Consider the following 72,089-nt stretch of genomic DNA (forward strand, 5'->3'; position numbering starts at 1 on the left):
AGACCTAATTGGTTTAAAATTGATTCCTATTGATTCCGATTAATTCCTAGGTTTAATGATAATTCTGATTTTATTTAAGTCTGATCAACTTAGGTTTAATTGGATTATAGTCAATTAGCACCTCCAATCCGTAATTGTTGGAATAGGGCTGATTTGTGACAAAACTACTATGTTTGTAGTAGGAATAAATTGGTGGATTAATTATTACTAGCGTATCTAAGATAATTGGTCTAAATGGGGTTCTTTCCTCTTAATGCTATTAGAATATTAAATCTAAGACTGGCGTATCCAGCTAGGTTATATTTTAATAAGGGAAATAGACAAGACTAGCGTATCTAGCTGTTTATCGACATAGTAAGTAGGAATTGGGGTATGTCAGTGCGTATCACGGTATCCTATAACTGGTTGGTTGATAGGGATTGATTAATTATTGCGTCGAGGATCAGAGTTGAATTTGAGTGGATTTATTTGAGCCGAATTACCTTTTTTTTATTTACTTCAAACGTATTTTATTTGATTTAATTTTGCATTTTTAGTTAATTAATTCTCCTCTCAAAGTTAAGGCGTGGTGGCATCACCGAAATTTATAGATTTTAGGGAATTGATGATTAATCTGCTCTCTGTGGGATCGACCCTGCTTATCAGTGTACTCATTTACTCTTGATAATTCTGCAGGAATTATTTTGGTGGGATACGACGTCCACCAATGACAAAGTCTCTCGGGCTATGTCCTGCCGCGTGAGCAGACTGCAGCTTATTGTTGATCAAATCCATAGATTTTTTGTCAGGAATAACGTTTTTTTCAGCCTTTCGTAGCCTTCCTTTTATGCTGTCATCCACAGCTACCACCGTTTTCTTCCCAGCACCCGGAGGTCGCCCTCTGCGGTTGGCCTCCAAGCCCAGCTTTACAATTCTTTGGCTTCTCATCTCTCCCTCGACCTGAGCAATAGCCGCCTCCTTTGAACTGCTAGGAACTTCTTGCAAATCACCCGCAAATTGCTTCTCTTGTTCCGGCTGAACAGAGCTAGCTTTAACTCCGTGCCTATCAGTTGATTTCTCCCGTTCCTCTATCGAATCAGTATCAATGGTTTCATCAACGAGTTCCTCATCACTTTCTTCTCTGGCAGACTCCTCAGAACCTTGATTGTCCTCCATTTCCTTCTCTGCAGGTTCAGCCACGATGGCCTCTAAGATATCCGGGCCATAGAAATCCTCTTGCTCCTGTTCAGAAATCAAACCATCCCTTAACGCTTCAAAATGATTATTAGTTCCCAAATTATTCTCCTATTTCTTCTCCATCGGCTTCCAGTTGCTGACTTTTTTCGGTATGACGAAAGATTCTTTAGCTTTCGTGCCCTCCACTTCTTTAGGTTTAGCTGCAGGATTCACTTTAGCTTTGAGTCGCTTACAAGTATCAATAGAATGTCCTTTGATCCTGCATTTAGAACAGTAGCGTGGTAATTGTTCGTAAACAAATTCAACATAGAAAGAAGTAACATCGCAATCAAGAGTCATAGATTCCACAAAAGGAAGCGAAAGATCAATCTCAACAAGTAAACGGGCAAAACTTCCCACTTCACGATTTGCCGAAGCTCCATCAAGTTTGATAGGAATCCCTAGAGTACGTCCAATCGCCGCAAAAACCTCCGGATGCCAGTATTCGACTGGCATATTATAAATGCGAACCCAAATTTGCGCAAGAGAGGAGATTTCTTTGTGAGGATCAAAATTGCGCACCCATTCACGAAGACGTAAAGATCCCGAAGATAAATCCCAAACAGATTTGTTTTTAGCAATAGACTTGTCCTCCTGGTTTTGGAATTTGAGGGTGAAATACCCTTTACCCATCAGAATAAGCTGCCATGTTTCCTTGGCGTTCCATATCCGTTGTAGTTCAGTTTTGATGTCATTGGTAGCCCTTGGCTTATCTCCCTTTTGAAGCATCAGACGTCCGATAACAGCAAACTTAAAGTCCTCCACGTTCTTGTCTACAAGAGACTTGGGAATTGAAAGCGCATATCCGTTTCCCGTTTTCTCAGCATTAAGGGACGTAAATTTGTGGATCAGCAGATCAGGCTTTTTGGGAGCAACATTATTTACCATAGCCGAGTAAGATTTTCGATGGCCCTCATCAGTGTTAGTTGCGTCAGCAATCGCAGCAATCTTCAATCGATCTATGGAGGCTGTAGGAGCATCCTCGGTGGTGGCTTTTGAAACCCTAGAGGAAGAGTTACCATGCACATTCTTTCCAAGCAAAGAAATCGCAGAGCTGTGTGCAAAATTGTTGGAGACTTGGGGGTAAGGGACGGAGGACCCGTCGATCAGCGACGTGTTGGCCGGAGCAGCAGTCTCCGGCGTCGACGCCATCAGAAAAGAAGACGGCAGATTTAGGGCAACACTAGGGTTAGGGTTGCTTTCATCGTAGCTCCTGAATGTTGCAAATCCCTTTTCTAGTTTTGATGATACCAAAACTATTAGAAAACTTCTCTTTCTTATATTTCTCTTATGGACTCATGTGTTTTAGTCCTTACTAGTTTTGACTGAAGATCAACCGACTGAAGACTGAAGACTGAAGGCAGCATATCTGAAGCGTATTGAACAGACTACAAAAGGACGCATCCTGACTGAAAGTCATCAGTCACCAGTAAGAGATATTCATGCAATACATGTCAGCGTCGAACTGAAGCCTAAATCAAGTACCAGTCGACATTCTGCATCGGACTGAAGTGAAGAATATCAGACACGCCGCATTAAATGCTTCTGTAACATCATTAAATGTCGAGGATTTGAAGATCGTCCTTGCAAGTACCAAGCTTCCCTTTACGTGAAAAGATGCAGAAGCACCATACTCCGAGGACAAGACAATTCAAATATTTGCTACATGGAGTATCTGAAGAAGTGACACCCTCTCACAACGGCAGAAATCCTGAAGAACATCTATCCAACATATTTATTTAAGACTTCGCCTATAAATAGAGCTTGAGGAACGCCTGCAATTTTCACCGATTCGAAGACATATGCTGAAGCTCTGTCAAATTTGCGAGCCAGCAACTTCATAGATAGAACTTTGAATCGAAGAAGAAAGTACTCAAACGTTGTAAAATCAGTCTAACTGATTACCTAAACTCTCTTAGAAAACTAGCAATTCTAGTTTTATCTTAAGCCTAAAATAGATTACTTGAGAGCCTGTTCTCAGTAGTCTTAGTTGGAAGAGTCCAAACCCTTCTTCAACCGAGCGAAAAAAGTGTTTGAGTCGGTTCCTTGGCACCATCAAGCCAATGGGGAGTTCAGACGAGGGTTCTGACTCCAGAGATCTTAGCGAAGCGCTAATAGGGAACGAGTGTGACTAAACGTGCTAAGAGTGAGCGAGAAATCCAACCCAGGATGTTGGTAGGTTTGCTGTACACATATATGCATTAGCCAGAGTGTTTTTCAGACTAATCATCTGGCCTTGGAGTAGGAATGTTGTTTTTGAACCACATAAAAATCCTTATGTTCTTTATCTGCTTTCAGTTATTTCTTTATCTGTTCTAATTTGTTTTCAACTGAACTGGATTAACTGAAAAGTGTAACTAAGGATTTTATAAGTGACAAACCTTTCTAATGGCTATTCGCATTAAGTTTAAAATTTTGTTGCTGAGTTATTAGTCTGACTGATCATTCATCTGATAGTTAGTGAGATCAATAACTCTACTATGTTTACAAACTCTAGACTAAAGCTTTTCTTGGATATCAGTCAAGCTCAATGCTCGACTGATGTCAAATTACTGAAGTTAATTCAGTATCAGTCTTGGACCAATTTTTTAACTGAAATTTGGTTAGTTTGTTTTGATTTGCGAAAAATAGCCTACATGTGTATTCCCCCCATGTCCAGTCAACCCTCCAGGACCCCAACAGCGGAAGACACTGTGGCTTCCTCCCCTTCTGATGTTTCAGTCAAATTGTCAAGTGCCAAGTTAATGCCAATGTCTGAAGTTATTTGACTGACCTCAGTTCAGATTGTTTAGAGGCCTTATTGGTTGCTGCTTGATAATTTTTCAGGATCAGGTTGGAAAATCCTTCAGCACAAGTGGGGTCAAGTCCATCGGCCAAGGCTTCAGTCCCAGATGGAGAGGTATGACTAGTTTATTAAGGCATTTATTTGCAAACCGTTTCTCATACTCTAGTGCTATATAGTTGTTGACATTACTAATTTAATCAGTTAAATACTTCTCTTACTTTTTTACACCCCAACTCCTCCCTGCCTCACCAGTAGCCTCTTGCTCCTTTCCACTTCGCTCAACTTCCCCATTTTCCTCATCTCGACTCCCCACTTATAAGAGACACAATTTGTTGGTAGACTTAATATTTAGCAATAAATACTCATTGATAATGTTTTTTTCGCCTACTTTTTAGGATGAGAAGAAAGAAACTGTTGTTGCAGGAAAAATGAATGTGGCACTAGTTGAAGAGAAAACAATGGATGATGAACCTGTCATATATGTTACAAAGCAGGTACTTACTTTATATTCCTTCGTCAACTATTACTACCATTACACAGGGATTTATGGTAATTGCTTATTCAGGAGGCCAAAAATGAGTTTAAAGCACTATTAGAGTCTGCAAATGTGGAGGCGGATTGGACTTGGGACCAGATAAATTGAATGTTCCGCTCTGTTCTTCTGTTATTGTCTTGAATTTGTTACATGTTGATATGCAATGATGTATCAGGCTACGAGGGTGATTATTAATGACAAAAGATATGGTGCTGTTTTTGGTTTGCAGTATCTATTATAAAAGGCTTATCTAGTATTTTTTATTTGCTTAAGGAATCCGAAGAACTCACATCATCTACACGATGGAGGTTTGTTCACACTTCTATTTTTTCTTGCTCAAATTTATTTAAGAATTTTTTGGTCTAACTTCTTATACAACCACCAGCAAAGCATTGACAATGTTTGAAGATCTTAGTTTTTTCTTTTCTAGCTATTTATACTTAGCTTCATCTCTGTGCTGATCCGAAGCATATGTTATGTTATAAATTGGTCTATCTTACTACAACTTATGTAATAGCAGGAAATGTTAGACATCATCTTCTTTGATTTTCAGATTTCATTCTGCGTTTTGGCAGATGGAAGTTTGGATGAATGGATTGCTTTTGACTTAAAGCTGCTTCAGAGTATCATTTTTCGTTGAAAATTGTAAATGACTACTCTAGCTACTTAGATACATTACTTTAGTTAGTAAAGTATTGGATTGTTAAGTTATTTGGATATATTTGGTATTTTTTTTATTATGGATGGATGGAGTTATTTGGATGGTATGATGTTTAACTGATGTTTGAAGTTATTGTATATTTTGTATAATTTGTATTTAAGAAATTATAAAAATAGGTAATAATAATAATAATAAAATATGTTAAAATTCTGCATTCGAGAATACATAACGAAAATAACTATTATATAATATACAAAAAGCATTGTGTATAATGACAATATAGTATGTAAGAAATATATTTTATAACGAAAAAAATAAGGTTCATAACGGTGAAAAACTGTTATGTTTTTTATCATAAGATAACGGCAGTTAACCGTTATGTAAAATATAAAATACCGTTATGTATAGATCGAATACATATCGAAAAAAATACATTTTATAACAGACAATTACCCTTATGTATTATATTCATAAAAAACGGTAATTAATGTGTTATGTATACCCTCATTTACCGTTATGTATGCATAGAATAGGTAACGGTATATTACCGTAATGTATGAGCGCCCTCATACATAACACTACTATATAAGACGTTTTTTTTGATACATAGATAACAGAAAATTACCGTTATGTATGAGCGATTTTTTTAGTAGTGTTCGACCACCAGTATAGTTGAATAGATTTCATTTTCAAAACTTAAATTAATAATTGAGCCCAAATATATAAAGCCCAAAACGTCAAAGTCAAAAACATGATTTAAAAATCCTAACTATAAAGGGGAGACCTAAAATACACAGCCGTATTCTTCACGCCATTTAATTTTTTTCTTCTTCAAGAATAGCTGCTGAATTTCTTCTTGATGTGGCACTGCTCAAAATATGGCCCCAAACTCATTTTGGGTTTGAGTTTGGAGTACCATTAGAGATGGTCTTAGAAATCAAAATTCATGGGAGAAAGGTGTTTGGCTCACAGTTATTTTGGAGTGAAGTCTGATTCGTAGTGGGGGCAGGAGGCTTTTGACTTTCAATTAAACGTAGGATTTAAAGATTTTGGAGATGAATTTATTTGGATGAGCCATATATTTTTCATATTTCGAAATTGAAGAGAAGAGGTTTGTGCTTTTATATGACTAGAAACTTATGCAGAAAATATATTCCTCTGTATTGTTCGATTTCTTCTCCATCTTGTCTATTCTCTCCCAATTCTTCTAGAGCTTTTTAAATTTGTGCATCGATTCTGTATTGATAGCCACTGATTGTATTTTGGTAAAATCGTTTATCAAGCTTGCAGTTTCAGATATTAGGGTGTGGTGAAATTTGGAATTCCGTCTCTACTTTTAACATCATAACTTATTTAGATGCAAAAATAATAGGAATTATTTTGATTTTTGAAATCCGTTGATCTAAAAATGAAATTCAACAATGTTAAATGAAGAGCTAATCGTGGATTTATGTTAAATGAAGAGAGAATAATGAATGAATTGAAGAGAGAGAAACGTCTGAGAGAGAAAATATGGCGGTAGTCATTTAATCATCAAGATCTACGGTGGATGCATCATTTTATTGGATGAATGCAGATCTTGGGAATCCTGAAGGGCACAATTTTTTTAATTTTTGTGAATGCATTAATTTTAACAGCAAATGCATTAATTTTTACAGTGGATACATTAGATTTGATGGTTCTCTCACGTTCTCACAAATAATGTAGTTCTCTCTAGAACCACAATATATATATATATAGGGGCTATATATATATATATATATATATATATATATATATATATATATATATATATATAGGGAGAGGTTCAAGAAAGAACCATAAATAAAAGAAGACCGGAGAACCATTTTCAGCCATTCGATCATCAAGATCTACGGTGGATGCATCATCTTGTTGGATAAATGCAGATCCTGGGTTCGAATCCTGAAGGGAGCATTTTTTTAAAAAAATTTTAGTGCATTAATTTTAACAGCGGATGCATTAATTTTTACAGTGGATGCATTAGATTTGATGGTTCTCCCGTTATCACAAATAATGTAGTTCTCTTTAGAACCACACCATATATATATATATATATATATGGTGATATATATATATATATATGGTGAGGCTACCATGAAAACACTCTTAAGTGTATAAAATATGGATGAAATCCATCCATCCATTACACTTAAATCAACGGCCCAGATGTTAGATTTAGAAGATTGATTATTCTTTGTGTTTACACTAATAATTCGTAATGTTATTAGAAATAAGGGTATAATTGTAAAACTTAAAACTTGACCTTCCGTCTCCTACTATCTTTTCCGATTCTCTTGGCAGTAGATATGGAAAGATTTAAGTTCCATATTATAAATGCTTTTTAGTGGGATTTGAATAAACAAATTAATAGTTACGAAAATATTAACCATCCACAAGCTTTCAGTCCCAGCGCATATAGAAGGCGGCGAATCTAGGGTTTTTGAAGAGACGAAATGTCGAAAACGAAGGGTGGATCTTGAGGTTCGTTACAGTGGGTTGTTTCTTTGTTTTTTTCTTTTTTTTTTAAGTGGGTGAAGATTCGTGGTTTGTTTTACAGTGGAACCCATCTGCAATCTCTCTCTCTCTCTGTGTTAAATTTCTTGGATTGTTGTGAATAATCGGTTCCTTATGTGAAGAATCAGTCAAATTTTAGAATGTCCCCCTTGTCTTGAAACGATTGTGGGTCTTTATGTCTTCATAAGATTTTATTATGCTTTGATTTTTTTATGTGTGCGGTCCAAATTTGGGTTTTTGAGTTTTGGGGGTATAGTTTTCGATTGATTCCAGTAATCGATTTTTTTTCATTTTGGATTTATGTGCGCAGGTTTATCTTAATCATAGGTACTGTGCGAATTTGGATTTACTTGAATAAATGAGTTCATGGGATGTGTAGATGAGTGTAGATGAACAGATTTGTATAAGTTTAAATCACTATTATTTGGTTACAAATTGTAAGTTTACAGTTGTAGAATATATTATTAGGGAGATGAAATGATAATATATTTTCATATAAAATGTGGGGAAGACGAAGAATGGGACTAGAGGTTCGTAACAGTGGATTTTTGTTACGAATTTAGTTCTATTTGTTACGATTCGTATTGTCTACTTTTTTGTTTATTTGTTGTGTATTTTTTGATTTGGAAAATTTTATTCGCAGCCAACAACAAATCAAAGGGAAAAGAGAAACACGAAGATTCGTAGCCTGTCTGATTCGTAATCTGATTTACTTGCATTCGTAATGTGTTTTTTGGTGTCATTTGGTTTCTATTTGACATAAAGTAGTCCTTCTATGCTTACTGTCTGATACATATTTTGATATATTAAGATTTGTAACTTGTCTAATTTGTGTTCTGATTTATTGACATTCGTAATGAGATTTTAGGTGTTATTTGGTTGCTAATTGACATAAGGTAAACCTTTTATGCTTACTGTTTGATGCATAAAAGTAGTCACTTTATGCTTAATGTCAAATTTAATTTTAGGTGTTATTTGGTTGCTATTTGACATAAAGTAGTCCTTTATGCTTACTATCTAATTTGTAATATGATTTACTGAAATTCGTAACCTGTCTGATTCGTAGTTTGATATATTGAGATTTGTAATTTGGTTCTACATGTCATTGACATATATTCTATATGGATAAGGTTCATTGGGCAAATTGCAATGTGCGTAGGAATTTTCCACTTTTTAGGAACTGGAGCAACAAGAAGCTTAGAGATAGAGAGACAGTGGGAATTAATTCTGGTGGGTTTGGCGATGGCGTGTTGATGGAACCAATTCCTTTACCCGAGGTCAGGAGACTGTCGCCATTGGAAAATTTGGCAAAGATGGTGGAGGTTTTATGTGAAGCATAGAGATGATATGTCGTGTTTTATAAACTTTGTTGATGCTGCACTACTTGAGGATGAATGTTTTAGGAAGAGTTTAGATGATTAGTTGGTGGATATTTTTATGCCTTACGTTCATACCTATTTTGAGGATGCATCTAGATGTTTTATATTATATTCCTACTGAATAAATGAAGGTTATTTTATTATTGATTGGGTAGTTGTGTGCAATAGATATTCAAATGGTGAAAATTATTCCATAATATAGAGGATTTGAGATTCATTAGATAATGAGATTATTCATTATTACTAATTATGGAACACGTGTTATTACGAATTATTCTTTATTGTGCAACAAATTATACACGAATGATTTTTTAGAAAAAAATATTTTTTACACATGGTAGGATAAAATAAATTAAATAGTTGTTACGAATTTTAATTTATTTTTCTATGAATTGAAAGGAAAAATATTCAGAATTTTAAATTATTTTTTGTGTGTCATCAATGACTATATTATTTCATGCCATAAAAATGCCAAAAACACTCAATGCCTCTAGAACTATAAATCAGAACAATAGATGAAATGAAAATTTTATTAAAAGAACGAAAGAAACCTAAGGAACCCAAAGAGCAAAGACAAAAAAAAAAAAAAAAAACAAGAAAAACTATCCGCGTGTGGTTCATAACTTACACAATCTAATTCATGTAACATGGAAATTTTTCATTCTATGCACGAATTGAAGACACTTTTGTTACAAATTATATTTAATACTTTCCGAATTTAATTTATGCTCGAAGTGGAAGTAATGATGTACTCTGGGAAATTATTATTGTAGTCACGAATTATAAGTAATGTTGTTACGAATTTCAGAGGTGTGAAGTTATTACTTTTATTATAATTCATGGAAAATTTTCATTCTATTCACGAATTGAAAGTTCTTTTGTTACGAATTATATTTAATACTTTGCGAATTTAATTTATGTTCAAACTGAAAGTAATGTTGTAACTTGGGAAGTTTTTAATGTAGTCACGAATTATAAGTAATGCTATTACGAATTTCAAATATGCGTAATTGATAAGAGAATTGTTTTACGGAAATAATGAGTTTGTGATATATTTATGCATAGTTCATGAGATTATGTGTATACAATACGTCACTATACAAATCTGTAAAAGAAAAATACTGCTCGTTGAAGTTTAGGTTAGGAGATAGAGTTTAAAGATTTTATTAGATATGGAAAGAACGACAAAATGTTGTAATACGAATTGCTACACAATGACGTACGAATTTGAATAAACAAAATTTTGTTCAGCATGCAACATTAGTGCATATACTATGTGAATTCAAAAAATATTAAGTAAATCTGTTGCAATCATAAAATGATTTTGAAGAGTGTTGACTAAAAAATGCGTAGGTTTAAGATTATGAAATCTTTAATATTTAATCGTATATGGAAATAATAAACATAATAATTGATACCACTGTAATTAAGGAAAATCAGTTTGGTTAAAAGTTGAATTTACTGATTTGTCCTATGTTAATAAACCATGAACTTTACAGCTTATATTTAGGATTACTCTCAGCCATCAGATTAAATAGATCTAAGGGTTGTTGTTGGATCCTATTTTATATGCTAAAAAGTGTTTTTATTTTAGCCCTCTCCTATATATATATATATATATATATATATATATATATATATATATATATATATATATGAAAGGCTAAAATAAAAGCATTTCTTAAGATATAAAATAAGAATCATTTTTAGCCCTTAGATCATCAAAATCTACGGTTGATTCGTAATCCTGTTGGATGAATTTATGGTCCTGATTTCGAATCTCAAAGGTAGCAAAAATTTATTTTTCACAAAGCGAATTCATACGTGTTCTACATAAAATTAAGAGTAATTTTTGCTATGAATTGTGAGAGCACATCTTAAAATAAGAAATAAGAGCAATTTTTAATGTATGAATTTTATGTAGAACACGTATGAATTCGCTGTATAAAGGTATGAATTGTGAAAAATAATTTTTTGCTACCTTTGGGATTCGAACTCATGACCATAAATCCATCCAACAGGATTACGAATCAACCGTAGATTTTGATGATCTAAAGGCTGAAAATTATTCTTATTTTATATCTTAAGAAATGCTCTTATTTTAGCCCTTCATATATATATATATATATATATATATATATATATATATATATATATGAGTTGGGCTAAAATAAAAACATATATTTTTGTATAAAATAGGAATAGATCTCATCCTTTGATTCTTACAGATCTTGTGGCCAGATTTCATCCTATATTGCAGAGAAAATATACACGCTGGATATATAGGAGGATATTCACGTAATTTAACCTTCTACTAACGGTTTCAAGGATTTGATTAGTTATTAACATATTAATTCCATATCAAAACATATCTTATTTCTTCATAACCAAAAAGAGCAGATTCTTGCGCATTATCTTAAAAACGCAGAGAGCCCGAAAGCTCATAACTTCTGAAAATGCAGAAAACCCTAAATTCCTTAAACTTTGTCGTCGCTTGAAGATCGATATGGATTCGTCTAATATGTCACTATTACCAGTTTGCTGTTGTAGCCATAAATGTATATTTATTTAGTATCCATGACTTTGTCGATTAGGATTTCTTGGATTGCTCCAAAATTCAAAGTGATTGAGGTTTTGTTTAAATTGTTATTCAATTCATGTTAATACAAGCCACGTTCCCTATGATTTTATACTTAGTAATACACGTGTTTTATGAAATATGTCCCCAGTTCAATACATGAGTTTTATGAACTGTGTTTACATTTAGTACGAATTGTATTGATTTTGTTTATGTCATTCTCCAATTCATGCAAGATGTTGTATTCGTTCACGATATGCGTGCATGAACTAATTTAGAATTCAGTATGAATTGTCGAAATTGGATAATTTATTAAGGAGTGGCTTAAATGATTCATGCATTCATTTTAGAATACCTAATATGATTCCCAAAAAATTATCACGTGATTCATACATAATAAATATGTAATTCATGACAGATTGTGAAACTGGCAATGCATATAAATAACCTATTTTTCTAATCTGCAATCTCTTTCTTTTGCAGAGGATGAAATTCATCACGGTGTAACTGATCCTTTTCATTCGTGCATTATAACTATCCATCAAGGCAGAATAATCTCAGACCTTCGGGCATTATAACTATCCATCAACCAATAGTTCATCTTCCCTAGTAGATCCTGAATTGGGAGATCAAGTAGATTATAAGTTTAAAAATCCATTTAAGTTTCGAACATGTTTTAAAAGTTTATAAGATTCCTTATAAGTTTAAAAATCAGTTCAGTTTCAAAATTTAGTAAAGGCACATCCTCAGAAAACACAATTCATACAAAACTTAAAAATTATTATCAGCATCCTTGAATAAATTAAATTCAGTTCAATTTCATAATTGCTTTATTTCACATATTCAGAAACAAAATTCATACACAAACATTAAGAAATACAGTTCATACAATTTCAACTACGATTCAGTTCAATAATTATAATAATTCACATATGATCAGTAAATTCAGTTTATACACAACCAATAGCCAACATAGAGAAGAAACTTCAATTCCACAGCAGAGAGATGAGAAGATGGCGAGTACGGAAAAAAAGAAGAAGAAGAAGAAAAAGAAGAGACTTAACCAAACCGTCTCTTGTTCATACCCTTTTGACTAAATCCTTGATGGTGTTTAATATGATGGGATTTGATTCGATTTTTTTAATTTCTTTGAATAAGGATTTGATCACTATGAATTCAGAATCATTTCGATGTCGCCAATTCTCCTTTGCAATCATTTCGGGATTTATTATTTCCATTTAAACTGAACGCTATTATCGAGGCTGTGTTTGTTGAAGATATGCAGTCATAATCTTTATGACAATTATGCCCATCGTCGATTTATATGGATGAATCAGTAGTATTTTTAATTTGAATGAGATACAAATATATAATCAGATCTTGACCGTCAGATTCTAGAATTTAATGGTTAGGATATATTCCTATTTTATACACTACCTAGCCCAAACATATATATATATATATATATAGAGAGAGAGAGAGAGAAGGGTTCAACAGAGAAGCTAAATATCGTGGAGAATAGAGAATTCGTAAAATAAAAACGAACAGATCTATAATTTTAATGAACAGATCAATGTACTATATGAACAATAATTTGCCAAGGGTTCGAATCCTGCTGGTAGCAAGTTTTTCTTTATTTTTACTAAATACGACTGTTCATTATTTATGTTGATCTGTTCGTAAAATGAATAAAAAGATAATTCTCTATTGAACTCAACCCTATATATATATATATATATATATATATATATATATATATATATATATAGGGTTGGGTTCCGGTGGATCCCTATGCTTATAATAGATCCGTAGATCCAAATCTAGACCACACATTTATGACATGTGGCGCATCAAGATGGTGACACGTGGCAAGGCATTTCAAGGCAAAATCTGGAGAGGGGTAAAATTGGAATGTAATTTTCGAAATTAAAAAAAAAATAGATTTTCTCAAAATATGTATATTTTAGATGCATAAAGTTTCATACGAGAATGCATGAACTTTCATATAATGAAATGCATTTTTTGTAGGGTGGGGGTGGGGTGGGGGTGGGGTGGCGAAACTACCAGATTTATTAAAATGAAATGCATTTTTTGTATAATTTAATGCAATTTTATGTGAAAACTTTATGCATTTTTGTTTGATTTTATATGCATGTGAAACATGCCTATTTTTGGGGGGTGGTAATGGGGAGGGTTGGGGGGTGGTGTGGGCTGGATTGGGGGGTGGTATGGGGTGGGGTGGTGAAAATACCAAAACTGGAAAAATTAAATGCATTTTTCTGTTCAAAGTTATGCATTTCATGTGAAAACTTTATGCATTTTTGTGTGAAACTATATGCATCTAAAATATATCTATTTTGAGAAAATCTAAAAAAAAATATATTTTTTTTAATTATTAAATCCGAAAATTACATTCCAATTTTACCCCTCCAGATTTTGCCTTGGAATGCTTGGAAGCTCCTTGCCACGTGTCACCATCTTGATGCGCCACATGTCATAAATGTGTGGTCAAGATTTGGATCTAGGGATCTATTATAAGCATTGGGATCTATATGATCCCATTCCTATATATATATATATATATATATATATATATATATATATATATAGGGCCGCTCCAATGAGACCCCCTAATTTTAGTGAGATCTAGGGCACGATCTGGTGCGTTTATTTTATCAATCCTATGGCTGATATTGTATCTGGAGGGTGATTTTTTTTCGCAGGGTTCGAATCCTGAATGAAGCAGAATATTTTAAATTTTGTTATTCATCAGTATATACTGCATTGTTCATCAGTATATACGGCCATGTTCATCAGTATATATGTCTTATTCATTACGGATTTTTAAAATTTTATTTTTCATCAGTATATACATCTTGTTCATTAGATATACGTTTTGTTCATTAGTATTATATGTCTTATTCATTGTACTCATGTTACACGAAAAATAAGGGGTCTCACTGGAGCGCGCCCCTATATATATATATATTTCTAACTACACAATTCACAATTAGACCACCACCACCGGCGTGTTTGGTTTTGGGTTTTACATCATATTAGTTAAATTAATACAGAGTAGTAAAGAGTTTGGTATTCTATAACACTTATGCGGACGGCCCTGCGATATGTGAATGCCCTGAGCTAAAAATCCGGATTATGCAGGATAATTAATACCGTCTCCCCATTCGGATTACGCAGGATAATTAATACGGCCCTACAATTGTGTTCATTTTTAAGCTTATCTAACCTAGAAATATAGATACCAAATAAAAATCATGATTAATTAACTATAATTACAAACAACCAACCGATATTAATAACACATATTTATCCATACTAACAATCTAGTTTATTAACTATACTGACTAATCCCTTACACAAAACCAAACAAGCCCTAACTGTACATAGGGAAAATATTGAGTCTCTAAAGCGTGATTCGTGTGACAAAAAAAAAGGTTGGTGTGTGGGTGTGTGTGGGGATGTAAAGTCTAAAGTCGTTATATTAGCTTTAGTAAACAAAAGAGCATAGCTTCCCCGAGAAAGATGAATGTTTCACTAGTCCTAATAACTGTGACTTGTGTCGGTCTCTAGTGATAACGATATTGTATTTGTATTTGTATTTGTATTTTCACCTTTCAAGGTGGCCCATTACATCCAACTCACTCCTCATTGCTCACTTTGTTGTTTGTTCATCCTCATCAAATATGCACAACCTTTTTTCTCTTTCCAATTTTCAAGAACGCTCCTGCTCCACTCCCAATTCATGTGCATTATTGTTATATTATATGGCCCTATTAGATTTTTTAAAAAATTTAAGAAACAATAAGGGAATATTCTTCTCCATATCCTGCTCTTTGGTTTTTTATTTCTCTGGGAAGGATAACACCTTTAATTGTTGTTTATTCTCTCTAATAAAGTTCAATAATTATCTGTTGAATGTGATTTCTCATTTATACAAAATCAAGTTAATTGTTTGGCCTCATTTAAAAAATATATTAATTGCATTTAAGCCCACATTAGGTTTGTTAATAAAACTAGCTCTATTCTAATAAAATTGAACAGTGTTGTAAGATTCTTCTTTAGTTAACAAATTTTAATATTGTTAGAATTTACGTTGTTTGAGAATTAATAAATGACTTAATTATATGTCGTCCAACTTGATTGAAATGATTCCACCTTGATTGGTTTCTCCGATTGAATTTAACTTTAACGAATTTAACTTTAGCGAAAAACGAATTTTAATGGAATTTAAACAAAAAATATTAGTCAACTGGTTTTAATTTATTTGTGTTATTTTTTATTCATCTGTGTTTGTGTATATCATGTTGTGAGTTTTAGTTGAAACGTTTCCACTCGGATAGAGAAGAATCTGTGGAGTAGATTTGATAAAAATATAGCAAGTATGCTTATATTGCAGTAAAATTACAAGAAGAAATCATCTTTTGTGCAAGTGGCAATCCCACTCGAGCTTTTCCTCTGCACTTTTATTTATCTATTTTCTCGTGGTAGCCCCTCAAAAAGACAAACTCTCGTGGTGACCCACGTACCACTTTTGGAATTGGTGGGATTTGCTCACACAAAGAAATGGGTTTTTATGGAAAAGAATGATAAAAGAAAATGTAATAAAATAAAAACTCTGTAACTGATATGATTCCATATATAAAAAAATAAATTTTGCACGTTACACCTCCGAATAAATATTAGAGCAATTTCCTCAAAAAAAGAAGAAGTAAATATTAGAGCAATAATTAAGGAACCGCTTTATATGAAGTCTAGGGTTATTCCCTTACTTACATATTCTCCCATCATTAATATATTGTCAACAAATGTGATGGCCAGGGATAGACCAATTTCTTTTTTGACTTGAGGGAGTTGGTGTGGAGGAGCAGTGTGGTTTGAATCCAGGACCTCGCTGTTCACAGACAGAAGGTGCACCGCTTGATGCCCCTTGGAGATCAATTAATTAATTAATTAATTAAAGTTTGAATGGTGTAAATGATTATATTTAGGGAACATGATTTAATGATTATACGAGATGGTTCGCTCCAAAATAACACAGCCATATTATTGGATGTTGGAAATAAGAGTGAAAAAGTAACCAATACTTGGAGCTTATTTTACATCCTCTTGAGCACATGTGGGACGCAGACGTCTTTCCCTCACGTAACACATTTCCCTTTCTCTCACCTTTCGCTTCAAATCCAACATTTTCCGCCGACTGCCCGGAAACACACACACACAACAATGGCGGGCAATCAGGCGCGGCGCCCTCACGCCATCATGATCCCCTACCCCTACCAAGGCCACATTAACCCCTTCGTCTCCCTCGCCGTCAAGCTCGCCTCCCACGGCTTCACAATCACCTTCATCAATACCCAATCCGTCCACCGCCGCATTTCCCGCGCGCAGACCGGCGCTAGTCGCGCAGATATATTCTCCTGCGCGCGCGATTCCGGCCTCGACATTCGCTACGCCACCGTCTCCGACGGCTTCCCGCTCGGCTTCGACCGCTCGCTCAACCACGACCAGTTCGTGGAGGGGCTGATTCACGTCTTCTCGGCGCACGTCGACGATCTCTTGGGGAGTCTGGCCGACTCCGACCCGCCGGTCACGTGCTTGATCGCCGACACGTTCTACGTTTGGGCGTCCGATATTGCGCGCAAGTATAATTTAGTCTGCGTTTCGTTCTGGACGGAACCTGCGCTCGTTCTGTCCCTCTATTATCACCTAGATCTCCTTAAAAAAAATGGCCACTTCGGCTCCCAAGGTAATTTTCGATTTCTATTCAATTTATTAGGTTTTCAGGTTAAGGCCAAACAGTATTGTCCCATCACTTTGCCACTAAATCATGCTATTTGACATCTAATTGGCCATGCTATTGTTGGAATTACAGTGCTGAATGATTACTAGAAAGAATACGATAGTTCAATTTGGAAGGTGAAATGTCAACAAACTTGAAACTAACATAAATCATGATCATGGCAAATGCATCAGATTTAGGGGAAGGAACATGTTGAAATCATTATGTTTTATGAGAGTTAAATAATTTCGATTAGTTTGTATATGAAGGATATCTGGAACTAACGAATGCATTTCCAATTTCTCTCAGACAGACGCAAAGACATGATTGATTACATACCAGGCGTCGGAGCAATGAAGCCAACCGACCTGATGTCTTATCTCCAAGCCGATGATATATGTACCGTGGTGCATCGCGTGATCTACAGAGCTTTTGAGGATGTTAAAAAGGCTGATGTAATAATCTGCAACACGGTTGAAGAACTCGAACTCAACACGCTCTCGGCCCTTCACCGGAAGCAGCCCACTTACGCCATTGGCCCCATTGTCTCTGGCTTCACCAACCAGGGAGTGGCCACGAGCCTGTGGTCCGAATCAGACTGCACCCCGTGGCTCAACACCAAGCCCAATGGGTCCGTTCTATACGTGTCCTTTGGCAGCCATGCTCACACTACTAGCAAGCAAGACATTTGGGAGATAGCCCGCGGGCTCTTGATTAGTGGTGTCAACTTCGTGTGGGTGATCCGGCCCGACATTGTGAACTCGGACGAGGCTAATTTTTTGCCGACTGGATTTGAGAACGCTATGAAAGGCAGAGGGCTGATTGTGCAATGGTGCAGCCAGATTAAGGTCATTTCGCATCCCGCCATTGGAGGGTTTTTGTCGCATTGTGGATGGAACTCGGTGTTGGAAAGCATATGGAGTAGGGTCCCTCTAATATGTTTCCCTTTGTTCACTGATCAGTTTACTAATCGGAAATTGGTCGTTAACGACTGGAAGATCGGGATTAATCTTTGTGATCGGAATTCCATCACCCGGGATGAAGTCGAGGAGAAGATCAAGTATTTGATGAGCGGGAAATCTTCGGAGGAGTTGAGGAATGCAATCAAGGAGGTGAGTAGAAAATTGGAGAATGCATTGACTAGTGATGGATCTTCTGAGAGAAATTTTAGGGTGTTTATGGAAGACATAAAGGCCCAAATCAAGAAAAAAGCAGGGGTGGTTTTTGATGTACAAGAACAAACCAGAGGTCATGTTTGGGCGCCCACAGCAGTAAATCTTTGTGAGCAAACAATTTGTAGCTTGTCTAGTAATATTAACTAATGGCCTAAATTAGGCAGTTGATTCAGTTTTTGATTTGTATGATTAAAATGATGTAGAAAAGAAATTAAACATTTGATCTTTAATTGAAATGAAACTGTGTAAATAGTAGCTTTTGGCGTTTAGGTTGGGTATGAAATTCGGTTATGTTTGCATTTCTCCAATACATATGTAAATTTATGATGTTATTCAAGTTTAAAAAACTATGATTTATGTCGGTTTCAGTCGTCTCTTCTTTCTGTTTCTATCACTACTTTCGAAATGATGCCGATGCCGTCTTCTGAGTTGCTCTTTGTAAACAACAATATTGCACCACCCATCACCAATATACATATATATAGACTAGATCGATAGTATCTATATTCACATTCTCAAAATTTTAAAATAAAAAATGGGGTCGAAAAAGCTACATGCCATTATGATTGGTTTCTGCTACCAAGGGCATATCATCCCTTTCATCAATCTGGCTATGAAGCTTGCTTCAAATGGATGCGCAGTCACGTTCGTCCACACCGACTACGTTCACCACATGCTAACCAACGCTGACGGTGTTGTGGACGCCGATCCCTTCCTGGGAGCTCGCCAATCGGGTCTGGACATACGTTACGCCACCATTAGTGATGGGTTCCCGCTGGATTTCGACAGGATACACAACTTCAAGCAGCATTGGGAGGCCATTTTTCTCGATTTCCCATCACGTGTGGATGAACTACTTGGAAACATAATCCCGTCGGAATCCGATGATGCGCATTTCTTGGTTGCTGATACGTTCTATTCTTGGCCTGCAACTATTGCTCAAAAATATAACATCTTGAACGTCTCCTTTTGGACACAGCCGGCTCTAGTGTTTGCCATAGACTATCACTTGGATCTTCTCAGAGAGAAGGGCTATTTCCCAATAAAAGGTATGTGTCCTTACTTTGTCTACTATATTGCTTGGCTACCTAGCTCATTTAAAAGCCTAAGCAGTTAAAATTATTATTGTTGCTTGATCAGCAGGTGATGAGGAAAATGTGATCGTAGATATCATACCAGGAATTCAGCCCATTAAGACCAAGGACTTGATGTCCAATTTTCACGATTTTGACGAAACAAGCACCACCAATAGGATTGTGGTGGAAGCATTTCAGCAGGTGAAGCGCGCAGATTTCATCTTGATCAACACAGTAAACGAACTCGAACACGAATCCGTTTTAGCTATCAACCAAAAGCAGCCAACTTATGCAATCGGCCCTTTAAACTTCACCATCGATTCCACCAAAACTGCTGTTCCGAAAAGCCTATGGGCCGAAGCAGATTGCGCGGAGTGGCTTGACTCGAAGCCTCGTGGCTCTGTTTTGTACGTTTCATTCGGCAGTCTTGCTCAGAGCAACCAGCAACTGGCTGAGGAGATAGCTAATGGGCTTCTCCTCAGCGGAGTTCACTTTGTTTGGGTGATTCGGAACGGCGCAGACGTTTTGCCGGACGGGTTCGAGAATGAGATGTGCAAGGATCAAGGGCTGATCGTTTCGTGGTGCAACCAGAATGCGGTGCTCTCGAATCCTGCAATTGGAGGATTCCTGACACACTGTGGATGGAACTCGATTCTAGAAACTATATGGTGCGGCGTTCCGGTGATCTGCTATCCGTTTTTTGCAGATCAGCCAACTAACAGGAAACTAGTGGTTGATGATTGGAAGGTGGGTATTAACCTTTGCGACGGGATATCAGTTGATCGGAAAGAAGTTGCAGCGAAGATCAAGCAATTGATGAGTGCAGAAGCTTCGAATGGGTTGAGGGATGAGATGAAGAAAATGAGCGCTGTGATGCACAGTGCATTGGATGAAGATGGCTCCACGCACACAAGTTTTCATCAATTTCTTGATCATTTGTGGGCTAGGGCTCAGCCTGCTACACATGCCTGAACTTTACAAATAATTCGGTTTATAAGATTTTGACTGCAATACTGAATTTATTCGGACTGCAATACTGGATTTATTTGATTTGTTTCGATGAATTAATTTTTCTATACGACTACATTACAATACGAAAGGGACACTTGAATATTTTTGCATGTCGTTCTGCAGTCACTTGTTGAACAATAGGCCACAAAAGCGAATACAAATGGGCAGTCACCATGATTGAAATGTTTCTCGCGGAAAACGTAATGCATGACGGAATATATCTAAAACAATTACTCCTTTTATCCCACTAAAAATGGTTTGTATTTTATTTTGGACCGTTTCATTATAAGTGACTTAGTTCCACAAATGACAAAGTTTAACCATTTAAAAAGGTATGGACCCTATTACTTTTAATATATTTATATCTTCTTCTTAATTTTTGTGTCAAAAAATTTTGAGTGACTTGTAATGGGATCGAGGGAGTACAAATTGATTCAAACTTAACGTTGGTAGTGTTGGTATCCATAAAGTCAAAATATGCCAGAGTAAATGGTATCTGTCTTATTAATTTTGCAATAGTTCCCTAGTTTTGTTGGTGGAGAATAGGGATATTGGCCAATAAATACATTAACTTTCCCAATTTTCTAGAATTTAACATCATCTTTAGTTTCTGCTCCATAATACACCAACTTTATGATTCTTCTGGTTTCTCCCATGACCATTTTTTGAAAATTCTAAACTATCCCCAACATAATAAAAATTGCAGAATAACCCCAACCAATTACAAAACCAAGACAAAATACCCTTAATCATGATTTTTAAAACAGTTTAACAAATAATCAGGCCCAACATGCTTCCGTAACACTTCGAAATAATTCAAATCATAAATCAACAGTATACCTTTTGTCGATTGGTCACCTTCAGGAGCTTTTATTGCGTTTTACGGACTTCTTGCCTCCTCGGCCTTCGTCCAACCACACACTCGCAAGTGATGGTTGCAACCTTCTTCCTTCACTGTGTTCCGGCTTTCGCCGAATGGTCACCTTCAGGAATCAGTTTCCCTCCTTCACTGTGTCTCGACTCCAAATATTTTTGTTGAAAAATGAAAAGAAAATATTTTTACTCAACCCGGAATAGTTGGACAAAAACTAAGCGTTTATAGAGGAATTATATAATAATTAATTTTATTTCATAAAAACTCCCCAAGGGAGGAGACAAACTTGTTTAGCTACTCATAGTAGCTAATACTTGTGTACATAAAATAAAAAGGAACTAAAACTAAAACGAAAAAACTTTAAAAACTAGAATTTAAAAATACAAAGATAATTTTTCAAGAGAGAAGATGTGTGTTGTGTGAAATGGGTGTGAATTTTCTGATGATCTCTTCTCTCCAGCACTTGTGTTTATATAGAGGTTTGATCCCCTCTATAATTGCTCGGTTGGTGGCCTCGGATCCTATCCTTGTGGCCAGCTTGTTTGAATATGACATCCACCTTCTTTTGTCGGCCTTGATTGCCGACACTTGTTAGTGGCATCACATGGTGCTGGACCCTTGCTTTATCGTCTTGTGATAATGCTGGTAGGGGCCGGCTGCTTTTCCTTTCCACTCACGTTTGTCTTGGAGCGTTTGGTGAGTGGTCCTCCTGTCATTCCACCCACTTTTGTCGTTTCTTTTTGTGGGTGCGATCCTTGCTGTGAATCACATGATTCACTTGGCTTTGTCGGCCACCTTACTTTTTTGGTGCCCAAGGTGTTCTTCCCTTTGGAGTCTGATGCTTGTCGTGTTCATCAGACCGGAACCTCTTTTTGTCCGGCTTTGGAAAGAATCCTTTGCCGAATTCTGGCTCCTTCTGCGATGAGCATTGATCGCAGACTCTCTCGTTCCAATGGCTCAGATGAGCCATATTGCAAAACTTGCGACGAGTCTCCTGGCTCCCCGCAATCTTGTTTTCCCACAACATTTGCCGCTTCTTCTCGAAGGATTGTTCGGCAAATGGAGTTGTTGTTCCTGTCATGGTATTGACTAGGAACGTTCCCAGATCCGAGCTTTGGTAGAACTTGAATCTGGACTTCATTTTGTCCATCTCTGTGAGACAGACCCATAGACCCCATGCTCGTCTAGTGGAGATTTGTTCCTCCGTGAATGTTGAGACGATTGCGGCCTGAAAATCGGGAACTTTGATCCTGTTAAGGGCTCCCGTATCAGGTCTCCGAAGCTTAATGAAGTGGAAAGCTTCACGGATTCCTTTTCCTACCGGCTCTGGCGCTGCACTGAAACAGTACAATTCCAGAACATCTCCCCTTTTGAGGGACTCGTTGTTCTCCCATGTGTCGAACACCGTTTTCTGGATCCATTTTGGTAGACCCTTTATTTCGGTGAAGGCTGGGGCAGTGGTATAAACTGAGGCCAGAGCCACAAACTCATACCATTCCTTGACATCGTTTGGATTGGCTCCTGGAGTCGTCCAAACCCTTGGATATTTTCCGGCAACATCAACCCGGCAATTTCCCGGATTAATGCCCTTCCTTGTGAGAAGTTTCTCCCACCTGTCCTGGTACATCTGCCAAGAAGGAGAAATTTCAATAAAGTCAGTATCAATCTTAACTTGGCCTGTCATGGGCCTAAGATTGATCTCTCCCTCTTTTACCCCAGAGGTGGAGGGTTGACATGTTGATTCAGGGTGTGACCCCTTAACAACATCTTTTCCTCGAGAGTCTGGCTGTGAAACCATTGTCTCAGGACTTATGCTAGGGGTACTTGAATCCCCTGCTACAGGTAATCCGCCCTGTACGGAAAGCATTGCTTTAGCCCGATTTTCACGGACAGCGCGCAAGAGCGGCTTGTTGGTTGCTTCCTGAAGATTGAACATCTTCATGAAACATACATCGATTTGGTTAGATACTTGAGCTTCATCAGCCGCTTGTATCTTTCCTCCTTGTTTGGTATGTAGCACACACTTGTGCCACTCTTGTTGTAGCAGCTCTAGGCTTTCAAAGAGCTGCCCCTGTATTGCCTCGATGGCCTCCACTTCAGGGAGCTCCATCCCTTGTAAGGAAATCTGCAAGAACATTCTGATCAGATTTTAAAACGACAATGTCATAATCATAATATTGGCATTCTGCTTGCCATCTAATCAATCTAGCCTTTTCAGGTTTAGATTCAATCTTTTTAGTTAAGAAAGCTTTAACGTTGGTGTTATCTACTTTCAAAACAAATTTTTTAGCAAGTAAGAATAGCGGCCATTTTTTGAACGTCTTCCTGACTGCAAAAAACTCTTTCTCGTTTATGTGCCATCGCACAGCCTCGTCGTTGGAGAAAAGACCGCTACAGTATCTGCAAGGTTCTTCTCCATAAGGGGTGATCTTTGTGAGCACTGCTGCCCACCATGAATCACTCGCGTCGGTGTAGAGGATCAAGTCATCCTCGTCTTGTGGTATTGAAAGTTTCGGGAGATTTTTGCAAATCTCTTTCAACTTCTTCATACCCTCTCGATGTTCCTCCTTCCATATGAATGAAACATCTTTCTTCAGTAGTGGACTGAAGACCTTTCTGTGTTCTGCAAGGTTTTTGATAAACATCCCTGCAAAATTGACAACTCCGAGAAAACTTTGGAGCTGCTTCTTCTCCTTGAGATCCTCCGGAAAATTCTGGACCTTCTCCACAATATGATCTTGTAGAATAATTCCAGATTCATCGATCTCAATCCCCAGAAACTCCATCTTCTGGGTGGCTATGACTGCCTTCTTTTCAGACAGTACAAGTCCTTCTTGTTGACAGACATCCGCAAAGATCTCCAGATGCCTGACATGTTCATGAATGTTCTTTGATGCAATGAGAATGTCATCAATATAAACAAACATAAACGAAGAATAATCTTTGAAAAGATTATCCATCTTCCTTTGGAATATCTGAGGCGCGTTGGCTAGCCCCATTGGCATGACATTCCAAACATAATGTCCTTGAGGAGTTGAGAAGGCTGTGAACTTCTTACTTCCTTCCTCCATGCGAATCTGGTAGAAACCTGATTTGCAATCGAACTTTGAGAATACCCTTGCACTTCTGATGCAGTTGATAAGGTGTTCTCTGCTCGGGATGAAATATCCGTCAAACTCAAGAATATCATTAATTCCTTTGTAATTAATGACCAGTCTTGGTTTTCCTCGCTTGATCTCCCCATGATTTCTCACCAGAAATCCCGGACTGCTGTAGGGTGATCTTCCTTCTTTGATCAGCTTTAAATCAAGGTGTTCCTTGATTATACTCCTCATATCCTGTTGATCTCGAGGGTTCATCAGGATAGGTCTGAACCTTACGAACTCATGCTCCTTTCCAGTTTTAACTTTCAAGGTTGCTCTGAGCTGGTTCTTGTCCCACCATGCCAAAGGATTCTCATGGTAACACCTCTGAATTCTCCTTTTGACGTCAGCAATGGACACCTGTTCTTCTTCCTTGATATCTTTGTGTGATATCAGAGATATTTTGAGGATTTGAGTTTCTTCCTCAGAGAGATTTGGGAATCCCTCAGTTCTGCATTTGAGCAAAACTTCTCTGAATCTCCTTTGATCCTTCATTTGGGGTCTCCGGAGTCTGCCATCATCACCACGCTTGCTGCGGAACTTGATTGGCATTGAACGATGAAAGGCTCCATTGAGCCTTTGCACAATGATCTTGTGATCACAATTGGTTGTGAACACTAGCCTCCTGGCTTCATTGTCTTGTATGTATCGCTTAAAGCTTTGCAGAAAATTATTTCCAAATAATATATCTGCTCCGGTATCATGGAAATAAATTGGTGGAGTCTTGACCTTGTACCAAGGTGTCTGTCCTGCTCCGCCGATCAGTATTTCCGTCTGTTTTACTCCCTTTGATAGAAGTAAAATCTTTTTGGAGAAATCCCTTCCTGCAATTCGAGGTAGATCTTCTTCAATTTCTGCTGGAAAGACTCCTCGTTTTGCTGTACAGATTCCTGCTCCTGAATCCACATAAGCAGCAAAATATTCTGCTTTGTATTTCTCGTATAACATCCCTACAGAGATGTATATCGAGAATGGACTTGTCATTAGATCATCAATCGTTGCCGCCCGATTGTGATCTCCATTCTTCCTGATTTCCATGACCATGGCTTATATTTGTCAAGGAAATCTCGTCCTAAAATCAGGACGTCTGCTTCTTGTCCGGCTTGGCCTTCGGTCTGAATTTCAAAACCTCCAACCTCCAGAGTTCCGATGTATCGGTTGTCACCTGGATTTGCCAAATAATACAACGAACTACAAGGAAACTGGTTTTCACTGCTTGTTGTATCAAATCTTGTGGAAACTTGTCTCCATCCTTCGGGACATTTGAGCTTGATTCTCATGTCCTGAGCTGGTGTTTCCTGGATCGTCCTTCTCTCATATGATTGAGAGAAACTCCTTGTTATAGGCCCTGAAGTTAGCCTATTTCCTTGGAATGATAGCCTTGGTGCTCCTAGTCTGAGACTCTGAGTATGGCTAAGCACCGGCTTGTCTCCAATATCGATGTCGATTTCTCCGATCTGAGGAATCTCCACTCGGTCTTGACTGACTGCCTTGGCAACCGCCTTAAATATTTCTGGAATTTCAATATATTCTTTTCCCAGAAATAATTCCGTGTGATGAGAATTTGATAAGGCATACGAGACTTGATAAGTCAATGAGTATGGCCTATTTCCGTTCGTCATTTACTCCTTCTTCTTGTAGTCCTGATAAAGAGTCAGGGCTCGGCTGAAGGATGAATCTTGCAGATTATAAGCGATTTGTGGATAGAACTCGGTTATAATCTTCTTGGCATAGAGATTGCCTGAAAAAGCTCCAAGAATTGAATTTCTGGCATCTCTGACTCTTTTATCGCAAAGTGCAACATCAATCGGTTGGTCTGTCCCCGGGAAAAGGGAGGATTTGATTACCAACTGAATTGCTCCAATATGAATCCATTTCATCGTACTTGCGACTTCTGGCTTCATTTTCTTGAGATCCTGCTTAATATCTTCAGCTGGAACCAGCTGGATTTCCACCTGATTACTTGTGATCTCAATGGGAAGCGCCATTTCTTGGCTTGTGACGCCAAAATAGACATGATGCTTCCTTTTGGTTGGAATCAAGCTATGAAAAACTCGATTCAGTCTCCCATTAGAAAACCCTTGGTATGTTTGTACCTCTTCGGTTTCCTTCTTGAGTTTTTTCACGAGCTTCTTCACCACTTCTTCCTGTGGAATCAGAAAATGGCTAGTGAATCCATTCTGATCCTCTTTCTGGGTGTGGTGAACCTCGTTCTCTTCTTTAGTCTGACTCATCTCCGGTTGATCCATCAGTCCTTTCCGAATCTTCAGAACTAAAGACTTCTTCCTGCTCATATATACTCTCATCAGAGGATATATCTTCGAACTGATACACGGGTATCAATTCCTGATGATAGATGGCGTCTTCGATATCCGGTGTGGATTCGAATCTCCTTATCATCTTTTTCTCGTTGTCTGGGCAATTAGTAGATATATGCCCTTTTGCACCGCATGTCCAGCAGTTGCAATCTTTAAAACTTTCATTTGTTTTGGCTTGAGTACGCCTGAAAGTTTTCCTCACCGGGGTTCTCTTTTGAGAAGAGAAACGGTTCCTTGATGGTCCGCTCCGTTGGCCTGATTTGTAGGAGCGTGCCTTCTGTCTGGTCCACATCGTTCTTGGCTTCCAAGAACTCCTTCTGGACTTTCTTTCATAGGGTTGGTACTTATGTTTCTTTCGGCTCCTCCTTTGATACAGCAACTCAGCACCAATCTCTGTTGGAAGATCAATGTTGTCGCACATCAATGGGGATTTCTTGTTGAGTCTCCTCAATCTTTTGAGATTCCTTTGGTCCGCTGCCTTCTGGCACCATTCGGACAGCTTATTGTGAACATAAGACATCCTCCTCGAAGCACTGTCAAGTGGATATCCTCCTGGTGAAACATACTCATTTATGAGCATTTCCCTCCATGGACTTGGAAACTTTGGAAAGAAGAGGTCCATGGCCTTCTGATCTTCCACCTCCCCCATATGGACATATAGGGTGTACAGACGCAGAAATTCATCGAGAGCTTTTGGCTCTAGCACCATCAACCTTAGATTGTAAAGTGCCTGTTGATATTTCTTGCGCTTCTCCTCTGCGGATCCTTCGAAAAAACCCATTCCCAAGAAATGGATTTTAATTTGTTTAGTAGTTTCCTTAATGATGTCATATAAGGACGTGCTACTAAACAACTCCTCCCTGGTCATAACTTCAAGTTTTTCCCAGTATTGTTTTGCCATGCCTGCTAAGCTAGCTTCAAAGACTCTGGTAAATTCCTTTTTGTCGTAATCAATTGTGGCGACCACGACTTTTAATGATGAAGCCCATTCGTCAATGAGTCCCTCCCATTCTATGAAACTGGCTTCGTCAAGGTTGAGAATCAATCCGTATGGATGGATTGGTTCTAGTGTGACCTTTCCTACAGGAGTATCCTGTATCTGAGGCCTCCGTCGCCTGGTTCTTTGGAACTGGCTTGCATCGTCTTGGGCTGACCCCTTTTTTGACGATTCTTCTCCGTGAGGCTCGGTTTTGGGAACCTCATCTCCTTGGTTCATCTTTAGATCAACCATATTGAGGTTAGCAAAAGATTCTGCTAACTCCTGTAGATCTTCTAATCCGATTCTGTCAAGGCTATTCATGATATTTGCCTTTCATGATTCAGATTATGTCCTTCGGCTGCAACTCTTTGGGTGTTGCATCAAATATGGATGGATTCGTTGGGTCTTTAGACCATTGGTTCCGAATTTTCCCGGAACATGGTTTTCTCCTTTCGATCTCCTCCAATCTTTTCTGGATATCACCCAAGAGGGTTAGTATTTCCTCTTGTTTGAGTGATATTTTGCTCATCTCCATCGGTAGCTCATACAGCTTGTTGCCGTAATACTCCACCGTCTTTTGAATCTCCCGTAGGTTGACATTTTCGGAAGAATCTGGCTCGATCTTATGGTAGCTTGGATAAGCTACTCCCGCCTTGTTTTTTGGTTCCATCAATCGTGCGACCAATAGGCCTCGTCTCTGTTTCGTTCAATGGCCGTTCTGGCTGCGGCCATTCTCATGAGATTCTCATGATAGAATTGGATACTCGCGATAATTTCGCGAATAAGCTCGATATCTCCTCCTCGTCGTAGGTTGGATATGAGGACTCGATTGTTCCACTTGAGATCGCCTATTAGGCGACTGGTTTCTATCTCCAAATTTTGGAGAGAGTTCCTGTAGTGTACACATCTCGGACACTCGTCCGGATCCATAATTTTCAGTGGAGTCTCCTCCCACATAGGTTAATCATAAAATAAATTAATAATTACATAATTCCTCTATAAAAACCCGCTCTGATACCATTTTATACAAAGATCTTTTTAAACTATTTTTTGCTTAAAAGTACGTGGCGTTGTCTCACAGTCCAGACCCAGATTACAAAGTATTACAAAGTAATCTATCGGGCACGAGGAAAGTTTCCAGCCGATATACCATTTAAGCCCCATCTTTTACGTATTTTAGGTATAAATTGTCTTTTTGTCCAAAATAAAAGTTTTTAGGGGTCAAAGTGCAATAAATTTTATAATGGGGTAATTTTCGAATATCCATACTTTGGGCATGGGAAATTCCAGAAAATTTTGAAAGTTTATGTATTATGGGGAAGAATCTAAAGATGGTGTTATAAACTAGAATTTGGTCATAGTTTGTGTATTTAGGGGCAAAAATCCCTGGAGAATATATATATTGACCAATCTCTTAAATCTTAATGTGATAAAAACTTTTATGCATCTATATCTATAAGAATTAACTTGTTACTACATCTCATTTTCTAAACGCACATAATCATATATTTACTTCATGACATCATGTATATAAAAGATAGCAACTGCCAAGTATAATTGAAAAAAATAATAATGGATTTAATATTTAACAAAATTGTTGAATTTGTGGTTATTGAGGCAGAATTTAATAAGATTTTTATTAAAAGGAAAAGAAAAAACAGCCCAAAAAATCCTTGAAAACACAGAGAAACATAGTAAGGGCTTAGCCTCATTAAACTCTTGTTAAAAAAATCTAAAAGGAAAGACCTTGACAAGAAAAAAGAGTACTCAACTACAAAACAAAAGATAGAAAGGTGAGATGAGGATATTTCAGAAGCTCCAGTCGAACCATTGCCCATAAATACCCCCGGCTCACTAACAAAGAAAGGGTTATTGACGCAGAATAAATGGACGGACAAAAGGATTGCGTGTGCTAAGAAGAAGATGGCGACAAGTTTGTCTCTTAAAAGCAGAAGAGACTAGTGCAGTCCAGTAATTAAGTAAAGAAATGGATGGCCACGCAATAATGGTTTCATTTCACCTGCAAGGGCACATCATCCCCTTCGTAAACCTCGCCCTTAAACTTGCTTCCAAGGGCTTCTCTATCACCTTCGCCCACCTCGACTTCGTCCACCAACAAATCTCCCAATCTCAACGCAACCCCACTCAAACCGACATCTTCGCCGCTGCACGCAGCTCCGGCCTCGACATCCGCTACACAACCTTCAGCGATGGCTTCCCGCTCGATTTCGACCGCGACGGCGCCAATTTCGACCAGTACGTGGAGTATTACCGCGATGGATTTCCGGATATAGTTGATCAACTAGTTGCCAAAATATTGCACTCTCATCCTTCAACTGCAGCTTCTAATTATTTCTTGATTGCTGATACCTTCTCCGTTTGGCCGGAGAAAATCGCCAAGAGATATGGCCTCGTGAATGTGTCTTTCTGGACGGAGCCGGCCTTAGTTTTCAGCTTGTATTATCACTTGGAACTTCTCAGGGGAAAGGGCCACGTCCCCGTCGACGGTCGCCGTGAAATGGTAGACTACGTGCCCGGCGTCGACTCCATCAATACCAAAGATTTCATGTCGTATTTACACGATACAGAGCTGGAGGTGATACACGACGTTATTTTCCGGGCGTTTGATGCAGTAAAAAGCGCTGATTTCATACTCTGCAACACCGTGGAAGAGCTCGAAGCAGACACAATATCAGCTTTGCAGCAGAAGCAGCCGTTCTATGCTATCGGCCCCCTTTTTCCGGCCAACAACTCCATCGCCAAGAGCCTTATGCCCGAAGCCGACTCCGCGGATTGGCTCAATTCGAGGCCGCCGGGATCGGTTTTGTACGTTTCATTCGGTAGCCTGGCCACGACCGATCGGAGCGTGATTCACGAAATCGCCGGCGGCCTTTTACTGAGCGAGGTGAACTTCATGTGGGTTATTCGACCTGGAATGGTGAATTCCGGTGGTGGAGTTCTGCCGGAAGGATTTGAAGATACGACGAGAAAGAGAGGGCTGATGGTGCCGTGGTGCAGCCAGAATGAGGTGCTGCGCAACCCGGCCATCGGCGGATTCTTGACTCATTGTGGATGGAACTCCATTCTTGAGAGCGTGTGGTGTGGGGTTCCGATGATTTGCTATCCGTTGTTTACGGATCAAATCACGAATAGGAAACTGGTGGTGGATGATTGGAAGGTGGGGATTAATCTGTGCGAGGGAGAAGGCATTATTAACAAGGAGGAAGTTGCAGAGAAGATAGAGTTTGTGATGAGTGAAGAAAGGTCAGAAGAGTTGAGACAGCAAATGGAGAAAGTGAGAAGGACACTTGAAAATGCAACGAGCGTGGATGGATCATCCAACCGAAACTTTGATGGTTTTGTTGAGGATGTGTGCCACGAAATTTTTAGAAGGCAGTGAATATGGTTTGTAAATAGGTTTAAACATTTGGACCTCTTGAGAAACTAGTTGTATTCCAAAGCATTCTGTTTCACTTGAAATAAAAACTATCACCCAAACTTGGCGTTTGATTCTGAAAAACTTAACTTGGTAATTTGGAGAAACATGGTTTTGGAATAAAGACTTATTCCACCGCTTGAAAACTTTGCACAAACTTCTTTTTAATAAATCTTTGAATTTGAAGGCTTGTGCAGTTTATGACTTCATGACTAGGGAAAACAAAATCTTAATCCAACATTTCCTCTAATTAAATCTGTAAATCTACAATAATATTTGGATTTTGGCCTTCATTAATCTAGAGTTATACAACTATGAAAATCTGGCCCAAAAACACACACAAGGCCCAAATGCTCAACTATGAAAAGGGGTCTGGCGTTTTAAATGACGCTCAGTACTAAATTTAAAGGGGGTGATTTAAATTATGTCATTTAACACTCCTTAATTTGTAATCTTAACTTATTTTTAAATTTTCTTGAATTTTTTTGGAGGTAGCTTCTTTCGGTAGAACTTCAACCGAATCTTGAGTATTTCCTTTTGCTACAAGTCGGTAGTATTTTTAATTTCACCTTAATCACACACATATATATATATGAAATACCAGTTTTAGAGCAATTCACTACTAGAAAAACGCTCATCTATGAGCAAAAAAACCGTTGTGTATAGTGGTGTTATCTATGATACGTATCATAGACAACGGTTTAAAAACCGTTATGTATGTGAGAATAGATAACGGTACGAGACGCTCATACATAACGGTATGAAACCGTTATCTATAATGATTATACATAACGGTTTATACCGTTATGTATGAGGATTTTTCCGTTATGTTTTGTATTTTTTTTGTTTTTTTTCCTATCATAGTTAACAGTTTTTTTTCTATACATAACGGTATGAAACCGTTATCTATAATGATTATACATAACGGTTTATACCGTTATGTATGAGGATTTTTCCGTTATGTTTTGTATTTTTTTGTTTTTTTTCCTATCATAGTTAACAGTTTTTTTTCTATACATAACGGTATGAAACCGTTATCTTTAATGCTTATACATAACGATTTATTACCGTTATGTATGAGAATTTTTCCGTTATGTTTTGTATTTTTTTTGTTTTTTTTCTATCATAGTTAACAGTTTTTTTTTACTTTTTATAACGGTTTTTACCGTTATCTTTGATAGAAATACATAACGATTTTTTTGTACTTTTTATACTGTTATGTATTTCAACTACAACTAGCATATTTAATATTTTTTCTCGATTTTTATGTTATTTATCTCAAGAAATAAATAAATAACTTTAAAACAACAAAATGATAAAATCACCAATAACAATATTATATATCATCCAAAATATTCATACATTACCATCCAAATGAACCAAGTATCAAGTACATATGATCATTGCATATTTCGATTCAAAATTGAAAATACCAATTATCTTATAGCTAAAACAAAAATCTATCATATTATGTGTTCTAGCACCAAGTCCTCATGAACTAGTTGACCTGCTATGATGAATTTGCAGCAACTAACTTAGGAGAGAACCCGACACACAAGCTCAACCTGCCAATAGAAAAATAATCCAAATAAAATATGTGAAATAAAAGAAAACTGGACAAGAAAAAGATAACAAACAATATGTTGACTTTTGTTTCACACTACATCATGAATCACATTAGACGGCAAAGGCAAGAAAACATTTCTTTCAAAGTGTCATTCATGACTCCCCGTTCCCTGCAACTTCAAGCAGCAGCAGCAATTAGATTTCCTTTACAAGATCCAAAATTGCAACAGCAAAACCAAGGCAAAATCAGTTTCTTGCCCTGAATTTTAAAGTTTATGTTGCTAAAACAAAATGTAAAAGTTCAGGGGCTTCATAAAACTGAAAAAAAACTAAGGGTCTAGTGAATTAGCAATCAAAACCTCAAGAGCCAAAATGAAATGCATATGACAAAATTACCATCTTCGGGTTTCTTCAATGTGCTTAGCTGTGTCTTTACTGCCATCCGTTTGACAGACTCAGCTGTAATTGATTCAACATTTCAGAGGAAAATAAAATTAGAGACGACATATAGTGCAGAGAGTGCTACACTAATATATAACAACGAAAATCCAGACACCAGCATGCAATTGATGTGGAAAGGATGCTCCTCCTTATGGCTAGTTTACACAGCAAGAATCTGACCATCAAGATATAAAAGTACAGAAGAATAACAAAAACAATACTCCTTTATCCACAGCTTGAAATAGCATTAATCACACGAAAGAAAACTCTGCCTTATTGTTTTTTGTACAGATGGAGAACAAACAGTATAATAACACTCAAATCAATATTTCACCTTTAAACTGTCTTTTTTTCTTTGCCCTTCTCCTCTTTCTATCTGCCTTTGTTAGCTCAGTTTCTTCTTTGATGTCACCTTTACCAGAAAATACTTCTTCAGGAGCTAGCATAGCTGCATCAGACACGGCCAGAGGTGCCACCTACAAACAGAAAACGGTTAGAACTAATATGCTGCATAGAATAATTAATGCAGCTTTGCATCAGCATCGCCTCTGACTCGAGCAGCTTTGCACGAGCTTCCCGCTCCCCATCCCTAGCATCAATTGCTTTGGCAATGTCACCTTTAATTTTCAGCTGCGAAGTCTTTATTTGTTGAGAGTATAGTATGAGAAGAGGGAGAAAGCTGATATAAATCTAGTTTCACAACTGGTGTAATTACTAATTAGAATGTTTGATTACCTTGCCTGTAGCATCAAAAACCTTTGATTTAGCTTCCTTTGTCTTCTGCTCAAATTGTTTGTTTTGGTCTTCTATCCAATTTCTTAGCTTTCTGTACATAAGAAGCAGAAGAGAATCTAGCTAGGTGAGGAATAAAAAGGAGTGGCATGTATAACTTAAAATGGAAAAGGTCCTTACTTCGTTCCAAGAACATGAATGCATAGCAGATTTAAGGCCCTAAGCTTTTCTGAAGCATTTTAAAGCATCATAATCAGCAGCCTTCTCTAAATAATCCATCCCCAATGCTTTAAGAACACGTTGAGATTCAGCCAAACATTTCTTCAGCGTATCAAACCATGAGCTTGGTTTTAATTTTGCAAATCCCAGTCCTACAAGATGCAAGCAAAATTTCCATAATTCTTCAAAGACAAATGGACAAAAACACAAACAGCAAAGTCAATCAAGAAATTATGGAATGCAACCTGATAAGTAAAAGCTAGTGCGGCAACCGATTCCTTAAGTGGTCTAAAAACCACTTTGTCATTCCCTAGTACAAGCAGACCACCAACAATAGAGTCATCTTGATTAGTGAGAATTATCAAAGTCAAACAAGGATATTCCCAAAGCAGTTAAACTCATCACCAATTACCTTCATCTTCACCATTATGAATTGAAGATGTCATCCATACTTCTCTACGGCAAAATTAAGACACCCTTATGAAAGCCATTGCTGCGGATATCTGATATTCTATTAGTACATGAAGAAGCCAACTCCATATAAGTGGAAGATCATGAGAATTCAAACTCAATTTATATCCAAATAGTTTAAAAACAGAAATAGTTTCTCCTAGAGGCAATCATATGACTCATATGCTTAAAGTGAGTGACGTATAATCCCCAAAAGAATATAATGTTACCAGACCATTACTTACAGTCCCTTCCAACATTTTCAGTAATGCCTGCTGAACACCTTCACCGGAAACATCTCTGCTGATGTTCATGCTCTCCGCCTTAAATATCACCAAAAGGATAGGATAATGTTGTAATTAGAATTGTATTCAGAAATAAGAAGCTCAAGGAAAAACACAGGAATGATTAGAACCTTCTTAGTTATCTTATCAACTTCATCTATGTAGACTATTCCCTGTTGTGCAGCTTGGACATTAAACTCGGCAGCCTTGAAGCAAATGTGAAAAATGAAATAATAAACCTCAATTTCACTCGTGCAAAGAAAATGTGAAAAATTGAAGAAGTAGGCACCAATAATAGGCAAAAGTGTAAAGGCAAATGGACTTTCTTTTTCCTTCAAAATGCAGATATATCTCTTCTTTTCCCCTCCCCACCAAGAAGACCAGTAAGTTGTATAACTGAAATCTAACATAGATACAACAAAAAATATTTTCTAATCTCAGCCAATCCTCTGCTAATGTTCATCCAACTTCTGTATAAAAGTGAGCGCTTGTACTACACACCACTATGTATAATCCACACTTTACTATGGAATTATGTATTATAGGCAGATATGAATTACTTTCCCTTGTTTTTTTCTTACAAATAAAAAGTAAGTTAGGACATTTTTTAAGTATAACCAACTGAAACAATTTCTTTCCAACTTAGTAGCATATGCAAAAATTTAGAAGGGAATAAATTGGTCAATTTCTCATGATCTTCCACTTATATGGAGTTGGCTTCTTATATGGAATCGGGTTTTCACCATTTTCGTGATTACTTTATAAGCTTCCAAAGAGCACATAGATGCTATTAATAGTTGCCTGCAATCACCAAAATTTCAATGAATTGGCATGAAGCCCCAATCACCTAAGGAACAACTAACATGGAGGCTGAAGTGGCTAAATCAACCAAGTCCGACATCACTACAACACTCGAATCCTGCCTACAAATTCATGGTTTTTCAGCAACAATAATCTCAGATTCTCAGAATAGAAATTTTCTATGTAGAGCTACATGATCAATTCATTGCAGTTCAAAATAGAAAACTATAATTAGAAAACTATGCTCAAAATAGAAAAATCAATAAGTTCATATGTACCTGCATATATCAAAGCTTAGCTCTCGGTAGAAAAGCTCCGGAAACTCCTCTCGGATAGTCTGAATCGCGTAACCCATATTCATATAATAATCCTGCTTTACAAAAAATAAAGAGAGTGTCGGCAGTGACCCTTAGCCGCCGTCTGACCCGGGATCGAGGAAATCCATGCACGGCGGCGAGGAGCTGTTATTGATGCCGGAGGTCGGAGAGGGTGGAGTCTAGATCTGGGGCCCTAAGGTTTCAGACGGATGAATTAGGGATCTAGGGTTTGGAGGAGAGAGTGGCGCCGCCGCTTGAGATACAGGCGGTGGTGGCGGCTGGAACCTTTTCAAATTGAGGTGGTGGTTAGGTGAGATTTTGAGGGAGAGTGGCGGTGGCTTCTCACTACAGTTCGCCGGAGATTGAGAAGTCGAGCGATGGTGTGAGTTTGTGATAGCCCGAATTGAGTCAAAAGAAAGAGAGATAAGGCGGGCGAGGCCGGCTCTCCTCGCCGGAACTTCGGCGGCCGCGACGGCGGAGCCTTAGCTGGTCCACTCAGCTTGAAAGAGAAGGGGGAAAGATTTCTGTGTAAATTTTTAGGAGAGCTCGATTGGGAGGGATTTGAGAGAAACATGAGTTTCAAATGATATAATATAATATAAGTTTAAAAAAAAATAAAAAAGAATTAAAAAAAATTATACATAACAGTTTTCAAAGTGCTGATACATAACGGTTTAATAAACCGTTGTAAAATATACTCATAGATAACGGTCGGCTTAACGGTTTTGCAGTACCGTTATGTATGCAACTAATAGATAACGCACAAACATAACGGATTAACTTAAACCGTTATCTATGAGTATGGAGAACACTACATAGATAACGGTTTTTTGTCAAACCGTTATCTATACCTAAAAGTGCGCTCATACATAACGGTTTTTTAAAAAAATCGTTATCTATGCACTGTTATGTATGTAAACTTTTGTAGTAGTGATTTTTTTTCGGAAAAGTCTAAATGCACATAATATGTGCACACTTAATTGGACATTTTTGTCAATTTATATATTTTTATTAATTGAGGAATTAATTTAATTTTATTTGAATTTACAATTTACCTCATTACCATGATAATTATTAAGGAAATGATTTCTCGTAATCTTTCCTTAAAATTCAAAATCTTATTTCCTTTCGCATAATCTTATTATCGGCCTCTCACCTCCACACAATGGTGAACTTCGACGACGACTCTCGCAACCGCGCCCACCTACGGTCACTGCCTCGTTGCTGGCATCGCCAAGTACGTCGTGGATCTCAAGGGCGTCATCTCCGTGGACGCGCTCGTTTCACAGGACAAGAAGGTGTCCACCTGCACCTCATTGCCGGACGAATCTCGTTTTCAGGGCAGTGGTTTTCACCACGACGCATTGCTTCTTGCTCTTTGTTTGTTTTCTGTGCAGCTTCTCAGCTTGGAGTTTTGTCGAACACTTAGTGTGCGTTGCTTATTTTTCCTGCAGCTCCTTCATTTGTTTGGTCCGTTAGCCACAGAGAGCTTCACAGAGCTCTTTACCAACATAATTCTACTTAATTCAATTTGATTATATATATGATTTTCATATTTCATTTTTTTAGTTTAGCAATATAATTTATATTAGGTGGAAAAATTAAAAAGAAAAGTTGCAGATTTTTTTTAAAGGGCGAGAAAGAAGAAGGATCGAAGAGGAGAGCGCTGTGAAGGAGCCGTTGGACCTCATTCGTCTCAGCCTCGACTGAAAGATATTTTATGGACGAGATTAGGATATATTTGATATATTCTAATAACCTAATTAATTGGTTATTAGTTGGACTATTGGACTAATTAATTGTAGACAAAAGAAAAGGCCCGGCTCTATTAATCTAGGGTTAATAGGCGGCTATCATTAATATAAGAATAAGAATGTATTTCTTTTGTCTGACACATGAGAACACAAGAGAGAAAACACACAGAGCAATATAGTATTCAATCAGGATTTCCTAGCTTTCCGTGATTGAAACTTGCACTTGGAATTGTTCCTGCATCGGATCTGCATACACGTGGATACCTCTAGTAGTGGATTCAACTGCAGGAAACGTCACGATCGTTTTACCGCACAACAAGTAAGTTATTCCAACTGTTGTGTGTTTTATCTCTACACATGAATATAATTTATAAATCTAGATCTTTATCCTTGATTGTTTTTCCGCTGCGTATCATTAGATGATGTCAAGGAATTCTAACAGTGGTATCAGAGCCCGGGGCTCGATTTATAATTGATATTATGTTCTAATTAATTATGGGTTAATTAAAATCTGATTTTAGAAATTTGTTTTCGAAAATTGAAAATTCAGTTTGAAATCGAAATTTTGAAATCTGTTTCGAATTGAAAATTGAAATCGAAAGTTTTGGAATTGGGTTTTTTTCTTGCTCGGCACGAATTGGTTTCAATTCTCCACCGAAAATTTGTAACCGCCGCTGGGCGGCAGGGATGCAAAGGTACCCAGGCCGACCACTCGATGGACGAGGCGGCGACAAGTGGCTCGGGCCTCGCCGATGTGCTGCGCCCGACCACCTGCTGCCGTTTGCGTCACGTCGCGTCGTGGCTCCTAGTCCACGCTCGTCTGGCTTCCAGTAACAGTCCCGCCGACGTGGTTTTGGACGCCGTCGCGGTGAGACTGCCGGTGGAGAACTCGCACAGTCGGACCCTTAGAGGGGCGGCGGCGAGGAGACCTTTGCCACTGCTCCTGAACGCCTGTTCGTCGACGGCTGGAAGTGGAGATGACCGGCGAAGGCGTGCCTTAGCCGGACGTCGCAGCCACTCCTCCAGCGCGGCACCGAGCACGGCGAAAAGGAGGCTGACAGAAATGGAGGGAGGCGGCTGCTGTTGCAGCTGCAGACCCTAATTCTGTTTTGGGCCTATGGAATTTGGGCCTGGGGCTGCTGGGCTTCTGTTTCTTTTCTTAGAGGTTGGGCCTGCGAATTTTTAAAATAAATGGCCCTTTCTTTTATTAATTTAGAATTAATACTTAATATCCCAATTTCAGAATTAATTTATTAATTTGATTAATAAATTTTTGTTATTATTATTATTAATTTTGAATTAACAATAATAGAAATAAATTTATATTAAATTTAGAATTAATATAAATTGATTGACCCATATTTAATTAGAGAATAAAATATTAATTTGATTAATGATTTTATTCGTAGAGATTTTGTGCCTTTATGTGATAAGCATGCTATTTGATTTTATGCTTATTATTTTACTATAGTAGTAAGAGACCGCTTTTAATCTTGGGTAGGCGGCGCCCAATATATGTAGTCCGCTTTGCTATGTATGGGTAGGTGGCGCCCAATATGTGTGGTCCGCATTTTTATGCCTGGGTAGGCGGCACCCAGTAATTGTGTTGCTATTTAATATTGGATATTAAATATAAGCAATTAGTATCACATGCTAAATCCCCATTAAATATAAGTCTTTGTGTAAGCACAAAACGCGTCGTCCATCATAATTGTTTGAGCAACCCATCCTTTTCGATCAAGAGTATTTACATAAAATTGTATGCTCTAATCTACAAGGCCAAGGCTCATTCATAGGTTGGCACCGTGTGATGGGGTTGACTTACTTAAATTATTTTGGAACGCAAAGCGACCAAGAATAATTTAAGGACGCAGATTAATTAGATTAATCAACCAAGAGTTGCAAAATTGTTGTTGCAATTGGCTTAGAGGCCTACTAAGTAATATTATTGTAGTCATCAACAAATCAGATGCTACGTAATATTGACTTGGATCTTGGACCACTAAGATTTATATAACTTATAAATCCGTATTTTACGTTGGGGGCGTAAAATATGTCAATAATTAGTGGGAGCTAATCAATACGATAGCCCATTGTTTGATTGGTGATACAATGTGATCGTAGTTTACTCTTTCTAATTTGATTTTCTTTATTTATTGTTCAGATATTATGTCGAATTTGTCGCTAAAGTGTTTGATGGAAACTAACAAGTTGACTGGGTCAAACTTCACGGATTGGCTCCGTTGCTTGCGTCTGGTCTTAAGGCTAGAAAAGATTGAGTACGTCTTGGACGACCCAATCTCTGTGATTCCCGACAAGAATTCTGCAGAGTATGCTAAGTTTGACGAAGCTGCTCATAGGAAACATGTCGAGGATGCGACTTCGGCACAATGTGTTATGTTGTCCTCTATGACTACGGAGTTACAGAGGCAACATGAACACATGTTCCCTTTTGATATGTTGAAACACTTGAAAAGTTTGTATGCTTCAGAAGCTCAAACTATGGAGTATGAGATACTCCGCGATCTATTCAAGTGTAAGCTTCACGAAGGAAGCCCGGTTTCTGATCATGTTTTGAAGATGATTGGATTGATTGAGAGGTTAGCATCGATTGGAACGATGCTACCCGCTACTGTCTCTGTCAATCTAATTTTGCAGTCTTTGCCTGCCTTGTTTGAGAATTTCATAGTGAATTTCAATATGAACGGCACTAAGGTGAGTCTGCCCGAGCTTCATAACATGCTGAAGACTTATGAGTCTACCACCACTAAAGGCAAATCTGTGCTCATGGTGAGCTCTTCTGCTACATCTTCCAAGAAGAAGAACAAGCAGAAGAAAAAGCAGAAGAAAGCATTAGATGTTAGTTTAAAGCCTAAGGGTGGAGGAAGTCATAAAAAGCCGAAGTTACCAAAGGATGAGTGCCTATTCTGTCATGAAAAGGGGCACTGGAAGAGAGACTGCCCGAAATACAAGGCACAAGGTGCATCGGGTATGAGCTCAGGTATGTTTGTTATTGAGATAAACATGTCTATTAACAATTCACAATCATGGGTATTAGATACAGCTTGCGGCTCACACATTTGTAATAATGTGCAGGGTCTAAGTGAAGTCAGGAAAGTGAAGCCCGGGGAAGTCGATCTACGTGTGGGAAATGGAGCAAAAGTTGCTACCGAATGCGTGGGGACTTATAGATTAGATCTTCCTTCGGGAAATAGACTAGTTTTGAATAATTGTTATTTCGTTCCTTCTATTTCTAAGAATATTATTTCCATTCCGATGTTAGACATTGAAGGTTTTTCCTTCCATTTTGGAAACAGTAGATGCTCGTTTTCACTTAATGGATTGTTTTATGGAAGTGCCTCTCTTTTGAATGGTTTATATTTTCTTGAATGTGAAAGAAGTGTTCTCAATGTACAAAACAAACGACCTAGGCTAAGTAATACGAATAATACTACTTATCTTTGGCATTGTAGACTTGGTCATATCAATGAGAACAGGATAGCAAGATTGAGAAAGTTAGACTATCTCAAATCATTTGACCTCGAGTCATATGGTACTTGTGAATCTTGTCTCAAAAGAAAGATGACTAAGAAACCTTTTTCTGGGAAGGGGTTACGAGCCAAAGACTTGCTAGAACTGATTCACACAGATGTGTGTGGACCGTTCCCTACACAAGCAAGAGGTGGATATTCGTACTTCATAACTTTTACTGATGATTTTTCGAGGTATGGATACGTGTATCTCATGAAACACAAATCTGAGGCCTTTGAGAAATTTAAGGAGTTTAAGTTAGAAGTCGAGAAGCAACTTGGGAAAAGTATCAAGGCTCTTCGATCGGATCGAGGAGGAGAATACTTAAGCCACGAGTTTCTTGATTACTTAAAATCACATGGAATTCAGTCAGACTGGACACCTCCGGGAACACCTCAAATGAATGGGGTATCCGAAAGGAGGAATCGAACTTTATTAGATATGGTTCGATCCATGATGAGTTTTGCAAGTCTCCCTTTATTCCTTTGGGGCCATGCCTTACAGACCGCTATTTATATTCTGAATAGAGTTCCTTCTAAATCAGTTGAGAAAACATCATATGAACTATGGTGTGGCAAAAAGGCAAGTCTTAACCATATGCAGACCTGGGGCTGTCCTGCTTTTGTTAAGAAAATGATGACTGATAAGTTGGAATCTAAAAGTGAGAAATGTTATTTTGTGGGATATCCTAAGGAAACAATTGGATATTATTTCTACGTTCCCGGTGATCACAAGGTGATAGTTTCCCGGAATGTGACGTTCCTAGAAGACATCTATGTCTCTAAAGAACAAGGTCACAATACGATAGAACTTGAAAAAAATTCAAGAACCACAAAATAACATAGAGGATGAAAACTTGTCTAATTGGAGTGGACAAGAATTCAGTGGGAGTCATTGATGATCTATTGGGAAGGGGAATATCTCCTAGAGAGACACCTCAAAACAATGAGATGCATCAAAGACATGATGATACAATAGTTGTATTACCACCATCTCAAGAAAATCTTGAGGATATCCCTGAAAATTCCGAAACTGTTGAAACGTTCAACACAGAGGAACCTCCTCACGATCAGAATGTACAACCCGAGCAAACGCAAGAACAACTCCATAGGCCTCGTAGGAATCGTCGAGCACCTGAAAGACTTAATCTATTGGTTGAGAACCAAGATGATGAAGTTGATCTGGATGATGATGAACCTAAGACCTATACCGAAGCGGTGTCGGGCACCGACTCGGAGAAGTGGCTTGAAGCCTTAATTTCTGAAATGGACTCGATGTACTTCAATCTAGTCTGGGAACTAGTTGATTTGCCAGATCGGAAATATCCCATAGGCTGCAAATGGATCTTCAAAAAGAAGAGAGATGCAGATGGCATAGTACGAACCTACAAGGCTAGGTTGGTGGCAAAGGGTTATAGTCAACGCGAGGGCATTGATTATGACGAAACCTTTTCACCAGTCGCAAAGATCAAGTCCATTAGGATTTTACTTGATATAGCTGCATACTATAACTTTGACATTTGGCAAATGGATGTCAAAACCGCGTTTCTCAATGGAGAACTTGAAGAGGAAGTCTATATGACTCAACCTGAAGGTTTTGTATCCAAAGAAAGGCCGAATGCGGTATTCAGGCTAAAGAAGTCCATTTATGGACTTAAGCAAGCTTCTAGGAGTTGGAACATTTGCTTTGACAAAGCTATCAAATCGTTTGATTTTGTCAGAAGCAAAGAGGATCCATGTGTTTATAGTAAACGCGAGAATGGAAACATTGTCTACCTTATCATATATGTTGATGACATTTTGATTATGGGTAGTGATCGTTCCATGATGCAATCCGTGAAAGATTGGATGTCTAGTTCCTTCATGATGAAGGACTTGGGTGATGCTTCCTATATCCTTGGGATAAAGATCTATCGGGATAGACCTAATAGATTGTTGGGATTATCACAGTCCACTTACATAGACAAATTGCTAAGGCGCTTCTCAATGGAAAATTCCAAGAAAGGATTTCTTCCTATGGGACATGGTATTATCTTGTCTAAGAAGGGTTGCCCTTCTAGTGACCAAGAGATTGAATACATGAAAAGGATCCCATATGCATCTGCTATAGGATCTATAATGTATGCCATGACATCTACTAGGCCAGATGTGGCTTACGCGCTTAGCATGACATGCAGATTTCAGCAAAATCCCGGTGAGGAACATTGGAGAACTGTCAAGACTATTCTAAAGTACCTTAGAAGGACTAAAGAATACTTCTTAGTCTATGGTGGACAGCCAGAGTTGTCAGTTACTGGGTATACTGATGCTAGCTTCCAAACAGACTATGATGACTATAAGTCACAGTCTGGCTATGTCTTCATCCTCAATGGTGGAGCAGTTAGTTGGAATAGTTCCAAACAAAGCACTACTGCCGATTCCACCACCGAAGCCGAGTATATTGCTGCATCTGAAGCTGCCAAGGAGGCTGTTGCTCTGTTAGAGTTCGTGAAAGAACTGGGTGTCGTTCCAAGTACCAATAGTGCAATACCATTGTATTGTGACAATACTGGTGCGGTTGCGCAAGCAAAGGAACCAAGACCCACGAATAGAAACAAGCACATTCCCCGGAGATATCATCTGATCAGAGAAATAATTGAGAGAGGCGATGTGAAATTAGAAAGAGTACCCACTGATGATAACTTAGCTGATCCTTTCACCAAGCCGTTGTGTATAGAAAAACACAACAAACACTTTGAGAGCTTGGGTGTTAGACATGTTGGAAGTTGGCTTTGATTTAGTGGGAGTTTTGTTTGAATGTCTTAGAAACAATTTGTAATGAGACATCCTTACTTGATCACATTTATATATATGTTATTTGATTTCATGGGCTTGTGCATTTATTGGAATAATTTGTTTTATTGTTTGACATTATTCTTTTATTTGTTCCCTTGAATTATCACTGTTATTAATGATGTGAGACATTAATGATATAAGTGTAATTCTAAAAGTGCCCTAACCAATGGTTATCAAGAATGGGATATTGATGACATGTAATAGGTTGGCATGTGGTTTGCATCATATTCTTAGAGAATGTAGTTGATCTCACAACTACGAGATAATTGATTCTCGTGATGGACACATGGATACTTTGGAGAGTATTGGTATACCCAGCTATTAAATCATTTGTTTTAGTGTCTATGATTTAATAGTGTGTGGAGTATGTAATAGTCCTTTGACTTGAGGTCAATACTCATTTTGTTTGTTGAGTGGTGTGCTTTGACCAAGTACAATGCTTGCACTCCATCTAAGGGGTAGATACGGCTTGTGTTGGGTACATCATGAGGCAAATGGAAATGGTAGTTGAGCCAAGAATATGATTCATTCCTCGATTTGAATTTCGAGAGAACACTTCAAATTCTCTATATTATTTGACCGTTAGTCATTGGCCAATGCAAAGATATATTTAATTAGAAGTAATTGAATATGATCGAATGGGTCATATAATAAAGATGAGATAAAGTGATTGAGCTATTTTGATAGACACATGGCAGATCATAGGCTCAATCGAGTGGTTCGTGAATGAAAGGATATTACATAAACTTCATATAAAGGTTTGTTTACATAATCCACGTAAACGTTCTTCATATATCGGGTTCGCTACACAACGCAGTCTAGGAGTTTTGTGTAGACTTTAATTTGATTATCGACGATAATGGAGGCCTATTGGGTCACACTTTATGTGTATTGTTGATTCGCTCAAGGGTGCAAAGATAGTGCTTGGTGTTTAATCTAATACTAGTCCAAGTGGGAGATTGAAAGATATTTTATGGACTAGATTATGATATATTTGATATATTCTAATAACCTAATTAATTGGTTATATATTAGTTGGACTATTGGACTAATTAATTGTAGACAAAAGAAAAGGCCCGGCTCTATTAATATAGGGTTAATAGGCGGCTATCATTAATATAAGAATAAGAATGTATTTCTTTTGTCTGACACGTGAGAACACAAGAGAGAAAACACACAGAACAATATAGTATTCAATCAGGATTTCCTAGCTTTCCGTGATTGAAACTTGCACTTGGAATTGTTCCTGCATCGGATCTGCATACACGTGGATACCTCTAGTAGTGGATTCAACTGCAGGAAACGTCACGATCGTTTTACCGCACAACAAGTAAGTTATTCCAACTGTTGTGTGTTTTATCTCTACACATGAATATAATTTATAAATCTAGATCTTTATCCTTGATTGTTTTTCCGCTGCGTATCATTAGATGATGTCAAGGAATTCTAACATCGACAAGCGCATCTATGTCAAGCTCCGCCACGACCGAGAGCTCCGCGGAAGGCTCCACGCTTATGATTTGCATTTGAACATGATTCTGGGTGATGTTGAAGAGATTGTTACAACAGTGCCATTCTTATTTGTTAGAGGGGATGGTGTCATTTTGGTCTCACCTCCAATGGTGACATTTCGTGTCATTTTGTTATGTATTCTCTAATGAATGATTGTTTCAACTTTATTCATGTCAAAAATTAAGGTAGAATATGCATTGACCGTTTCTCCAAAAAATATAATGAGTTAATGGGCTCAATTAGCCGTTCTTGTATAAGAAAAGGAAAAAATGTCCACCCAAATAAAAATATGGAAAAACTAGCATTTTTTAACGTAAATGTACAATTATACCCTTAATAATGTTACACACTTTTTCGCAAAAGTGTGTAATAACATAAAGTGTGTAACTGCGAAAAGTGTGTAACAGTGTAAAATACACTGTTACACACTTTTTTCACAAAAGTGTGTAATAATGTAAAAGTGTGTGGTTGCGAAAAAATGTGTAACAGTGTAAAATACACTATTACACACTAGTGTGTAATAGTGTATTTTACACTGTTACACACTAAAAGGGTATTTTAGTCAGAAATGCTATTATTTCTATATTTTTATTTGTATGGCTAGAATTTCCTATGACTAAAAGGTTTTGGCTAGACTAGGGTGCTGATAAATTGGGCATATTTTAAGAACAAATTAATTATTTTCCAAAATTATTGAAGTTAAAAAAAAGGAAAAAATATCATTAAGAACAAATCAATAACTTCTTAATATAGAATAAGGATAATTCAGTCCAAGATAAAATTTGAACCGGAATATAAAAAATAAACCGGTCCGGTATTAAGTGCGCAAATATTATGTGTGTTTAGCAGTATTTGACAGTTTTTTTTTAAAAGATCGTGATTCATGTGATGGATCCGCATTTCTAAACTGCTTGGGATATTAGCCATATTTAGTTAATTAGTTGTATTTAATAGGAGTATCTTTTAAAGGAGTCATCCGTATTTTAAATTAGCACACGTGTGCTGGCCTTATTAATTTAAAGCAAAAAAATATATATGAGTATTTTTTTATAAGCAAAAAATGTATTGTTATTTTCACATAACAAATGATGTTAATTAATAGTTTAATACAATAAGAGTGCGATCATTTAGTATCATTAATGTTTTAGCTATGTATTTTTATTTATACGTGTGTATAAGTAAAATAAAGTAGTAACTATTTTATGTAATCTATTTTTATTTTTCTTTGTCTGTACTTAATCTTAGTAATTATATACAAACATACTTTAAATTCATTTTTATAATATATTAGTAAATCATGTGTTATTTATAATGCACAGATTCTCCAAAAAATAGCGCATTGCAGTATCGGATACTCACAGAGGGCGGGCCCATAAAATTAAAAAAAATTCGGATTCGCGAATCCGGTGCATCAAACTCACGAATCCGGTGCGAATAGGGTGCACTGGGGGTTAATTTGAAAAACTTCAATTTTTGGGGGCTATTTTGCAATTTTTCAATTTTTTCAAATTTTCAATTTTTTGCCCTAGACTCTCTCACGCTCTCTCACATAACACTCTCGCTCCTCTCATCGTCTCTCACACTCTCAGTCTCTCGCCGTCTCACGCTCTCTCACCTATCTCCGGCGACTGCTACCGCCATCGCCTCCTCCGGTGACCGCCACCAGCCGCTGCCCAACACCATCGCCACGCCTCTCATCCCTCTCTCTATCACCAGACAGCTCGGCAGATAGAAGCGCCGCCCCGCGACGATAGCAGCGTCGCCCCGCCGTCTCCGGCAGAGCGGTCAACACCACTCCCTCGGACCCTCGCTCTCTCGGTTTGTCAGCCGGGCAGCATCGGCAAAAAGCAGGTGCTGCCAGCCAATTTTACACAACTTCGTTACTTCTCTCAGGTATTGTCTGCTCTTCCAACCAATTTGTGAAATGGATTCTTCAAGTTCTGATCATGGTGATGGTGATACAATTGAAAATGATAATGAGAAGGAGAGTTCTAGCTGTTGGCCTTTGTGGAAATATGTAGAGAAGCAATCGAAAATTGGTAAAGGGAGTGGAAATACAAAATTTAAATGTATGTATTGCAAAAATGTGTATACTGGGTCTTACTCAAGATTGAGGAATCATTTGTTGAAAAATTCTGGTATGGGAACTGCCATATGCCATAAAGCTACTGTTGCCAATGTACTTGAGATGTCAAAAATGGAAGAACAAGCTTCTAGCAAAAGAGATACAGTTAAAACTAAAGATATACCCGCACGAATGGGATAACATAAGAACTTTTGTTTGATTTAATTGGATCTTTGAACTTTGAACTATGTTGTGATTTAGTTCTTTGAATGTTCCGTGTTATATATATATATATATATATATATATATATATATATAACACGGGCGTATCCTTCACGAATCGCACCCTACAATTTTTGAAAAATCCGTATCCCCGCACTTGAATCGTATCGCTCTCGCACCCGCCCCCTCGCACCTATGCAACATAGATTATTCGCCTATAAATGCACAAACTATACTCAAATTTTAGTTTTTAACCATTGTTTTTTGGTATCAAATAATTATTCAATTATTTTATTAGTATTTTTAAAAATTCCAATAATATGATTTATTTTCTTACTGGTCAATTCAAACTTTTCCTAATAAGAAGGCATTGTCAAGTAATGAGCTAACCTTATAAAAAAATAATTTTATTTATGGTTAGCTCATTTTTTAAAAATATATATTGTGATGTGAACATTTTTGTTATTTCTCTGTTACTTTTAACGTGAATGAAGACAATGGTTTCCATCAAATAGGAGGAAAATTAAAAATGATTCTATTGAAAATAATAAAATAAAACCATAACTCAAATATATTATATGCATTATGAAAATCTTTATTGTATATATTTTCGATAAAAGCTAAGACATTTTAAGTAACATAAATATAGAACATGTAAATACAACACCAAAATATTAGTACTTTTTTATTGTTAAATATAATTTCTTTTGTATTTGTTTTAGCATTGTAGTGGACAAAATCCGTCAACTTGGCTCAAGCCCAATTAACATTTCAAGTTGGCCCTATGAGTCAAGCAACCCGGTCCATCCAGTCCGACAACCCTCAGACCAACTTGGATCGACAACGATGATAGCCGAATTACTTAAGAAAACTTATTCACCAAGTCCGATAAGTTATACTTATTGCAAGACCTATCTGGATAGACCCAGGTTGACTATCCCACTTCAAGTCCAACTTGTCTAAGCAGTCAGGCTAAGACCATCAAGCCAGTCCATATCAAGCTTGACTCCCAATCTGGAACGACCCTGAAAACTGAAAAGTCCAAATAGTCAAACAGACTGGCTCATCCAACCCGAATATAGATCAGCTTGAAGTGACAACCAAGCTGAATATATCACATCCGGCTCAAGGGTTACTGTCAACCTAGATTGACGAAGTTACAAGACCCAGCCGTCAAACCCTAAAAGAGGGATCCCGCCAAGCTGACGCAGTCAGAGAGTAAATCCTTATGATCCTATCCAAATCGCAACAACCTAGGAGATAAGCGTTTTGACGTGGCTAGACTGTAGAAACTCTAGCGGCTGGATATCCTCTATATAAACATCCAGACTAGGTTATAAAAAAGGAAACGAATAATCCGCCTGACTCTCTATCTCTTGAATACTCTATACTTCTGACACCACGCTCATTTCTCTTCCAAGTCGGAAATAGCCAACCTGGTCTATCTCCGCCTCCAATCGTCCATTATCACAACCCGCTTTCACCGTTTCCCCCCTTCAACTCCGCCAATAGCTCGGAATAACCACGCATTCCAACCTGTCTTTCTCTCTTATTCAATTCTGTTTGTCATTCCACTTTGTTATTCCGTTACTGACTTGAGCGTCGGAGGCTCTACGGTCGACACCCTCTCCCGGTGCACGACCTAGGACTCTTACGTGTTCTTGTGTTGATAGGTTGCTAGTGCCCAATCGATCCGGACGTGCCGATGTCATCCTCAATTGTAGATTTTAGCCTCTACAAGTATTAATATAAATATTTAAAATTATTTAATAACTACAATTGTATTTACACTTTATACAAAGTTGAAAATTTTCTGCTTTCCGATTCAGATTCTTTATTGAGTAACTAGTGTAGATTATTTTATTTTTTAAGAAAAATTAATTTACATTTATTTATATTCTGGTTATATTTAGTATTTATTTTTTATTTATTTAATATATTATTTAATTTTAATACAAAACTATACTCGCCGTGCATCGCACGTACGGACGTAGTAGTTGAACTTGATTTTGAAGACCTTTTTCAGCCCAAGCAAATTAACGAGCTCTCAAAGTTTTGTTTTATCAGGTTGAAGTTTAAAAATTTGCTAGAGTTGATGCTGCTAAGTCGTCTTTTCTTTTATTAAAAAAATGCGAATTTTAAAATATATAGTAATGTGAATGGCAGGCAAGTGAGTCAACATTGGCATTAACCCGAACGTTGGAAATCATGTGGCTTTAGGTTGCCACTAATATTTAATTAATATGGTAATTATAATTATAATAGGTACATTCAACTGCCCACAATATGAAGTTCTTAAAATACGCACGATTCACGTGGGATGGACGTGACGTGGTAATGTGGCTTTGGACTAGCACTAATTAATTGTGCAGATACGAGGCGTATTATACTACTCCCTCCTAACCTGAAGTCCCCTTTCTTTTTGGCACGAGTATTTAGGAGAGTTAAAATAGATGTAAAAACAGTAGGGACCACATAATTAGTGCTTTAATTAATATTATTTTATTAACTAATTAAATTGACTATTGACTAATACACAACAATAATCAGTTGTGGCAGCCCATCTTCTCTGCCATTCTCACTCTCTCTTCTCTCAAACCATTCTCCACTGCCCCACCACCTATTGCGGCAGTCCAAATCCCCGCCCAACGCCTGAGGCTCAAACAACAACAATAATCTCCAACAATAATCAGTTGTGGTGGGTGTTTTGTAGAGAAGAACAAGGTGGACGGTGAATGGTGGACGGCGGCAGATCTTTTATTTTTACCTCTGACCTCGCGCCGGCGTTGCGGGAATTGAGAGAGGGAGAGGGAGGTCGTTGACTCAGAAATTCGGCAGCCACAGCAAGCCGCAACCCCTACTCGTCTGAAACCCTAAGCCCCAAATTTCTCCCGCTCAATTCCCGGTGACCGCACGCCGAAAGGGGTGTCGTTCTCCGAGGCAGTGGTCGGGGAAAGCTTCGACTTTTGGCTTCGAGTTTTTATTGTCTTCATTCCCGCAGAGATATGGTTTTGATTTTTGATTTTACTGGTATTTGGTCGAATTTGAAGGTTTCTGGAATTGGGGAAGGAAAACGGGCGGCGGTCGTAGGGGAAGGAAGGCCGGTGGCGTGAGGGAAGGAAGGCCGGCGGCGAGCCTTGTTTCAGAGAGAAAAGGCGAGGAGAGAGAGAGAGGGGAAAAGGAGGGAGGCGGTGAAATTAGGGGTTGGGTGGAGACCCTCGCCGCTGCTGAGGGGCCGGCGAGTCGCCGCCCTTATTCCTGCTGAGAGGCGGTGGAGGCGGCGGCGCCTTGTCGTCGCCAGGAGAGGGCAGAGCCCTGGTCGCCGAAAAACGGGCGGCGAGGCAGGGGAGGAAGAGGGCGAAGGGAAATCTAGGGTTTGCAGTGGTGGCGTTGGAGGCGGTGGAAGGTGGTGGAGACGATGGAAGGTGGAGGGATTGGAATTTGGAGGTGGTGAAAGAAGAAGAGGAGAGAGGGGGGAGATGACGATTTGAGAGAGAAGAGAGAAGAGAGAAGTGAGGAGAGAGAGAGAGAGAGAGGCAGGTGGGTTAGTTTGTGAGAGGAGAGAGAGACATAATTAAATCTATTAATTGTATGCTAATTAATGCTAAAAAAAGAAAGGGGACTTGAATATTGGGACGGAGGGAGTACTTCTTTCTTATTACAAATATCTCATTTTTCATAATAAAATGTTTTATTATAAATATCTCATTCATTTTTTGACAATATATTATCTCTCTATATGTAATATTTAAACAATTTTCACCAATTCACTTTATCTACTAATTACATATTTTTTAATCTTCATGCTCAAAATTAATGTGACATTTATAATGGGATAGAGGGAGTAATTTTTTAGATTTCATCGTGTCTTATTATTATATCTATTCACTTTTGAAAATTAATCCTTTTTGTAATACGTGCTACGATATAGTTTCTTTCCATGTATAGGCACTGCCACAACCTATAACATATTATTCTTAATGTATATAATCAACTAATTTACATATTTTTATCATATACAATTGATTCATTTCTCCACTCACAATACAATTAAATATTATTATTAATATAACATCACTACACTAAAAATTGTCTAGTAATGACATAATTTTAGTGACATTAAGAGAGATGTCACAAAATTTGTTACATCTTTAAGTTAATAAAGTTTAGCTACACCCACACATGTATCTATATACTTAGTTACACATAAAAATGTAAGTAAATTTTATTACATTTAAAAGTGTAACAAATTTTGCGATATTTAAAACTATCACAAAATATTTTTGTTATACATAAGTGTATAAAGAATAAAATGGGGACTATAAATAGAATCACCCATTTAAAGTTCTTTGAAAATAAATTCTGAGCCCAACAATTCAATTTCCTTTTTAAATTATATTTCTAAGAGCAACTATTGTGGGGCTCGACCGAGAGGCTCGAGCCAACCTAGGAGAGCTCGTCTGCATTGCCACGCCCCCAAGCTCAAATGGGGGCTCGAATTTTAGAGCCGAGTGCAAAAGATGTTATGTGGGGCGCATGCTATGCATACACCAATTAAAAAAAAGAATTAATTTTAAAATTAGAGAATTCGACTGTTTGAAGTTTTTTTTAATAAATAGTCGTTGCAACGATAATTTTATTTAATTTCTCCTCTAAATACCTTCTACTTTCATTCATTTTTTACACCACATCTAAATCTACACTTTTTCCTTTCTTCTTTTTCTTCTTCCAATTTAAGTTTTGTATTTGTGCTTTCTTTTAACAATAATAGAACGTGACTTCAACAATTGGTTATCCAACCAACAAAATTCGCCACTGGTCCCAAATTTTTTTTCTCTTGGCTTTTCGTCATTTTCTCAAGCATCCAACACATTCAACTCTCATGGTCTTGGAGCTATCAACTTGAACGAAACTCAATTCATTTGAAATGACAAAGTCACGGAGATTCATGCACTTCCCAAGATGAGGAAGTCACGCGCTAGTGTCACTCCGCCGAAGACCGGGCTAATTTGCTCATTCTGGGTCGAGGCGACCCTCAACGCTGACAAGGATGCCAATCAAAAGACACTCATCTATTGGGGAGAAATCACGAGGCGATTCAATGAATATTGTCTCCCTGGCGCATCGAAGCCTAACCACAAACAAATAAAGTCACACTTTTAATGCATGCAAAAAGACGTGAAGGTTTGGGATGCAGTTTACGATAAAATATCGAAGCAATTAAGGGAACGGCTGTGTGATGACCAAATCATCCAACAAGCCTAAAAAATATATCAAAGCAACACCATGACTATTTCAAATACTTTGTGAAGTGGCGTATGTAGACAATTAAATTGTCGTCGAATTAAATCGTGCCACGTGTAAATTCATGAATTAAATATTCAATTATATTTTCTATTTTATTAAATGAGATTTTATTCCTAAATTAAATAGATATATGATTAATATTTAATAAAATGAATTAATGGGCTTATTGGCCACTTAAGGCCCTAAGGCCCATGCATGAAGGCCCAAAGCCCATAAAGCCCACGAAGCCCATCTCTAAAATCTATAAATAGAGGTGTTGGGAGCTTATAAATGACAACGTGAAGGAACGGAAGATTGAAGAGCATAAGAATTCTCTCTAGTATCACAAGTAGAAGAGGCGAAGAATTGAAGAGTTCAAGTATTCAAGTATCTTGAAGAATTCTATCTAACGTTCAAATCTCCTTCAAATCTTCAATCGTTTGAGTATTCAAATCTTCAAGTATCCTTCGAATCTTCAAGTATTTGAGCATTCAAATCTTCAAGTATCCTTCAAAATCTTCAAGTATTCAAGGATCTTCAAATCTTCGAGTATTTCTTCAAATGTTCAAGTATTCCTGCGAATCTTTGAAGTGATCTTCAAGTATCCAAAGAAATCAAGTTCAAAAGCTTCAAGGCATTCTTACAAATTCTAAGAATGTTCTCAAATCAAATCAAGTTCAACGTTCAATCCAAAATCATGACTTGAGTCCTTTGGATTGGCGTCATCAAAACAAGTATTTCAAGAACCTTCGAGCTTATTCAAGAATCAAATGGAAGAGAAGAATCAGAGGATTAACTAGATATTGCAACCCGCATAAATCTATCTTCAAATCTATCAAATTATCTTTGTAACGCGTTTTGTATTTTATCAAATTGAAATACAAAAAATTTGTGTTTACAAATTTTGGCACGCCCGGTGGGACATCTCTACCTCTCATCTCTACTCTTCACCAAAATCTTGAACAATGTCTATTCAACCAAATGCAACTGCTCCAGCTTCATCTAAAGGTTCTTCGGAAAGCATCGGTATGATCACGCGAAGCAAAGCAAAATTGATGCAAGAGGTGTCCAAGTCGACCTCCCGTCTTCCATCTATCCATGAAGAAGATGACAACTTTGAGAGAAGCTTCACATTCCCCACTGAAAATTATCAACTCCATGCAAGTGTCATGATGACAAACACTTCCACCATGGAGGAACAACTCTTGAACTTGACAAAGATGGTTGAATCTCTAACCAAGCACATCCAAGAGCAAGATGCCCAGATTGCAAAGCTTAAAGGAGAAAAAGGAGATTCAAGCCACGCCAACAACGATAGGGAAGGCGAAGAAAGCGAAGAAGATGGAGAGAATAACGATGAAGAAATCTCCAAAGACAAATCAAAGAGTGATGGAAAAAGGCCTTCAGGAAAAGACATTCTCTTCTCGTCTGGTGGCCTCATTCCCATTGACCAACTCAAAGAGTTCATCGAAGCAACAATGAAGAATAACTCCGATGGAAGCTCCAAGTCATCGTTAACTTACTCCAAGCCATATACTCGGCGAATTGACAGTATGAGGATGCCTCTTGGCTATCAACCACCAAAATTTCAACAGTTTGATGGCAAAGGAAATCCAAGACAACATGTGGCTCATTTCATTGAAACATGCAACAACGCTGGTACTTATGGAGATCATTTGGTCAAACAGTTTGTTCGCTCATTGAAAGGTAATGCCTTTGATTGGTACACCGACTTAGAATCAAACTCAATTGATAGTTGGGAACAACTGGAGCATGAGTTCCTCAACCGCTTCTATAGCACTAGAAGAACTGTCAGCATGGTGGAGCTCACAAGTTCACGTCAATTCAAAGAAGAGCCAGTCATTGACTACATCAACCGATGGAGAAACCTTTGTCTCAACTGCAAGGATCGATTGTCTGAATCATCTGCCATCGAAATGTGTATTCAAGGGATGCATTGGGGCTTGCAATATATTCTGCGAGGAATCCAGCCAAGAACATTCGAGGAACTAGCCACTAGAGCTCATGATATGGAGATGAGCATGATGGCAAGAGGGATCGAAGGACCACCAATCCAGGAGTCTAGCAAATTCAAGCCAGAATTCAAGAAAGGAGGAAAACCATATGACAAAGCACCAAAGAAGGAATCTATGGCAGTGAAAGCAACTTCTGTGAAATTTCTAAAGAAAGAAGTTAATCAGGAAGACAACCAGAATGCTCCACGAGACAATCAGAACTCTTCCCGAGACATGGGGCAAAGAAGACTTACCTTGAAAGAAATGCAACAAAAGCAATACCCTTTCTTAGACTCTGATGTTTCAGGAATTTTTGATGACCTGTTCAAAGAAAAGCTTATCGAGTTGCCAGAAATGAAACGACCAAATGAAGCAGGGAGGACAGACGATCCAAATTATTGCAAATACCATCGTCTGGTTGGGCACCCCATACATGATTGCTTCATCTTCAAAGACAGGGTCATGCGGTTAGCTCGAGAAGGGAAAATATCTCTTGAAGAAGACGCTAATACTGTAAATATGGTCTCCACCGACTTGAATGACATAATAGAAGGTATTGGAACCCTGTATGATACACCCAACCAAGTAGATGAAGAACCTGAAATAAACATGGAAGAAGGCGATGATGCATTGGCAATCACATTCTCCAATGAAGACTTGCAACTTGGATTCGAACCTCACAACAGGCCATTGTTCGTGAGTTGTTATACACAGGAGCAAAAGGTCAATCGAATTCTCATCGATGGAGGCTCGGCAGTCAATATCTTGCCACTAAGGACTTTGAAGCAATTGGGAATCCAAGCAGAAGAGCTGTCAAACAGTCGATTGATGATTCAAGGTTTCAACCATGAAGGGCAAAGAGCTCTTGGAACTATAAGGCTGCGATTGCAGATACAGGACATGGAGTCCACAGCGTTGCTTCATGTGATTGATGCAAGGACATCCTACAACATGCTTCTGGGTCGACCATGGCTTCACGAAAATGGTGTCATTCCTTCTACATTGCATCAATGCTTCAAATACTATCAAAATGGCACCGTAAGAAAAGTGGTTGGTGATCACAAACCTTTCACAGAAGCAGAGTCACATTTCGCCGATGCTCAATTCTATTTGGGAAGAACTAAAGCAACAATGGTGGAAAGGGATGTACCACAGGAGGAGTCAGGATCCCGCCAAGAGAAAGAATCTCGCCCAAAGATGGAAGGTTTCACCATCCCTTTGACTAAGATTGATGCCAAAAAGCCCATTCCTCAGTCACTCAAAGATTTTGTCCAACCAAAGCAAAGTGGCGCCACAGAACATGGAGATCTCTCAGACAAAGAACTCTCAAAACACTTTGGTCCGAAGGCATACAAACTCCTTGTGAATGCTGGATACAATCCCCAAGAAAGCTCCACGTCAAAGTCTTATGTGAGAAAAACTGCTAATACAAGCCAAAATCCCAAGGCAGGCTTGGGATACATGGTGCAAAGCCCCATTCGTATTGCCATCAAGAGAGCCACTGCTAACTATGCTAGCACCAAGCAAATCCCGAAATCTTCAAGCAATCGGAGAACCCAAAGGGTTTCTGTTTTCAAAAGATTGGATGAAAGAAAAGCTCAACGAATATCTGTCTTTAAAAGGCTTGGCAAAGGCAAGTCATGGAAAAGGGACGTGGCAAAAAGGGCCAATGAATTGGACATAACAGAGAAGCTAAGGAGCTCGATTCCTTCTCGTATGAAGAGGTGTACCACTTTGCTCATATCATGTGGAAAAGAATTGAAGGCCAAAATGAAGACAATCATCTTTACACGGGATGCCGAAGACGATGAAGATAGAGAGAGTGTGGCTTCATCTTACTACATTACTAATGGTGCTAACAATCCAATTTCTCATACTACTCAAGGTCAAGTGCGTTGCGAAGATATTGTTACATCAAACCATATCACCTCATGTGAAGAAGTGGTTGTCGAAGAAGAAGACGCTGAAATAGCTCCTCAACAGTTTGAAGAAGGAGTTAAGGCTACTGTTGATGAATTGAGAGAAATTAATTTGGGCACTATTGAAGATCCACGACCCACTTACATCAGCACGTTGCTAACCGTTGATGAGGAATACTCATATATCGAATTGCTCAAAGAATTCAAAGACATCTTTGCATGGTCTTATAAGGAAATGCCGGGGTTGAGCTCCAAGATAGCTGTTCATCATTTAGCCGTTAGAAAGGATGCACGACCAGTCAAGCAGGCCCAGCGCCGATTCCGACCAGAATTAGTTCCTCTAATTGAAGCTGAAGTGAACAAACTGATCAATGTGGGGTTTATTAGAGAAGTCAAATACCCAACATGGATTTCAAGCATTGTTCCAGTGAGAAAGAAAAATGGGCAAATTCGTGTATGTGTTGACTTCAGGGACTTGAATGAAGCATGCCCCAAGGATGACTTTCCATTGCCAATTGCCGAATTGATGATCGATGCCACAACTGGACATGAAGCATTAACCTTCATGGATGGATCTTCCGGTTACAATCAAATTCGCATGTCACCAAATGATGAAGAGTTAACAGCATTTCGAACCCCGAAAGGAATCTATTGCTACAAAGTGATGCCATTTGGGTTGAAGAACGCCGGTGCCACTTACCAAAGAGCCATGCAGAAGATATTTGATGATATACTTCACAAAAATGTTGAGTGCTATGTAGATGATTTGGTGGTTAAGTCTAAGAAACAAAGTAATCACCTACAAGATCTACGAATGGTTTTTGAGCGATTGAGAAAACATCAGTTGAAGATGAATCCACTAAAATGCGCATTTGGTGTCAAGTCTGGCAAATTTCTTGGGTTCATCGTTCGCCATCAAGGGATAGAAATTGAACAAGCAAAGATTGATGCCATACTAAAAATGCCCGAACCTCGAAATATCCATGACCTGAAAAGTTTGCAAGGGAAGTTAGCATACTTACGAAGGTTTATTTCAAATTTAGCTGGAAGGTGTCAACCATTTAGCCGAATTATGAAGAAGGGTATACCATTCGAGTGGGATGAGTCATGTAGAAATGCTTTCAAGAATATCAAATCTTACTTGATGCAGCCTCCTGTATTAGCAGCACCTGTGCCAGGACGCCCCTTGATTTTGTATATTGCTGCTCAAGAACGATCCATGGGAGCTCTGCTTGCGCAAGAAAATGAAGGTGGAAAAGAGAATGCATTATACTACTTGAGCAGAACAATGACACCAAATGAGTTGAAATATGCTCCAATTGAGAAGCTGTGTTTGGCATTGATTTTCTCCATCCAAAAGCTTAAGCATTATTTCCAAGCTCACACTGTCCGCCTTATATCCAAGGCAAACCCTTTAAAGTTTGTGATGTCAAGACCTGTTTTATCTGACAGGCTTGCACGTTGGTACCTCCAACTGCAACAATTTGAGATTGTGTATGTTCCTCAAAAGGCTGTGAAGGGACAAGTGTTGGCAGACTTCTTAGCAGACCACCCAATTCCGGCTGAATGGGAGCTAAGTGATGACCTCCCGGATGAAGATGCACTTGTAATCGATGTCGCCCTACCATGGTGGATGTTTTTCGATGGAGCATCTCATAAAGAAGGTGCTGGTGCCGGGATCGTGTTCGTGACACCAGAACGTCAAGTGCTGCCATTTTCCTTCACTCTAACTGAGAATTGCTCTAACAATGTAGCAGAATATCAAGCTCTGATCCTCGGTTTGGAAATGGCGTTGAATATGCAGCAATCTCACCTCAAAGTATATGGTGATTCTAAATTGGTGGTTAATCAAATACTTGGACTGTATGAAGTGAAGAAACCTGAATTATTGCCATACGTCAAGTATGCTCGCAAGATCATTGAGTGGCTTGGAGATGTGGAAATCGAACATGTTCCAAGAAGTGAAAATAAGCAAGCAGATGCCTTGGCTAAACTCGCGTCTACTATAGCTATGATCAGTGGCAAAATTCAAATTCCAGTGTGTGAAAGATGGGTTATACCACCTATTTTTGAAGAAGAGAAATGTGAAGAAATTGAAAGTCATCTTGTTGAGGTCTTCGAAATTGAGGAGGAAGATTGGCGCCAGCTGTTGGTCGATTACTTGAAGTATGATAAATTACCAAATGATCCACGTCGAAGGGTTGACATCCGACGGCGCGCCACTCGTTTCATTTTCTTCAAAGGGACGCTTTATAGGAGGTCTTTTGATGGAGTATTTCTCAGGTGCCTAAGTAGTGAGGAAGCTGCTAAAGCCATGGAAGAGGCGCATTCTGGCATTTGCGGTGCTCACCAGTCAGGTCCAAAGCTGCACTTCCGAATCAAGAGGATGGGCTACTACTGGCCAACCATGGTGAAAGATTGTCAAGATTATGCACAAAGATGTCAAGCTTGCCAATTTCATGCAAACCTCATCCATCAGCCGCCCGAACCACTACACCCCACGGTTGCGTCCTGGCCTTTTGATGCCTGGGGCATGGATGTTGTTGGTCCATTGACAAAATCATCAAGGGGGCATTTATACATTTTGGCAGCGACCGATTACTTCTCCAAGTGGGCTGAGGCGATACCATTAAGAGAAGTGAAGAAAGAGACCGTTGCTGAGTTTATCAAGACCAACATCATCTATCGCTATGGAGTTCCTCGCTACATCATAACTGATAATGGAACACCTTTCAGCAACACGGTGATAAACAAGCTTTGTGAAAAATTCGGCTTCAAGCAACGGAAGTCATCAATGTATAATGCACCGGCAAATGGGTTGGCTGAGGCATTCAACAAGACTTTGTGCAATCTGTTGAAGAAAATTATTTCAAAATCAAAGCGTGACTGGCATGAACGTATTGGGGAAGCATTGTGGGCATATCGAACCACCTATAGAACTCCTACGCAGGCAACGCCTTACTCTTTGGTATATGGGGTTGAAGCTGTCATTCCTCTCGAGCAACAAATTCCCTCTTTGAGAATGGCCATTCAGGAAGGGCTAACTGAAGAAGAAAATGCACGTCTGCGTCTGGAGGAACTCGAAGCTCTAGATGAGAAAAGGCTGGAAGCTCAGCAAAAGTTAGAATGCTACCAAGCTCGCCTCTCAAAGTCTTTCAACAAGACGGTGCGAGTGCGTTCTTTTCAAGTTGGAGATTTGGTCCTCGCTGTGAGGAGGCCAATCGTTGTCACTCATCGTGTTGGAAACAAATTCGTATCAAGATGGGATGGCCCATATGTTGTCAAGGAAGTCTACACAAACGGAGCATACAGGCTTCTTTCTGATGACAACGTCAGAGTTGGGCCTATCAATGGCAAGTTCCTGAAACGTTACTATCCTTGAAAGGTGGTAGAAGTTGAAGCATGTACATATGTATATAGTTTAATGCAAAAAAAAAAAAAAAAAAAAAACAGAAAAGCCAAAAAGATGAGTCAGATGAAAAAAAAAACCAGAAATGGAGAAAAGCAAACAAAATGGAGTGTATGAAGACAACTCCTTGACGCACGAGCCTAAACTGCATGTTACTCCTGGCCCGCATGAGTATAAACTGTGCACGGCACCCAATCTCAAACACTTGTTGATCCTATGAACTACGTTTTGACTTGATCCCTTTCAAAAGGGTACGTAGGCAGCTTAGATAATTTCTAAGTTCAGTCATAAGTTGTGTTTGACTCTTTTCAATTTATATCATCAAGTTATGATTTAAGTTGATTATGTAAAACCAAAAGACGTTTCATTCCAAAATAGCAAAAAAAAATCAAGTCATCAAAAGAAGCACAAGCATCGGGAGAAGATGTCAAAATATCCATGACAAACCAAATGAGAATCATCAAAAGAGGAATGATAAAAATGCAATATACTAAGCAAAAGGGTCTTGATCTCTCAAAATCTGCTGCATAGACTCTAGTGAAAGCTTCAAGGCTTCCAAATTCTTCAAGACCTCATCATTTCTCGAAGCCTCTTCAAGCTTGGCCAGGTCTTCCTTGAGTACCTTGATCTCACCACGAGTAGTCTTGAGTATCAGGCTTCGCTGCTCCAAAGACACCAACAATTCTTTCTTGCGTTTCTCCAACTCATCAAGATCCGCTTTTAAAGCATCACAATTCGCAGCATCCTTCTTCTCTTTGGCAAACTTCTCTTGAAGGCAAACCTTGACCTCTCGAACTTTGAGTGTGTGGCCTTCATTGATCTCATGAGAAGCCGACCTTACTTTATCAAAAGTGGTGGCTTTGGAAAATAGTTCATCAATACTATCTTCAAGGTTGGAAAGGTCAAGACCACAAATAATCTTCATACGGGAAAGGCCACTCCGTATCTCGTCTTCAAGCGCCGATAGAAACTCGACTTTGGTTCTCTCAACCTTGTCACGAAGCTTTCCCCAGATGATCCTGCAGCACGACTTGAGTTCATCATCGATCATGCGTGTGGCATTGAACTCGGAAGGCGCCCCACATGATGGCATTGGTCGGGGGCGGGATTGTTTAGCAAGACAAGGAATTTCGTTTGACTTATTGGATTCAATGGATACACAGTCGATTGGTGAGCCCTTCTCAAGATTATTTCCAAACACTTCTTTCAAAGTCTACAAAAGGGCAAGAAGAAGATGCAATTAGAATGTGAAATTATATATCAATACGAAAAGAAGATAAGAGATGAGGAAAGACCTTGTTCACATCGACATCCACTAGAGTTGGCTCTTCCTCAACGTGACCCTCGGCCGGTTTTGAGGACCCCGCAATTCTCTTCTTTCTCCAATTACGCTCAGAATTGCTACTACCAGAATCAGCTATGAGGGTGGTAGAGACGACCTTCCTCTTTCCATCTTTGGAGTTGATTGCTTCTTCCTGATCTTTTCTTTTAAAAGTGATATGAGCCGGAGAAGAGATTTTGTTTTCAAAAGAAAATCTGTACGTCCTATCCCACCAAGTCTTATAGTCGACTGAACAATGTATCTTCATGTCCAAAGAAGATCGTGGAAAACATGCCCTTGATCGCGATCTGTGCAGCAAGCACATGCGCCAAAGGTTGAGACCTTCTTCCAAAGATGTCCTTCGAATGTTCTGAGTAAGGCTGCTGGGTACGATTTGGTAATAGCTAAATTGACGGCTGAAGCGGTGAGGACCATAAGACTCCACGATGAAGTGGTCATCCAACCGGCGAACCAAAAAACTCGAGCGAATAGCCATGAAGAAGCATTGCTCAATCTCTCTTGTATTTTCACCATCGACATAGAAAATGTCATCTTCCTTGGTGAATGTGGTACAATTCCAACGAATCGAATTGTACGACTGAATTCGTTCGCGGCACGCAACAGGCAGATAATACTTCGCAGCTCCTTCGCCTGAGTATAGAGTCATCTTGGCGACACCAAGGCTTCTTGGAAGGGGAATGTGAGTGTTGAAATAGAGCGCTATCCAACCATATATGAAATGAAAGGGTAGCGTCACCAGGACAAGAGAAGGCTCCATAGAACTAGAGATAGTGTTCAACCCTTTGTAGATGCTGGCTAGAACTGGAGCTGTAAGGGCAACTTTCTGTTTGCACGCCATCAAACTTGCCATTTTGAAAGAGGTTGGTCTAATCGACATGGCATCACCATCTGGAAAAACAAAGATACACAACCAGCAAGCTATATGAGCTGCCAAGTACATAGTGGTGTGATACTTGTCACTAGCATCAAGCTCGATGAATGGAGCCCTTTCTTCAGAAGACCATGGTTGATGCGCTTCAAATGAACCACTCGGATTATAAGTCGATTTGGGGCGTTGAGATTTCTTTGCCCTGCGAGCAGGAGGATGAGAATACTTTGAAGCTTTCTTCGACCAAAATTTGATCCATTCATCGATAGAAACTGAGCTCTTAGGATCCTTGCCATCACGATACTTAAGAGAATAGTAAGCAGAGAGTAGATATCTACAACTCAAGGGAATGAACGGGTTGCCAAACTGATCTTTGCCAAGAATCTCTTTCGCGCAGGGTACAACCTCATCATACAGTGTCCCGGTACACGGAAGCCCTGATAGATACTGTAAATCCCATAGAGAAATAGACATCTCGCCAGATGAAGTGAGAATGGTGTTCGTCGCAGGACACCAAGCTTCACAGAACGCTTTAACCATCTCGGGCTGGCAATCATAAGTGAAAAGAGAGGCATAAACTGCATCATAGATACCAACAACTCGGAGTTCATTCCCGCAGCGGCTAAGGATATCTTCAGTCCACTCCCAATAGCCTTCAAAGAAATGAAATTCCCCACGAAAGCTTGTAACCCTTCCCCATTTGGCATCTTTATCGATGATCCTTCGCCTCAAAGTCAATAGAAAATTGGATTCCTTGCTTTGCCAAGGACGGGCCGGATGCAATGTATGAGCCTTCGACGCTTTGTTCAAACTGATCTCGCTGGTCCATTCCGACTGATATAGAGAATTCAAAAGTTTGGGCCAAGGTTTCACATAGTGGCCTATCAATGCCGGAAATACTCTTAGATGCATGCCCATTTCCGTCTCTTGCTCATCATCACTCAAAATCAGCAAATAGTCTTGACCCTTGACCACAATATCTTTGAAGACCACCATCGTGATACTGCAAGGAAGCAACACATCCAGACTTAGAAATTTATTTGCATTTAAATAAAATGTGAATTAAATTCTAGTCAAGATAAACGGAAGCAAGCAAAAGGAGGCAAGATTGAATTATATATATATATATATAATAAAAAAGGAGAAATTTAATCATTTAAAAAAAAAAAAAAAAGAGGTCACCACTCCTTGAATTATATATATATATATGTATATATATATATATATATATATAGAAATTCAATCATTAAAAAAAAAAGTAAAAAAAAAAAAAAAAAAAAAAAATCGGCCCACTCCTAAACTTTCAAAAAGAAGGCCCAATACCCATCTATTACTCCTTGAGAAAACAAAAGAAAATAAAAGCCCATCTCATTTAAAATGAAAGCCCATTATTTTTTTTTTTCTTAAAAATCGGCCCACTCATCAAATGAAAGGCACACCAGAGCTCACCTCTCTCTCTCTCTCTCGCACACACACACACAAATACACGCAGATATACATACACACACACACACATTCATAGTGTCAGTCACACCTCGAGTGATTCCTCCACCCCATAATTCGCCCCCTTTTTCTCTCTCTCTCACACACACTCGACAATGGCGACTGCACAGCTCCCAGCAATGGTGCTGCTCCTCGTCGTCCTCGTCTCCGCCGCCAGCGGCGCAGATCTCTCCAGCGACCGCGCCGTCCTCTTAGCCCTCCGGTCGGCGGTGGGGGAGGCGCACCCTCTTCTGGAACACCACCGCCAGCAGCCCATGCAACTGGGCCGGCGTCCTCTGCGAAGACAACCGCGTCACTGCCCTCCACCGCGCCGCCGCCTCCGCCACCGGCGAAGGAGAAGTAAGATATGGAAGAAACGTGACAAGAAAGAAAGAAGATGACGAGCCCTCACCTTCACCCTCGTTGATGTTGAAGCCTGGTTCCTTGATCGTTTGTCGGCAACACAGCTCGATTGCTAAAGCCATGGCGTCATCTTCAGGGACGGATAAAAGGAGAGAACAGGCGGCTCCGTTGTTCGCCGAAGAGAAGCAGCACTGCAGCAATGGTCACAGCCGTCTGGAGATGCCGAGGAGCCTAAAATCACCAAGAAACAGAGATCGATTTCCGGCTATTTCCCCGGCCAACTCAAAAAAAAAAATACCAAGACTCAAGCCAACAAAACTTTCCCCAGCTGCATCGGTGAAGCAGCTGTATATATTTTAAAGATAAGAAAGATAAAAGAAAGAGATGAAGTAAAGGAGTATTTGCTGCAGCTAAAAAGAAGGAAGAACTACTCTATTTATAAGCAAACTTCTCACCAAATCTCTAAACTTAGCTGTTATTCCAGCGCCGAAGAGTGGAGTTCCAGCTATTCTTCCAGCTATGAAAGGCCTTCAAAACAAGCTGTTAAAGCTCAAAAGGGATTACATTTAATGCCTTGAAGGTACACTGTAAAAAGGGATGTTGCTGTTTGGATGCATAATGCCTTATCTTTTAAAACTCCAATAACCAAGTTTTGAGTTGAGTTAAACCCCATGCAAAAAGGAGAAGAAACACGTGGGTAGCTAAATGATGCTACTAAGAATTGGGCCAAATAAGTAAATACTTTGTTAAAGATATGGAATTGGGCTTGCAATACAATAGTTATATTGTATTGCCGCGAAATTGGGTCGGGGTTGAATAAATTGGGCTTCAATTTGACGACCAATTTTGGAGCCCATTTATCGAGATTAAAATTACAAAGCCCTAACGATCATCAAATTCAAGCAAAGAACTCCTAAATACGAGTATAAACTATTTAAAATTCCAAAATCAAATGAAGAACTCCTAAATACGAGTATAAACTATTTACAAAGTTCAAGAAATTCAAGAACTCCTAAATACGAGTATAAACTATTTAAAATTTCAAAATCAAATGAAGAACTCCTAAATACGAGTATAAACTATTTATAAATTCAAAGAAATGAAGAACTCCTAAATACGAGTATAAACTATTTACAAAATTCAAAGAAATTCAAGAACTCCTAAATACGAGTATAAACTATTTACAAAATTCAAAGAAATTCAAGAACTCCTAAATACGAGTATAAACTATTTATAAATTCAAAAGAAATTCAAGAACTCCTAAATACGAGTATAAACTATTTATAAATTCAAAAGAAATTCAAGAACTCCTAAATACGAGTATAAACTATTTATAAATTCAAAAGAAATTCAAGAACTCCTAAATACGAGTATAAACTATTTATAAATTCAAAAGAAATTCAAGAACTCCTAAATACGAGTATAAACTATTTATAAATTCAAAAGAAATTCAAGAACTCCTAAATACGAGTATAAACTATTTATAAATTCAAAAGAAATTCAAGAACTCCTAAATACGAGTATAAACTATTTAAAATTTCAAAATCAAATGAAGAACTCCTAAATACGAGTATAAACTATTTACAAAATTCAAAATCAAGAACTCCTAAATACGAGTATAAACTATTTAAAATTTCAAAATCAAATGAAGAACTCCTAAATACGAGTATAAACTATTTACAAAATTCAAAATCAAGAACTCCGCGATAAGAGTTTAAACTATCAAGATATATTTCGAGACTCGTCTATTACCAAAGACGTTTCGTCCATAAACAAGTCTCGATGGGGCAATTTGTAGACAATTAAATTGTCGTCGAATTAAATCGTGCCACGTGTAAATTCATGAATTAAATATTCAATTATATTTTCTATTTTATTAAATGAGATTTTATTCCTAAATTAAATAGATATATGATTAATATTTAATAAAATGAATTAATGGGCTTATTGGCCACTTAAGGCCCTAAGGCCCATGCATGAAGGCCCAAAGCCCATAAAGCCCACGAAGCCCATCTCTAAAATCTATAAATAGAGGTGTTGGGAGCTTATAAATGACAACGTGAAGGAACGGAAGATTGAAGAGCATAAGAATTCTCTCTAGTATCACAAGTAGAAGAGGCGAAGAATTGAAGAGTTCAAGTATTCAAGTATCTTGAAGAATTCTATCTAACGTTCAAATCTCCTTCAAATCTTCAATCGTTTGAGTATTCAAATCTTCAAGTATCCTTCGAATCTTCAAGTATTTGAGCATTCAAATCTTCAAGTATCCTTCAAAATCTTCAAGTATTCAAGGATCTTCAAATCTTCGAGTATTTCTTCAAATGTTCAAGTATTCCTGCGAATCTTTGAAGTGATCTTCAAGTATCCAAAGAAATCAAGTTCAAAAGCTTCAAGGCATTCTTACAAATTCTAAGAATGTTCTCAAATCAAATCAAGTTCAACGTTCAATCCAAAATCATGACTTGAGTCCTTTGGATTGGCGTCATCAAAACAAGTATTTCAAGAACCTTCGAGCTTATTCAAGAATCAAATGGAAGAGAAGAATCAGAGGATTAACTAGATATTGCAACCCGCATAAATCTATCTTCAAATCTATCAAATTATCTTTGTAACGCGTTTTGTATTTTATCAAATTGAAATACAAAAAATTTGTGTTTACAGCGTATTCTTTGCGAGTCTGAACGATTCGCCTCCATCGGTGATGACGTCCATTCGACGAAGCGCACGAAGAATACCTTCAAGGGGAGAGGGGGGTACATGATGATATCCTCCGATCCGAGTATCATGACTAGGCCTATAGGCCAAAAGGCAGCAAAGCGCGACAAAGGAAAAGGTAAAAAAGTTGAGTCGTCGTCGACATTAGACAAGGGGAACTACGTCAATATAATGAAAAAAGTCATTGAGAAGATCGACAATATGAATAAAAAGAAGCGCGATGTAGCAGAATCCTAAATTATTGCTTTGACACTTCGCAAGTGGAAGCGACTCAATTAGCGATGCACAAGCAATTATCTGAGGAGATTGCAAAACATCGAGGATGAAAGCTCTAGTTTTAATTGTAATTATTAATTTCTAATTTTAAAATTTATTGTTTTGTATTTTAATTAGTATAATTTTTGAATTTAAATTTAATGAAATTTTAAATTTTAAATTTGATATTTATTTTATTTAGAATTTGATTTTAGAAAAATATGGATTTAATTCTATACAATCCCCCCCCCCAATTATAGATGCTCTAAGGGCACAACTTAAAGCTTGAGCTAACATAAGCTTTATATATAATGTCGACAAAATTCTATGTTTTGATTAATGCGAAAAGTATAATGATGCAAACCCTAATGATGATTAAAATCTAGTTGGAGGATCAGGAAGTTCCCAACTAAATTGCAGTTTGGTACTGAAACCTAAGTCAATAAAGAAATGAATTGGAGAAATTCTATGAAGAGGTCGAAAGCTGCTGAAAACCCAACTGAAGATCTAACTAATGAGAAAAACTAAACTAATGAAGATATCCCAGTATGAAGTATCAACAAATGGCCAAGTTGATCAAGTTTGTGTCATGCCACCAACACGAAGATTTCGCTAAGTATGGAATGCAAATTGATGGAAGCATCAGTCTACTCATGTTGACTGACTGAATGATTCGAAGCTGATATGTGCCCAAACTCACCTATGTCACGTCAGCCCTAAAGTCAAAAAAGTAAAACGAAGTCAACCTTTAAAGCGTATCAAGTCATTTTGGACATTTAATGCTACCCATATTGCATTGAATGTGAATCTCGCTTGATCAGAAAAAATACAAGGATGTTTGTCGAATGTCAACATCAAAGTACAGATGTGCAGATCCATCATAGCTATTCATTTATACAATGAGAATATTTCAACGGACAACAAATCGCATTTGAAGAAAACTCTCTCCAACGACTCTATACAATTTCCTATCTATATATACAACAAAAGATCAAGATACATGGGGTGAAGGCTTTCTGGAAGTGCTATGTTCTCAAAGACTCTAACCTTTAAGGTTAACTTCCGACTACATCAACTGTCAGAATATGAACTCATTCTTCATTGTAAAATTCCAAGTTAATTCTTGAGAATATGTTTGCAATTCCTAGACTAGGCGTTTTCAATTGAAACATCCAAAGCCTAGATCCGCACACACTGAAAATACCCAACTGTTATTTATTGTAATAGTGTATTTACTTAGTTGGAGAAATCCCCTTTTGAAACTCTCATTCATTGTAAAAGATAAGTAAAGAAGTAAGAAGAAGTTAACAAGTAGCTTCAAGTGAGAAGTCTGAAAGTTGGCGAAGTAATGGGTGCTACCGGGAAATAGCATATGTTGACAATCCATATAAATTTAGGGGTGAGACTGTAAGGGATACCTTACTAAATTCTTCATATACCTTACATCTTACCTTTACCTCCAGTATAGAGAAATCGCATACCTTACCTATGGTATACCTTAGCCTGGTATACCTTAATTATAGTATGGAGAATATATTATACCTTTACCATGCCTTTATTTCGGTATATCGTACCGTATTTTGGTATACCGTATCATATTTTGATGTACCGCACTTTCATCGTATACCAAAATAATCGGTATATTGAAATTGATAAGTTTCAGTATGGTATATGGATAACTTAATTGTCTTAAACCTGCTTATCTAATAAACAACATCTAACAAATATAATAACGTCGACAATAAAACTCAAACACAATAAAATAAACTACAAAGTTTGTTCACGTCACAACAATTTCAAACTATATAAGTTGTCACAACAATTTCAAACTATATAAGTTATATGTAATTTATTGTAGAACAATAATCTTACTATACTATAGAATATAAATATGTAACATATATAGGGTGATTATTATATTATAACTATGTAACTCATATAAGTCGATTATTATATTATAATATTAATATAAACAAATACTATAATTCAGTTATGTTAAATTGTAGTAGTATAACTTACTCCCCTCGTCCTAGCCCAATATGTTTAGTTCTTTTCGGCACGAATATTAAGAAACTCACCTTTTAAATGATAAGTGGTGCGATCCACACAATTTTAACATTTTAAGTAGATTCCTAATTTTTCTTAATCACATTTCCTTCCCTTATCTCATTTAACTGTGCAATCTTAACATTACATGCTCAATCAATGTAAAAAACGATCCATCATTTTGTAAAAAAAACAAGGCAACAATTTATCATCAACAATAAGATGGCGGCCTTAAACACAAGAAGCCCTTAAACAATTTTCAGAGGCACACATAAAAAAGGAATTTCCTCACCCGTTTGTAGAAGGGAAAATAGATTCCCAACATTAGATCTAGCACCCCCCGGAATCGGTACACAAATTTTCCGGCCATTTCCGCCTCTTTCTCTTCAGCAAGCACCGACTTTTTTTCTTCAGCAACCACCGCCTCCAGCATATTGGTTTCAGGAACGAAGGTCACTGGTAGATCGATTTCCGGAACCACAGTATCCATCTTACATCTACCCTCTCGAACCACCTTCCATCTACCTTCTCGAAGAGAATGGGGAACGTAGCACCGAGATCTAGCAAATTTCAGATCCATCAAAATATTGCCAATGGGAGACGTAGCCACCGCTCAGATGGTCAATTTTGACGGAATCGACCATTGATGGGTCGAATTCCGCACAAATCAGAGTGGGGTTTGGAGTATACATCACGGCAGACTTTCATAGAGGTTGGTTACGGTTGAGGGGTGGAGAGACGGCGGCAGAGGTAGAAGAAAAGGGGTGGAGAGAAGGCGACTGGGGTTTGCACAGCAAGAGAGAGAAGAATGAGAGGAAAGGCGGATGTGAAATAGAATGAGGGTGATTAGGATTTATTTAGAGGGTATATCTACCTTAATTAATTGTCAAAGTTTAATTAATAAACCCCTAAGCATTTCTAAATAAAGACTGAGCCTATTCTAGTGGGACGTCTCAAAAAGAAAAACGAGCCTATTAGAGTGTGACGAAGGGAGTATACAATATTACATTTTGTTCATTTTTTATAGGGGTGAGCATCGGTTCGGTTCGGTGCAAAACCGAACCAAAAACTCAAAACCGAAAACCGAACCGACGGTGAAATTTGAAACCGAACCGCACCAATAGGGGGCTCGGAACCGAACCGAAACCGAACCGGTAAAACCGTCGGTTTCGGTTCGGTGCACCGAACCGAAATGTGGAAACGGCTGCTGCTGCTGAGGAGTCGCCGGACGGAGGCGCCGAGGAGTCGCTAGCTGCTGGAAACGGCTGCTGCTGCTGAGGAGTCGCCGGACGGAGGCGCCGAGGAGTCGCCGGCTGCTGGAAACGGCTGCTGCTGCTGAGGAGTCGCCGGACGGAGGCGCCGAGGAGTCGCCGGCTGCTGGAAACGGCTGCTGCTGCCAAAGAAGGCGCTGAGGAGTCGCCGGACGGACGAGGGCTGGGCTGTCACGCCTGGGCAGGCCGCAGGGGTCAGGGGACGAGGTCGGTTCGGCAGCAGCGGACGAGGACGCCTACACTGCTACACACGCGCCGAGGCCAAAGAAGGCGCTAAGGAGTCGCCGGACTGCCGGAGACGGACGGGGCGGAAGGAAAATCTGGGACTGTGAGGGAGTGGCTGTGGCGCGCAGAGAGATATGGGAGGGAGCGGCGCGAATGGAAGGAAGAAGACTTAGGGTTTCTTAGTTTAGGTTAAAACTAAAATTAAATATATTATAAAATATAAATATTTAATAAAATATTAATATTAGTCGGTTCGGTTCGGTGCAAAACCGAACCAAAACTACAGAACCGAAACCGAACCGAATTTTTTCGGTTTTTGGATTTTGGAACCGAACCGAACCGACCACCAATAGAATTGGCACCGAACCGCACCAATACGGTTCGGTTCGGTTCGGTTTTGACTATCGGTTCGGTTTCTGCTCACCCCTAATTTTTTATATAGTTTGATGATATTTATATTCTCTATCTTGTATAGTTATATAATAAATTTACGGTATATACCGGTGTATACCAGTGTACAGTATCATACCTTATTCCGATATATACCTTTAATATGGTATTTATTAAAAAAAATTGTATATACCGCGGTATCGATGCCCCGACCTCTATTTTACCAGAAATCTTTGATGCAGTATCATATCTTATCAAAAAAATTGGTATACCTT

At 38.3% G+C, this 72,089-nt stretch overlaps 4 protein-coding genes and 3 long non-coding RNA genes across 9 annotated transcripts; 5 read left to right on the forward strand and 2 right to left on the reverse strand.

Moving 5' to 3' along the window:
* The first annotated feature begins 4,219 nt into the window (after positions 1-4,219).
* Positions 4,220-5,249, forward strand: LOC130997777 (uncharacterized). The gene is made up of 2 exons (XR_009093183.1): positions 4,220-4,494; positions 4,566-5,249. It is a non-coding gene; the product is annotated as an uncharacterized LOC130997777 (long non-coding RNA).
* Positions 5,250-6,932: 1,683 nt separating this feature from the next.
* Positions 6,933-9,253, forward strand: LOC130997778 (uncharacterized). The gene is made up of 2 exons (XR_009093184.1): positions 6,933-7,698; positions 8,862-9,253. It is a non-coding gene; the product is annotated as an uncharacterized LOC130997778 (long non-coding RNA).
* Positions 9,254-16,737: 7,484 nt separating this feature from the next.
* On the forward strand, positions 16,738-18,918 carry LOC130997779 (UDP-glycosyltransferase 86A1-like). The gene is made up of 2 exons (XM_057923203.1): positions 16,738-17,455; positions 17,798-18,918. Exons 1-2 carry the CDS (start codon positions 16,933-16,935, stop codon positions 18,808-18,810), a joined length of 1,536 nt encoding a protein of 511 aa, XP_057779186.1. The 5' UTR covers positions 16,738-16,932; the 3' UTR covers positions 18,811-18,918.
* Positions 18,919-19,030: 112 nt separating this feature from the next.
* On the forward strand, positions 19,031-20,831 carry LOC130997780 (UDP-glycosyltransferase 86A1-like). 2 transcript variants are annotated; one of them, XM_057923204.1, is made up of 2 exons: positions 19,031-19,712; positions 19,804-20,831. In XM_057923204.1, the coding sequence occupies exons 1-2, from the start codon at positions 19,199-19,201 to the stop codon at positions 20,709-20,711; spliced, it is 1,422 nt and encodes a 473-aa protein (XP_057779187.1). In that variant the 5' UTR covers positions 19,031-19,198; the 3' UTR covers positions 20,712-20,831. The 2 variants fall into 2 exon arrangements, with proteins under 2 accessions (XP_057779187.1, XP_057779188.1); XM_057923205.1 differs by having other exon boundaries at positions 19,807-20,831.
* An 8,847-nt stretch (positions 20,832-29,678) lies between these two features.
* LOC130997781 (UDP-glycosyltransferase 86A1-like) lies at positions 29,679-31,584 on the forward strand. Its single transcript, XM_057923206.1, has one exon. The coding sequence runs from the start codon at positions 30,052-30,054 to the stop codon at positions 31,462-31,464; it is 1,413 nt and encodes a 470-aa protein (XP_057779189.1). The 5' UTR covers positions 29,679-30,051; the 3' UTR covers positions 31,465-31,584.
* Positions 31,585-32,951: 1,367 nt separating this feature from the next.
* On the reverse strand, positions 32,952-35,456 carry LOC130997782 (uncharacterized). Its single transcript, XR_009093185.1, has 8 exons — positions 35,324-35,456; positions 34,871-35,231; positions 34,704-34,768; positions 34,420-34,610; positions 34,243-34,333; positions 33,842-33,983; positions 33,463-33,525; positions 32,952-33,242 (listed from the first exon to the last, which is right to left on the reverse strand). It is a non-coding gene; the product is annotated as an uncharacterized LOC130997782 (long non-coding RNA).
* A 23,791-nt stretch (positions 35,457-59,247) lies between these two features.
* Positions 59,248-65,444, reverse strand: LOC130997783 (uncharacterized). 2 transcript variants are annotated; one of them, XM_057923207.1, is made up of 3 exons: positions 64,962-65,444; positions 62,153-64,070; positions 59,248-62,070 (listed from the first exon to the last, which is right to left on the reverse strand). In XM_057923207.1, the coding sequence occupies exons 2-3, from the start codon at positions 64,061-64,063 to the stop codon at positions 61,348-61,350; spliced, it is 2,634 nt and encodes an 877-aa protein (XP_057779190.1). In that variant the 5' UTR covers positions 64,064-64,070; positions 64,962-65,444; the 3' UTR covers positions 59,248-61,347. The 2 variants fall into 2 exon arrangements, with proteins under 2 accessions (XP_057779190.1, XP_057779191.1); XM_057923208.1 differs by lacking the exon at positions 64,962-65,444 and having other exon boundaries at positions 62,153-64,122.
* Positions 65,445-72,089: the final 6,645 nt, after the last annotated feature.

This window comes from Salvia miltiorrhiza, chromosome 8 (assembly GCF_028751815.1).
Source record: "Salvia miltiorrhiza cultivar Shanhuang (shh) chromosome 8, IMPLAD_Smil_shh, whole genome shotgun sequence".
Taxonomy (NCBI): domain Eukaryota; kingdom Viridiplantae; phylum Streptophyta; class Magnoliopsida; order Lamiales; family Lamiaceae; genus Salvia; species Salvia miltiorrhiza.

Coding starts and splice junctions, on each gene's coding strand:
- LOC130997783 (XM_057923207.1), bottom strand. CDS start 64,063: ATGGTGGTCTTCAAAGATATTGTGGTCAAGGGTCAAGACTATTTGCTG. Junction 62,071..62,152: donor TGGATGTCGATGTGAACAAG/GTCTTTCCTCAT, acceptor GCCCTTTTGTAG/ACTTTGAAAGAAGTGTTTGG.
- LOC130997779 (XM_057923203.1), top strand. CDS start 16,933: ATGGCGGGCAATCAGGCGCGGCGCCCTCACGCCATCATGATCCCCTAC. Junction 17,456..17,797: donor TGGCCACTTCGGCTCCCAAG/GTAATTTTCGAT, acceptor AATTTCTCTCAG/ACAGACGCAAAGACATGATT.
- LOC130997780 (XM_057923204.1), top strand. CDS start 19,199: ATGGGGTCGAAAAAGCTACATGCCATTATGATTGGTTTCTGCTACCAA. Junction 19,713..19,803: donor GGGCTATTTCCCAATAAAAG/GTATGTGTCCTT, acceptor TTGCTTGATCAG/CAGGTGATGAGGAAAATGTG.
- LOC130997781 (XM_057923206.1), top strand. CDS start 30,052: ATGGATGGCCACGCAATAATGGTTTCATTTCACCTGCAAGGGCACATC.